Source organism: Elaeis guineensis, chromosome 9 (assembly GCF_000442705.2).
Source record: "Elaeis guineensis isolate ETL-2024a chromosome 9, EG11, whole genome shotgun sequence".
Taxonomy (NCBI): Eukaryota; Viridiplantae; Streptophyta; class Magnoliopsida; order Arecales; family Arecaceae; genus Elaeis; species Elaeis guineensis.
This window is the reverse complement of record NC_026001.2, coordinates 7,463,328-7,532,640: the sequence shown is the minus strand read 5'-3', so window position 1 is coordinate 7,532,640 and position 69,313 is coordinate 7,463,328. Positions and strand designations below refer to the sequence as shown.

The 69,313-nt window shown below is 39.2% G+C and overlaps 8 protein-coding genes and 1 pseudogene across 20 annotated transcripts in view; 2 read left to right on the top strand and 7 right to left on the bottom strand.

Moving 5' to 3' along the window:
• The window catches only part of LOC105051833 (putative 1-phosphatidylinositol-3-phosphate 5-kinase FAB1D), a 10,169-nt gene extending 3,465 nt beyond the window's left edge, over positions 1 to 6,704 (bottom strand). The window contains exons 1-9 of one of the 5 annotated variants that reach the window (XM_073243117.1): positions 6,555 to 6,704; positions 5,385 to 5,538; positions 5,205 to 5,280; positions 5,028 to 5,061; positions 3,892 to 4,632; positions 3,630 to 3,774; positions 3,206 to 3,544; positions 801 to 936; positions 28 to 686 (exon numbers count right to left, since the gene is read on the bottom strand). In XM_073243117.1, the coding sequence (XP_073099218.1) occupies positions 28 to 686; positions 801 to 936; positions 3,206 to 3,544; positions 3,630 to 3,774; positions 3,892 to 4,632; positions 5,028 to 5,061; positions 5,205 to 5,280; positions 5,385 to 5,447 (2,193 nt within the window). In that variant the 5' untranslated portion in view covers positions 5,448 to 5,538; positions 6,555 to 6,704. Of the gene's footprint in view, positions 1 to 27; positions 937 to 3,205; positions 3,545 to 3,629; positions 3,775 to 3,891; positions 4,633 to 5,027; positions 5,062 to 5,204; positions 5,281 to 5,384; positions 5,539 to 6,554 lie in introns of all 5 variants that reach the window. The other 4 variants (XM_073243113.1, XM_073243115.1, XM_073243114.1 and 1 more) reach the window with 4 other exon arrangements.
• Positions 6,705 to 9,901: 3,197 nt separating this feature from the next.
• On the bottom strand, positions 9,902 to 14,221 carry LOC105051835 (uncharacterized). The gene is made up of 3 exons (XM_019852727.3): positions 13,258 to 14,221; positions 10,654 to 10,808; positions 9,902 to 10,341 (listed from the first exon to the last, which is right to left on the bottom strand). The coding sequence occupies exons 1-3, from the start codon at positions 13,506 to 13,508 to the stop codon at positions 10,133 to 10,135; spliced, it is 615 nt and encodes a 204-aa protein (XP_019708286.2). The 5' UTR covers positions 13,509 to 14,221; the 3' UTR covers positions 9,902 to 10,132.
• A 147-nt stretch (positions 14,222 to 14,368) lies between these two features.
• LOC105051836 (nifU-like protein 2, chloroplastic) lies at positions 14,369 to 19,311 on the bottom strand. The gene is made up of 4 exons (XM_010932468.4): positions 18,896 to 19,311; positions 18,653 to 18,755; positions 16,945 to 17,255; positions 14,369 to 14,752 (listed from the first exon to the last, which is right to left on the bottom strand). Exons 1-4 carry the CDS (start codon positions 19,016 to 19,018, stop codon positions 14,564 to 14,566), a joined length of 726 nt encoding a protein of 241 aa, XP_010930770.1. The 5' UTR covers positions 19,019 to 19,311; the 3' UTR covers positions 14,369 to 14,563.
• Positions 19,312 to 20,253: 942 nt separating this feature from the next.
• Positions 20,254 to 31,731, bottom strand: LOC105051837 (MLO-like protein 4). Of its 3 annotated transcripts, none has more exons than XM_010932470.4 (15): positions 31,379 to 31,728; positions 31,229 to 31,286; positions 30,908 to 31,122; positions 30,714 to 30,830; positions 30,570 to 30,630; positions 29,513 to 29,604; positions 28,187 to 28,261; positions 26,416 to 26,501; positions 25,480 to 25,529; positions 25,346 to 25,386; positions 25,058 to 25,228; positions 24,938 to 24,973; positions 23,744 to 23,811; positions 22,676 to 22,736; positions 20,254 to 20,598 (listed from the first exon to the last, which is right to left on the bottom strand). In XM_010932470.4, the coding sequence occupies exons 1-15, from the start codon at positions 31,490 to 31,492 to the stop codon at positions 20,335 to 20,337; spliced, it is 1,509 nt and encodes a 502-aa protein (XP_010930772.1). In that variant the 5' UTR covers positions 31,493 to 31,728; the 3' UTR covers positions 20,254 to 20,334. The 3 variants fall into 3 exon arrangements, 1 of the variants encoding a protein (XP_010930772.1); XR_012134256.1 differs by having other exon boundaries at positions 20,579 to 20,598; positions 23,744 to 24,014; positions 31,379 to 31,731; XR_012134255.1 differs by lacking the exon at positions 20,254 to 20,598 and adding an exon at positions 23,893 to 24,014 and having other exon boundaries at positions 22,673 to 22,736; positions 31,379 to 31,731.
• Positions 31,732 to 34,322: 2,591 nt separating this feature from the next.
• LOC105051838 (patellin-3) lies at positions 34,323 to 36,848 on the bottom strand. The gene is made up of 4 exons (XM_010932471.4): positions 35,853 to 36,848; positions 35,282 to 35,406; positions 35,042 to 35,183; positions 34,323 to 34,915 (listed from the first exon to the last, which is right to left on the bottom strand). Exons 1-4 carry the CDS (start codon positions 36,783 to 36,785, stop codon positions 34,655 to 34,657), a joined length of 1,461 nt encoding a protein of 486 aa, XP_010930773.1. The 5' UTR covers positions 36,786 to 36,848; the 3' UTR covers positions 34,323 to 34,654.
• Positions 36,849 to 41,752: 4,904 nt separating this feature from the next.
• On the top strand, positions 41,753 to 47,504 carry LOC109506238 (uncharacterized). Of its 7 annotated transcripts, none has more exons than XR_012134411.1 (5): positions 41,755 to 41,996; positions 44,128 to 45,225; positions 45,518 to 45,610; positions 46,134 to 46,373; positions 46,464 to 47,504. XR_012134411.1 is itself a non-coding variant. In XM_073243730.1 (5 exons), exons 3-5 carry the CDS (start codon positions 45,123 to 45,125, stop codon positions 46,652 to 46,654), a joined length of 387 nt encoding a protein of 128 aa, XP_073099831.1. In that variant the 5' UTR covers positions 41,755 to 41,996; positions 44,128 to 44,924; positions 45,041 to 45,122; the 3' UTR covers positions 46,655 to 47,504. The 7 variants fall into 7 exon arrangements, 6 of the variants coding, with proteins under 6 accessions (XP_073099832.1, XP_073099831.1, XP_073099835.1 ...); XM_073243730.1 differs by lacking the exon at positions 46,134 to 46,373 and having other exon boundaries at positions 44,128 to 44,924; positions 45,041 to 45,225; XM_073243734.1 differs by having other exon boundaries at positions 46,351 to 46,373.
• On the top strand, positions 46,900 to 47,504 carry LOC105051904 (uncharacterized; annotated as a pseudogene).
• Positions 47,505 to 52,825: 5,321 nt separating this feature from the next.
• LOC105051839 (FT-interacting protein 7) lies at positions 52,826 to 57,377 on the bottom strand. Its single transcript, XM_010932472.4, is given in 5 exon segments — positions 52,826 to 54,578; positions 55,065 to 55,316; positions 55,904 to 56,037; positions 56,040 to 56,943; positions 56,946 to 57,377. Coding segments are annotated over 5 exon segments (3,015 nt in total). The 5' UTR covers positions 57,195 to 57,377; the 3' UTR covers positions 52,826 to 53,102.
• Positions 57,378 to 60,470: 3,093 nt separating this feature from the next.
• LOC105051840 (transmembrane 9 superfamily member 1) lies at positions 60,471 to 68,048 on the bottom strand. The gene is given in 13 exon segments (XM_073243455.1): positions 60,471 to 60,832; positions 60,927 to 61,200; positions 61,480 to 61,853; positions 61,985 to 62,079; positions 62,566 to 62,732; positions 62,898 to 63,032; positions 63,218 to 63,370; positions 63,453 to 63,541; positions 63,645 to 63,662; positions 63,835 to 63,939; positions 64,057 to 64,249; positions 67,819 to 67,841; positions 67,844 to 68,048. Coding segments are annotated over 13 exon segments (1,758 nt in total). The 5' UTR covers positions 67,908 to 68,048; the 3' UTR covers positions 60,471 to 60,764.
• Between the last annotated feature and the right edge of the window lie 1,265 nt (positions 68,049 to 69,313).

Genomic DNA, 69,313 nt, shown 5'->3' with positions numbered 1-69,313 from the left:
TTGAACAAACTAAGATAAAATGGAAACCTGGTTGAGCATAATTTCTTCAAGAAATCGTCCAAGAGACACATCGAAATTCCCATAGTATTTTATACGAGAAAGACGGCTTTGCTCGCAAACAACATCCTTCGAGATACACTGGCTAGACAACAATACCAATATGCTTTCAGAATCTGATATGCTCTCAATGTCATCCTTGTTTTGCATTTCAAATTTGTTTTGCATCTTTGGTCCAGCCTTTTCACCATTAGAGATTCCATCATGTGCTTTCTCTAGAATGATGCTACTGGTTTCTTCTATGTCATGATCATGTGTTTCTGTTGGTGGAGAAACAGGTAAGACACCAATACTTGGAATATCAAGCTTTTCTTCCTTGAAGCCCAAGTACATTGAAACATGCTCTGAAATGGGACGCTGATAGCTGTCTCCAACAAATTTTCTAAGAGAAGTTGAGAAAGTTGACATTAATTCACTGGAAAGAAGAGATGGTGTTGATGAATCTGACAAGGTTTCGTCATTGTTGCATCCATTACAAGAAGGATGCCCATGTGAAGGATGATTTTCAATGCAATCAATATTGGGACTAAATACAGATGACTCTGAAGAACCTTTAAAGCCAGGATGTGATAAAGAGGATATTTCTTTATGAGCTGTTTTTGCTTGGGATGCATCGAAAATAGGAGCACCTAAAACAGCATCAGAACCATCAAACATACAAGTATCTGAACTACCTGCAGCATTACAACTACTCAAAGGCACTGAAATATCTGTTAAAGAACAATTTTCTTCTCTAACAGCACCTATGTTAGAGGATAAAGCTCTCTGATCTGCGAAGAATGAAGTTTCAAGGATCAAACGATATGCAGCAAACACTGTGTATTGCACCACTCGTTTTATTTTCTTCAGTTCATCACAATTAGCTCCTTTCAGCAATATCTGCAATGCAAAACAATTGATAACATAGTTAAAGAAAATGCCAACCAACACTGACATTCAAAGTAGGCTATTTCATGCAGAGATCAAGTGCAAATACCATACCATGTGGTAATGTGTACAATGCTGGCTGAACACAAGCACAATACAGGTAGTCTATACAGCTAACCCATGCAAACCATAATTTTTAAAATTGACATAGGTACATTATTGGCAGAACAACATGGCACAATCTTAGTTGCCAGAACTGGGAGTTGGTGTGCAAGCGGGTATGGGTGCCCATATGGGGAAGCAGATATTTTGGAAACACTTTTAGTAAAGAAGCACCTAGGAAGGAGATGCAGGTTCAAGTTTCCAAGACCAAAGCGACTGAGTTACCTAGATTGAAGATTCCTGCTACTAAGGGCACAATACAACACTATAAACATACTACACTAGCATACCTGGAACAAGATACTTGGTCTCTTTAGTGTAACTTGGGAAACAAATTGCCTAAATCAAACCATTCATGGGAGCTTGGCCTTTAGTCAACCAAATTGTCCGATAATCTGATGAACTATTAATAAACTATTTCCTACTGAATCAACTTATGATCTGGCGGATGCAAGCACAAACTGATTCAAATCACCCAATTCACAAGCTTCCCATTTGCCTTCCCAGATTATTAACACAAGTACATGATTCATCACAATAACAATCTAAAATGTTAGGAAAACGATAAATTATATCCAAGGAGTTCGATGTAATTAAATTACAGGTTAGAATAAGTTACCAATCCAACCACATTATGGCCTTTACAATGATAAAACTCCTTTCGTAATCTTAAGTGTCAAACGTCATGTATGAATAGTAGTAAATAGACTGATTTATCTTCTCATCAGCATGTGGCATATTGCTTCGTTTAGAAAATCTAAGGTGAAGGGTTGACATTACACAGCAACGAGCAATAAAATGGAAGCGCAAGTTATGAAATGAATCCTATTATGGTGATATTTAATGCCAGGCTTTCTCATGCAAAATGTGCAGTGCACTTGAATTGTCTCCACAACTCAATTCAGCTGTGGAGAGAAATGAGCAAGAGCATGCCAGTTGTTCCTCTTAAGTGAAGCACCACAATTCAATTGTAGAAGAAATAGGCAGGGTTTAGTTATCCTCCATATGCAATATGCCACAGCTTAATTGATTGTTGTGAAAATTGTTCAAGGTTGGTTCCAGCTGCAGCGACATATCAGAACCCTCATCATCAAATATATGACTATCATGAATGTTTGATAATATGATATATCACTGAGAGGGAAGATGGGAAAACCCATCAAACAATAACTTGCTCAATTCTAGTATCGATGCAGAGGTTTTTATTTGACTCCTCAACAGAGCCCTAACAGAGTTACAATGGGCTCCTTGGCTCACCACTGACTGATGACCAAAAATACTGACATGTCATTTTTGGCTGCACATCATCCCCGATGCCTGTATGTGCAAACCCACAATTTTAGGGCAATTTGACCACAGCAACCTTTCCAGGTAGTACAACCCTAATCTTGTTTTTTGGAAGCTACACTTAGCTTAAGTCAAAAAAGCCATCTGAAACTAGACTATATTACCTTCTCCCATCTTTTCTTTCCTTAAGAAAAATATCAACAATGCTTTCAATTATTTTCCTGAGAAAATTGGTTATCGGTTCTTTTGGATTTGCTTAACATGCGCTTCTTAGATACCTTGGTAACTTCCATGAATACTTTTCTTCTTAATTTCTCTCTCTAGAGTGCTGACTTTTTTCAAAGATTTGTCTGCCAACATTCATCCCATTCGAAAAATCAATTTTTTCGGGGTTTAAATGGCCTTAAGACAGTCATCACTTTAGAAGCTCACTCCAGTATATACCTACAAGTTGCAGTTCCTCCTATTTTCCTGACTTTCAAAACAACATGTAGAAATTTCAGTCTGTTCAAACCAAGAAGTTCCTTTCCCCTTTCACATATATTGTATCATAAACTCATCTGATTTGAGATGACTTGTTGACCAATACTGAGTTGGAGATCTATGATCTAGCAATATCATCAAAAGAAAGGGGGAAAACAAGATAGTGATTCAGGGAAAGTAGAAAAAAAAAAGTAAGGAGTCTTTCTATAAGGAGGTCGACGTCATATTTGAGACATAGGTCATTCTCATACAATACAGAAAACCAGCAAATGCACAGAAAAGAACAAACACAAATTCTGCAGAAAAAATTGACAAAATCAAGTGACAAACATGATATCATTAGACTCACCGTACACCCCAAGGGTTTTGGAAAACCCTCCAAGAACATTAAAGTTTTGCATAACTTCTTTCCAGTAGGATTGCTATGTTCCTCCACAAACTTTTCAGTGTGAAAAGAATCACAATGTTTCAGTTTTGTATTGGCGGGAATATCAGAAGCAGATATAATCTCAGAACCTGCACAGCGAGCAATTCTTTCTAACCGACTGAGTTTCATATCAAGTGCTAAAGTCATTCCTTTTGCCAAAAGGGACTCCTGCATATCACGTGAAACATTTTTCTCTACCAAAACCACACTCGGATGACATGTTTCTAGCATCTCATTGATGGATATTAAATATTCCTTTTCCTGGTTCAAACAACAAAAATCTTAGGCCAACAAATCACATGCATTATAAATATAAAAGAACCTGATCATTTTCATGGTGGCTTACCTGTTCCATCGAATCAAATGATGACAAGCCAATATCACGCTGCCCAAGGGCCCCCTTAAGAAGTAATAGTCTAGGATTTCTGCACTTGGTTGGCATGTGCTTGTGTGCAGTGCTTTTCTTGAAAACTAAACCCTTAATCACCTGACTGCATGCCAAATATTCAGCAGTCAAGAAATGCATTCTCATCTTTAAGTCAATATGAAGAAAATGACTCACATGGATTGTAATTTACTTTGAAAGCTTCTGAAGTGTTTCTAATTACCTTTGACTGCGAGCACCTGTCGCAATACACTTAACTTTAACATAGGACCCAGCATCCATTGCTCTACCCTCACCGGAGTCAGGCTTAACAAGCAGTGCGGCTTCCCATGATAAAGAAACAACAATGTCAAGCCAACTTTCACCATCCTCTCCCTTAGAAGTTATACCTTCTGATGCCAAAAGTCGACTTACAAGAACCTTAAATGGACCATTCATTGCTTCCACCATTGCCTTTTGGTGCTCTTCTTTGCAACCATGGCTGCTTCCATGTCCACCATCAATACTACTCAAGAAACTTGGTTGACCCCATTTTGTACCATCACTGAATTCATCATCATCATCATTATTAGCGACAGAATCCATGTCATCTTCAATGTTGAGTGGTTTGGGTGGCATCCAGATCAGAAGGTTGGTTTCAGGATTGGATAAAATCGATGCACTGATGCTGTCAATAGCATTCCACGCCCCATTTGAATCATCTCCAGCTCCTACAGATCTTACATCTTCCAAGGTGCTCTTATGAACACCAATGGACTCAGCATCACTCTCTTCATGGTTTTCCCATGCTAATGAGCTGATTTCTTCCATTGGCTGGGGAAGCCCATCTATGGTGGTCTTAGCATGAGATTTCTGAGAATCAATATGTATTGATGAACTTCCATCGCCACCGTTTTGAGAGTGTTCGGTAAATTCTAGGTTTGGACACCTTTGATTGGTATCGAAAGCCTCGTCATCATCCTCCCTGAAAAATTGATAACACATGAAACAAAGATAACATGCAGCAAGAAGAAATTAGCAGGGCAACAGGGTCGATTAAGTATAACACTAAGTAATGGTCATGACAGGATAGAGGGAGTGATCTCAACACACTTAGATGGCCAACCAGTAATGGGATATCACAAAATGTTTTTCAAAACAAGTCATAATTCAGACCTAAGCATTAACCAGATATCCTTGGAACTGATTGCTGATCTTTTTCAGCCTAAATCAAATGCCATGAGAGTTGGTATTGCTCTTTCATTCTCAGACTTTATGCTAAAAAAAATGTACAAACGTGCCTCACCAAAAAAATAAGAATGCATAAACCAAAGTGCATAAACACAATGAGACAACATGCGGCTCAAAGTAAATGTGTACCTGCTTTGCGAATCCATATCAGCTGGGAAATCCCCTGAAATGAGAGAAAAATTTGCCCAAATAAGTTTCTGGCTCGCAATCAAGCTGATCCTTATCCGAGAAATATGAAAATCTATTTTAATAAGACATCAGGAAACCAATGAAAGGGGATGACACAGAAGCAGAAGAAAAATTCACCGCAACTTGGAACCCGGCTGCACATGGGACTGGCGTGAGGACTCCAACTGCTCATTCTCGAAGATTCTTCCTCCTGCTTCCTCAAACAAGATTTACACCACCAATTCAGGTAAATTCCATCCAAAGATGAGCCTTATCCCCCTTAACATGCTCAAGGCAAAACTGAGAGTGGCAACTTACATTATCGCATCTAGTACTCAGATTTGCCTGTTGCAAACCACATACGACACACATTGCACTCATCCAACCCCAATGAAACTCGATGACTTCAAAATATCAGACTCAACCAAGAACATTAAATTCCGCTTCCTTTTCCCGCTACACAAGAAAGGCCCTGAACAAGAAAGAGATAATTGGCATTAATATTTTACTGCCGTATCCCATCTAATACAGCAATCCATAGACTAAATTCAAAGAAACATATTAAACTTCATTTAAACCCCAAAAAATTAAGAACAAAAGTGAGACAAAAGAAACGATGAACCAATCCAATGCCCTCGGGATTTCATCAATCAACTCAGGACATCCAACCTCTATGAAATATCAAAATGATCCAGGGCAAAGAAGGTGCAGGTTATTGGAAAATACATTAAATCTATCCACCTAAAAGAAAACCGGAAAAAGACATTTTATATCTTCTACGAACCATCTTAAGAAGATCCAATTTTATAATAAAGGAAACCATCTCAAAAAAGTTTAAAACCCATTAAACTAAAAGAAAAAACAGAGATATATGTCGGGAAATCTAACAAATCTCCAACAAAACCAATCCAAAGGACCAAAGCACCAACCCATGATGACTTGAACCGACATACGCCAAACACATAAGGCAACAGCTCGAAGAATCAATATGCAGTCAAATTTTCAAAGGAGAAAAGAAAAAAAAAATCAAAAATCATCAAAAAATAAAAAAAACTCAAGCACACCAAGTGCCAAATAACGCCCAAATATTTCGATCTAAAATTCAGCAACCTATCACCAACTGACGAAAAAGAAACCAACATTTAATAAAACCCATCGCCTAAATCTGAACATTTACCTGAAAAAAGAAAAAAAAAACAAGAAAATATGGAAGGCGAGAACCATTCCACAAACCTGAAGATCCAAAAACACATCACCAAACTCCACAAAATAATTCCTGATAAAATAATAAAAAAAAGTAGATAATTCTAGACCCCCAAAAAAGAAAACTTCCAGACCAAAAACCCAAATCCCAAAACTCCCAGCAATCACTCAAAATCTTCAAAACCAAAAAAAAAAAAAAAAAAAAAAAAAAGAACGGCTCAAGAAGGTAAAAGAGAACTAGAAAACGAATCAAATTCAACAACCGGAGCATCGCCGCGTACTCACCTGCAGAGATCCAAAGCATCACCAGAACCCGCTTCAAACCCCCACTCCCGTCCCTCGATGACTCCTATAAAGCCAAAGAGCAAAACCTCGATCGAAACAAAAAAAGAGAAAAGAGAGGGAGTGGGGTTTCTTGGAGTGGAGCCCACCGGCCACCGCCCTTGTCGACTCTACTCTCTACTGTACCGTGTCATTCCGCGTATACTTCTACGTATCCGGCGTGGCGCCGATAAATATACATTTCCCAACGGACAAACCCGCTAACGGGCGTACGCAGTAAACCATCAGCCGTTTCATATGGACCGTTGGATGCACGCTACGTGTTATAATGGATGGCAGATCTGGTTCGCGAGTAGGAATATCCATGGGTCCATTTAGACGGTGACTTTCTCGGGAAATTTTAAATCTAATATAAAGGAGGGAAAGGGTGGTTTTGTTGGTATGCGGAAAAATACGATGGACTTTTATCTTAGATTTAATCTCAGCCGTCAAATCGGTGGACCCAGGGGTGGGGGGAGGGGGACGACCGGGAGATAGACCGTTGGAGAAGGTAAAAATATGTCGTCTAGTGGGAAAGTGTCAGCTATTGGATGGCGGTGATCAAAAAGTCGGCCTAATAGGACAAATATTTAATGACACGAAAGTTATCGTTAATTATTGAATTATTTGTTATAGGTGCAGAATAATGTAATAATAATTTAAATTAGAAAGAGAAAGAGTCCAAGGTTACTTGAATAATTTATGGATCAAAGACAAACCTTCAACTTTTTTTTTTTTTTTTTTGTCAAGTGACATCATCATGTTTCAGTTCTTCAAATTTAGATACCATCCAGGAGTCTACTTCAAGAAGTTAATTGGTCCAACTTGATAATCTACCTTAATTATCTTCAATCTACTAAACTTAACATGTATTTTAAACTTCTGGTTTTGATATATCTATAATGTTACTTTATAATACTTTTGTTTTTTTGGGGGTTAGGATAAGACTACCGTAGAAAGATGGATACTTTAATATTTAATGTATATAATAATAATAAACTAGGCCCCATATTGTAGTTATCTAATTAGCACTTTGATAATGAACAAGGGCAATGGAGGAAGAAAATAGAAATCCACTTTAAAAAAGCTATCAAATTTTCTAATACAAAGAGTAATATCCTCTTCATCTATACCAAGCAAATTACTGAAAAATAATGTTAGGAAGTTCCCTATCATGTGTATTACCAAAAAAAAAAAGATTGCTACATGACATATAAGAGAAATGTTTAGATATTAAGCCAATAATAACATGTTGTTGTGCACTAACATGGCAGAAGAGCGTTTTTAGTTACCACATTTAAAAGAGTAAGAGCTGAGACTATGCGACCTTAAGTTTGTGTTTCTAATTTCAATTAGCAGGTTTAAATTAATAAGAGGTGTGATTACTGGATCTTAAAAGGACTGATGCAAGACATGATTCAAGCATAACTTCTTATTGACCAAAATATCCGTATACAAGAGCAAATTATTTTAAAAACTTGGAAGATAAGATATAGCAATCAAAGTCATTATTCTTTTTAATTTTATTCACACAAATAAATATCTCGGCATCAAGATATTTCCCTCTCTGGTTTGAAAGAAACATTCAATCCGAAAAGGCGAACGCCTCCATCATCATTATAAACAAACGCGTTATTCTTCAATCCATCGGACCGTGTCTGCCTCTTAAATTGCCGTGCTGTTTCAGCCGAGCTAAGTTCACAACTACCACGCCTTTCTTCTGAGTAAAGCAATGTAGAAAGAAATCATAGTCCAATTCGGTGCACTGGGGGGGAAAAAAAAAAAGAAGACTATAATTTAATTAACTCATCCTATGTCACAACCAAAGAAAAAAGAAGTCTGGGGTCAGCATCTATGCCCCTTGCTTGCCGTTAAAGAATTCAATCTTTGTTTTATATACTTTGTGCGTAGAGATTTCAAACCCCCAGGAAATTGGACAGAGTCTTTACGAAGGATGGAAACGAAACGCTTCTTCTGGGACCAACTTGACTTGTTTGTTGGGTAAAGTTGTGACACTTGCTAATTGTTCTTCTCAATGTCATCAAGCTTCTCTCCAGGCTCAAGTAGCCGTTGGGCTGTGGACCCCACACGGGCTCAGCAATTCTACTGGCTTTTATTAGTGGCTGGGGCATGGTATCTACATCATGTCAGGTAATAGCTGGATTGCGCTGAGGGCGGTCATACTATTAAGAGCATGTCCATCAAGGTATGATCATGAAAGGGGCCATACTTAGTAACGCTGTGGATTGATATGATCTCTTCCTGGCCCAAGAAATGATCATGATTTATTTCATGATGTTCTTATCTCATTATGGTGCTACCCCTTTTGATCACTATTTTATATCATTATTCAATAACATGAAATAGTAATTTGAAAGATTATTTTGCATCTGTAGATGCTACTAAGATAATGCATTTATACAATCTTTGCCTCTAACATTATCCCATTAGTCATTACATCCTTTTGCAAAGATATAAATAACCAGGAGTAATCATTTTGTTGCCAACCATCCTGCAAGAATAGAGCTGTATTCCATAAGAGGATTTTATTCCAAAATATTCATTTTGTTTGACAACAACAAAATAGCATGCGCTTACCATGCTCCAGCTGGAGATCATAACTCGTTCTAGGTAATTAAACTTCTGGTCTTGCTTACATTCAATTAAGAATTAAACTGAAAATTTTGCAAGTCAACTGTGCATATTAAAAGAGATGACAAATGAAGCATTTTAACAACCAAAATATCACATTAGCCTTCAGTTTCACTTTTAACAGGATCAAAGGAGTATAAATGCATTTTAATGACCAAATCACCACATCGTCTTCAGCTGCACATGAACGAGATCACATTTGAGGAAAAAAAAAAAAAAAGCAAAGTAAATGCAAAACCACAATTACAACCCCTTTGATATATACAAGTCTAGCTCTTCCAAGTATCTGGATCAGATCTCTAGCTTGTGTAGGTGCCATCAAAAATGGCCACTGTCGGATAAATATTCCATACAACCTTTTTAATATGAGCTTCGTATTAAAAACATTTGAGCATCAATGCAATAATTCTACAGTGATAAAGCAGTCCCAAGGCCTGATAAACACTGTTTTTCGATATCTACTTGATTACTTCTTAATAACTGCTGCTGCAAAGATAGCAAGCGCCAATTGCCAAATAATTAGCACCGGTTCCATGACACAGTTCCAAGCAGAAGCTCAACCTGATACTGATGACCTGAATAAAGGTAATGATATAAAATAACAGATAATCAAGTTGAAGCAACCATATGATAAAATTTGAAATAAATTTTTAGAATGATTTGCAAAAGGAAATCTATCGTAATCAAAACTAGTAAAGGCCATTAAACATCTGTGCAGTGATCAACAAACATTAAAACTGACATCCCAGATAGGCATGGTCTGTCTTCAAAACATAAATGGGATCTATTCAAAGGTCTCAATACAAGTGGACAAATGAAACACCACCACCCACAATGCACAACAGAATTCCGAAGGTGGGCCAGTTTGCTTTCAGTATTGGTTCATTAAGCTAACCAGGACCCACTTTGGGAATGTCATAATGCTCACTGAGATTTGCCAGATACTGATTCAAGTCCTGAATCTGGTTGCGATGTGATTTACTTGGATTTTTTGCCAGCATATGCATATCAATCTTTTCCCTCTGTTCAAGATACCGTCTCTCAGCTGGTGTGATGTGGTCATCATGAGCAGATGGATGTCCATCCCCAAACATGTCGGCTTCATTTATGTCTTCAGTAGGATCAGTTGATATTCCAGTACTTCAACCTGGAAAGTCGCAAATATGGGGAAAATGTCATCAAGTCATTTGGCAAAGGCATTAATTAAGCAATAGTAGTTTGGCAAATCATTGGGCTTCATGAAGTGTAAGAGTGGAAATGCATCCATATTTGATATGGGCCTGGAATTCCAGTATTGTTCTTGAAATATTTGGGCTCACATAAGAAGCCTTAAGTAAATTATGAACAGGGAAAAATATATTAGTTTTCCTTAAAAAAATAATGAAAATGGTACTGTACATTAACAGCGAACCAGCTGGATTCTCATGTTTTTCAATTTGTGACTCATGATCATAATGATGCCTGTGCTTCTTTTTCTTCTTTACCCCACCTGCCTTGACATCTAATCTTTTTCCTTTCAGCTTAAGCTTCCCACCGACAACATTCTCATATGCAGACATGTACCTACTAAAAGGAAAAACTAGGAATTAATCTAATAAATCACACTATGCTTAGAAATATATGCAAATAACATAATATGAAATGAAACTATAGAAATGATATGACCAATAAAAAGATATTTCAACCATCAAACCTTTACTTCACCAGCCCGCAATAGAGATTCCATGTTTCCTTCCAATAAAAGAAGCTTCCTTAGCTTCCCGACAGCATAATCGGGAAACTTCGACAATTACTATTTACAAGAACAATAAAACATATATTGACAAGAAAAAACAATATCATTAACCTATCAAATACTCAAAAAGGGAAAAGAATATCTGATGAATCGTAGGTTCACCATGGGGCGGAAGGAGTGTGATGGAAGGTTATGATCTGATGATTTCATAAATGGGTCAAGTGTTTGGATGAATGGATACACATTTTAGCTTATACAATTTTCTTGCACTTCTCTCTAAATTATTCATAAATTATTAAAAAGCCATATTTACTAAAGAAAAGTGAATTCCCACAAATAATTTTTACGTATAGCTTCCCAACTTCCATTTCTGCACTCCTATATTTCTTTGTTGAGTCTATTCTTATGAGCGGAAATGTGGGAAAAAGAAAGCAATCCATCATTATTTGTATGACATTGATAAACTTATTGGACTACCTTTAACTAGCAGGCCGCAATCAAACGATGTTGCTCAAGCGGTAGGAGGCCTTAAGCATCCAAGTGCACATCCAGGTCCCAAACACATGTCCAAGCAGCTTTGGAACTCAGGCGGTACCACCTTTGACAATATTTTGAAAAATAAAAGTGGTCTACAGGTCTCTACTAATGATTTGAACAACATGAGTTCCTTGAGAGGGATGGGCTCCAGCAACCAATCTAAGACGACTATAAAGAATGGACTTTAGTACATATACTTATCCATGATTGCATAGGAGTAAAGCTCTATCAAGCAAAAAACGGAACTCAATTACCTAGAATAAGGGTGGCTTTAGTTGGGGATATGGAGAAGCAAATCTCCAAGAAAGAATTATAATAAGGAAGTGCTTAAGAAGTGAGCACACGAGTGAGTTGCTTACAGAGTTTGAAGCAGGTGAAACACCCTTGGTAGAAATTTCATGCTACAAATGAAGAGGATCATCATTAGTCTTAATAAACATGTCCAAGAGTACATGAAAAATAATCAGCAGCTCTAGTCCAAACTATCTGCTTTCAGCTTTGAGATTTACTGAATTTCATCAGACAATCATTCATTAACCACTGAAATTCATATAGCTCCACTAATCTAATCATTCCTTGCTCTTTGTTAGATTTGCCACACGTTCATTTCAACATCCTCAGTTCTAACATCCCAAAGATCATCTCTCACTTCATCTAGCCCACTCTAATTCTACTAGCTATTTTTTCTTCTATGTTTCGAATTCGATAATTATATATAGTAGATTATTAGTTTGATGACATAATTACACCATGGTATCTCTTGATCATCAAGTTTGATTAGGATCATATTTTGATTCCCGCTTCCGATAGAACCTAGAAGGATATACTTGAATCACATATTATTGATAAGTGATCAACAAATGTGCACCAATGCCACTACATTAATTCACTGCTCACCAAAACAACTATTATGTAATCACACTCTCAAGTCCCTACCGTTTATATTAGAAAATTCCTCTCCTAGTCTTTCCCCTTATTGTTCGTCATCATCTCCCGCTTAACCAGTCCCTCATCCCTAACAACAGGGTATACTTGGAACGATGTGGAATTCTTTGTTTATGACATGGTTTTCTAATGCAAACCAAACACGTTTTCTTTCTTCTCCTTGGGACGCAAATACTTTTTTTCCCATTTAACTCCTGCATGCGTTATCTCTCAGGCCATAACTTCAGCATCGTACATGCCTCAACAACGTCAATGCCGTCATCTTCTTTGAAAGTCAGAACTTATATGTCTATGACATTACAAACATGGATGTCACTAATCGGGTACTTTTCCTTCTCTTGTTTGAACAAGTGAAGCCAGTAGACGATTCCAGTTATCTTACAAAAGATAACATCAGCCAGTACAACTGACTGATAGTCAGTTGTAGGCCCTGAATTCACGATGGAACACCATCTCGACATGCAGAATGATATAGCAAACCCCAATCTTGTGCACAAAATTCACACATTGATCAAGTTCATTACTATTTCTTGTTCCATCCAGTAATTCTCTCTCTCTAGTGCGCCTATCTGACACCCTTCTCAGATCATCACTTGCGGTTCACTCTTCTTATACTTTCATTATTCTTAATTGGGCTAAAAATCATGCCAATCAAAATCAGACTAGTGGGTTATTCATCTTTCCTGAAAAATCCCTTGCCCTAAACAAGTAAGAAGGAAGAAGTTATCCGACGACAAAACGTTAAACGTAGGGAAGAGAGAGAGAGAGAGAGAGAGAGAGAGAGAGAGAGAGATGTACCTGGTTTCGGAGGACGGCGGTCGCCGCGGGAGATGGAGATCCGGCGGGCGGAGGTGCGTCGAGGAAGACAGTCGGTTCACCTGAAGCGTGGATACGAGGATCGATGGAAAGCCCCAATCCATAACCCCCAATTGGATTGGTAATTTTGTAAAAAACGAAGCCGCCCGTTCGTGCGAACCAGCAGCCGTTCGAGTGTATCGGGTTAACGGGTTCTGTCCAAACGAGCAGTTCATACCCGTTTTTGAAACCATAGTGGGTGTGCTATGGACTATGTAAACAAATTTGCAAGAAATTAGAATGATTTTAGACTGATGAGAATTGAGAGCCAGTGTACCAAGCAAAAAGGTATTGTTGTTGGCTCAGATGATGATGCTGTGACACACAGTAATGATGCTTCTCTGGAAAAGCTTGAACCCCCTGATGAACCTGCTCCCTGGTTTTGGCTGCAAATTAGGATTTTTAAAAAAAAAGTTGGAAGAGTTGTTTATTGCCACCTGATGTTATGTTTCATGGAGTAAAGCTCATCAGCCTAAAAAAAGAGTGAAGTAGGAAAATGGCAGGGAAGAAAAAGAATGAAATCTGAGCCATAAGTTTTGTTCTGTGTATTTCTTCTCATGCATCCAGATGAGAGTTTGATTTTGAACAAGCCACGTAGCTTGGACTGGATTAGTTCCACTGCACTTTGAATGACTTCAACAACTGGTTTTGCTCATAAACATATGACGTAAAATTATTTATCCAAATATGCCAAAGTTTAATCAACTTAGAGAAGCTTGGTCATCGTGCTGCTCAGTAATGAACAAAAAACTCATCGACAAAAAACAAAAAGCTTCGTTAAAAATAAAAGAACAACATTACCCAAAAAGAATAGATGAACAAAAGATAAGGTGGGTCCAATAATTTAGACCATTCCATGCCACTTGACATTTAGACCGCTGCAATTGGCTCTAGCATTCCATGTTCATAGATCTCAGAGAAATATGCCTCACTTGGGAAATGGAATGCCAAGACTGACATTTTAAAGTTGGCGCGTATATCTTCCTATAACATTTTCTTTCCAAAGGAAATTGCAGCGAGTACATAGATTTCCATGAAACAGTAAGATCATGAATTATTGCAAAATTTCTGCACTAGGCAAAATGATTATCTATAAAAATATTTAACGCATAAGGTCACAATATCATATATAAAAAGGTGGTTTTTCCCAGCCAGGTATTTATTTTAAGAGCTAACTGCTGCAATGGGATCTTTCTCAAGTATTTTAAGAGCTGAACTTAACGCATTTGCAGGGATCTTTTCTCGGGTATCATAAGAGTTGAACTGCTGCTATGGAAGGAATCTTTTCTCGAAGCTTCTGTGTCACTGCCACTCGAACAGTCATGACCCCAGCGGCAGGACCTGAAAGTCTAATTTTCACAATTGGCTCCTCAATGCTGATGAGCTCAAGCTCACCACCACCAGTTCCACTGAGGTATGGCCTAATCTCATCAAGGACCTGGCAGGGGATCAAAGATGAGCATTAGCATTTTAGGTTCCACATAATTAATTGATACAAGAATAACAAAAGAGCAATTTATCATGCAGGCTCCTAGGACTTAAGGTGGATGAATGAAGAACATCATATGGCTTAAGTCTAGTCTCAAGGACTTTGATGCAGGTAAAGACTATGAATGAACCTTTCTGTCAGCATCAAATGTAACTTATGATATACACAATGATCACATTCTATTTTAAAAAAGGACAGGAACAAAAGAATTGGGGGGATAATACATGTGCAAGATTACCGGGGAAGATGAGTCTTCATTATATCAAATATCATAATGACTAGATCACTTTAAAATTGATGTGGATGACAACCCATGACACACAACTATATTGGAAAGACTAATGCCATGCCTTGTGATGGAGTGATTATCTAGGTCTAGCAAGAGGTTTGTAATCAAAACTTATTCATTTGATGTAAACATATTAATTTCGTGTAAACATGCACATCTTGACATTCAACCCTGCTTTTCAATTTGCTTTTGCCAAGGGTGAGGGCTCAATCATATTTGTTATCGAGGTCATTTATTGCATTTGGAGTAACAAGGGGACTACTGGCGGATGAGAATATGTTGTTATAGCTTTTATTGGATACATTTGTTTGATAAGCTCTGTTGGACACATTTGGTTCACTTATACGATTCTGTGAATTAATCTTTTCTTCAATTTTGGAGTGGAGAGCATTTGACAAGTAGGAATGGATATTGTCAATGAGTGCCAAGAATACCAATCAGTATGCATCAAGCTAACTAGCACGAGTACTTGATACATAGCAAATGTATGTCTGAAGACCTTTTTTTCCTGATGAGGACTCTTAAACACCTTGGCTTTGTTAGGTTCAATTTATAACGTACAACTTGAATTTTGTAGGTTCATATATAGCTGATATGGAGCTTGACTGATGCTCGATTCACTCACTTATAACAAAACCCAAACCCATATCATCTTGCTGACATGGAGGACCCACATGGGGTGGTGGCCATGCGTCAAATGATAAGGGTGCAATCATGCTAGTCAGATGTAACTAAAAGTAGTTGAACGAAAAATCTTGCATGAAAATGATTATTCACTGACAACTGATTAATTAATAATTTCAATTTATCATAACATTTAAGCCAAGGATCGCCGACTTGGAAATGGACCCCGTATCGGCCTGCCGGCGGTATGAGTCGGCACACCCCCGTACCAGACCATATCAGATCCAAACCGACATGGAAGTGAGGGATAAACCAGAGAGGAAAAGAGAGAGAAAGAGAGAGAGAGAAAGAAAGGCCAGCGAAAACACCAGCGATGGCCATCGAAGGGCCGTTGAGGCCGCCGAGGCCTTTTGGGCTCTGCCCTCAGCAGTCCTTCACGAGAGAAGTTGAGAGCACAGAGAGATAGAGAAGGGGGGAGAGAGAGGAGAGGAGTGAGGGCAAGGGGATTGGGAGGCCGCCGGTGGCCGTCGGATGGTGGAAATCCACCCATCCCATCCGTGATTTCGAAACAGGGGCGGATCGCCCTTGTTTCATCATTTTTTTTTCATCCGCTTCACAATGAAGCCGGAGGTGAATTTCCACCGTCCGACGGCCACTCACGGCCTTCCCACCATCTTCCCCTCTCTCCTCCTTTTTCTCTATCTCTCTCTCTAATCTCTCTTACGGAGGACCATGGAACCAGGGAGGCCTCGGCAAGCTACTGTCGGCCTTTCCATCTCTTTCTCTCCTCTCCTATCTCTCTCTCTTTTCCTCTCTTTCCTTCTCTCTCTCTCTGATTCTATCAATGTTCCGAACCGAATGCCCGAACCACATCGATTAGCCATTGGTACCGCTTGCCATGCCTCGAACTGCCTAGTTCGGAGCAGTTTGGCATTCCATACTTCAAGCAGTGTTTAATTTTCAAAAAATGAAAAAATTAAGACAAACCTAATAGAATCCTAGTAAGTGGTGGCAATAGAATAATGGGGCCCACCGGAAGCAAAAGTGGGATGAGCTAAGAAAAAAACAAAAGTAGAGCAATCCTCCAACCACTAGAGGGAAAAAAAGGTTACTGCACCACAACCATAGATTGAAAGAACAAGAAAGAAAACTATAGATTATAGAAGGCAGTTAAACATTTGAAAAAAAATAGTTGCAAAGAAAGAACTGCTACTATGTGAATGGTTACCATCTCAATATTTTCGGCATTCAGCTCGAGCCCTGTTTCCTCATCAGTGATGGGTTCAACTGCAACTATTTCTGGAATTTTCTCCATTAAGCGGCGTTCAATGCCCATCTTCATTGTCATTACAGAACTTGGACAGGATCCACATGCTCCTTGTAGTTTCAACCTTACAACATTTCCATCAATCTCATGTAGTGCCACATTTCCTCCATCTGCAATAAGGTATGGTCGCACTTCATCTAAAACTGACTCAACATTTTCTGCAGTCAGTGGCAGTTCCACTACTGGATCTGGAGTAGCAATAGCTCTGACCACTGCAGCAAGGAGATAAAGAAAAAACTGACATCACAAATTTATCCAGGGAAAATGAGAAAACTAGTATACTATAACAGTTTAACAAAATCATAGAACCATAAACATTCTTTCTAGCCTATACACTGCAGCAAGGAGATAAAGAAGAAACTGACATCACAAATTTATCCAGCGAAAACGAGAAAACTAGTATACTATAGTCTTACAAAATCATAGAACCATAAACATTCTTTCTAGCCTATACTAGAAGGCATCTCAGTGCACGAGCCCCTTGCCACTACGGGGTCTTTTGGGAGTGGGGATCAAACATATGCAGCCATACCCTCGTATGTAGAGAGGTTGTTTCTGTGTTTGGAATATGTAACAACCAGGCACAATGGATTAACCTTACCATTGCACTGCCCTCTGTTTGTAGCCTATACTGAAACTTCAAAAGAAATGGAGTACCAACAGCCACAGTGACCTCAATGGAACCATAGCTGCAGTTTAATAGTGTGCTAAGAGGAAACTGCTTGCTTGAAAGCTCAGTTTTAGTTTCAGTTTCATGTACCAAATCACTTCAGTTTCAATGGTTCCAAGTCCAATGTTGGCAGCTTCAGATAAAAATCATAAAAAATTAGAAATCAATCAGAACCAAGAAAGCTATAAATATATAGATAGTAAGTCAAAGAACACCATCAGATGTCAATTCAAGCATACTAAAGTTTTTGGACTGTTGGATGTTTTAGTGGTTTCATGATGAGAAAACAATTTTTTTAAAAAATATATGGTCGGGGAAAAAATGTTCAGTGTAATATACTGATTTACAGTTTAAAAGAAATATAATGTATGCCATGTTACTTGGACACATGACAAAGGTATCAAGTTTTTACGTGTCTAGAAGAATACAACATGGGAATATCTATATATTATACATGCATGTGTAAATATACATCCATGCATGTATATAACAAATAACAAACTAGATAGACCTATACTCCTAACTCTCATAAAATTCAATAAAATTGTTTGCTGTTTTTATGTTATACTTGATAGCTTTCATATAGAAGTCACAAAATATACATTTAATATGATATGTAAGTGTCAAGGAGTGTCCAAAAAGTCCCAAGTGTCCAAGTATGCAACACAACCCAAAATTTGGAGTGTCCAAATGTATGACATCTAACTGCTTATAAGAACTGAACTATGACAAGAAATCCTCTCTCATATCTCCTGAAAAACTATAATAAGTGTGTTTCCGATGCCCACATCAAAAATCATCCAGTCCATCTTGTAAAAAATTGAATCTTGACAAGAGATTCTGGTCTTTATAGAATCAGGGGAAAGAAAAGGCAGAAACATCCCAATTCCCCAGCATGCAAGACGAATAAAAACGCAATAATCAAAGACAAAGGCCTACCATGCCATCCTGGGGATCGGGAAACCATCGGAAGAGGGAGGGAAGAAGAACCACCGAACCCACATCGGGCGATCGGAATCGTCGTTCCCCTGAAGCCCGAATCCTGCGATTTATAGAAAAATTACAGCAAGACACAATTAAATTAACTCAAAGAGATTACCAGACATTCCCCTTGGAATCAGAAACCAGAACTGATAAAATTGAAGAGAGAGAGAGAAGAGGATGGGAAAAGAAATAAGATACCTTGAAAGAGAGAGGGCGGGAAGGGAAGATAACGGAAGTAGAAGAAGAAGAAGAAGAAGAGGCTTCAGGGGACTGCTGAGCCCGGCAGCAAGAAGGAGAAGGATGCAACACGACCGATTGCATCGCTGGCTGGATGAAACTGTGAAAGGAAATCGCCCGGTTCAAGTCTCTTGATCTCCACCTCCCGTGGCAGAAAGGCTTTTTTCCAACCAGATGGGAGAACGCCAAACGGGAGTTGGGGGTTTGGGGGGTGAGGTGAGATCCCTGGTGGACTGGTGGCTCAGACTGGGCCTCCAGTTTAATAAGCCGAAAACGACATTTTGTACTGACTGCAATGCGGCCCAACCCGATTATTTCCCTGCCGTCGCTACACCCATCAGCCCGTCCGCTAGGTGCTTCTTCGTTCTATTTGGCACTCCCCTCCTCTAGGTGCTTGTTTCTTATTCTATTTGGCCAGGGGGGCAAAAAAAAAAAAAAAGAAAGAAAGGAAAGCAAAATCTAATAGTTATCTAGCCCAGCTGCCTTGACCCTAACTACAGGACAGATTAGAACTCCTGAAATTGACCCTGGTTCTCCGCCCCATTCTGTTGAACGCGGAACTGCCTCTTTTTTCACGGGCTTTCTACATGCGAAGGTTCGCTGCTTTCGTCCGCTTATCGAGGAGCAGGAACGCTTCATTTCATATATTCACGGTACCCACCTTAGGAAGCCGAATCTTGCCGACGATGAACTTCATGAATTGCAGTACCCCACAAGCAGACAACAGCTTCCCTGGCAATGTCATCTCTTTTCCATATGACGCATTTTTCCTTTCTTTTCTTTTAGGTTTAACGAACACCTGATTGAAAATGTTATTGCTGGCTCTTATTGCTCCCCCCGCCCCCCCCCCCCAAAAAAAAGGCTCTTGGTCTTCGATGATCATTTTCTGTCTGGTCCGTTCCCCAGTACGCACTTTAACCATAAGTGCATGCAGAACAAATGCAATTACGTACAAATATTAGTCCAATGAATTAGCTAGCTATCTCCCTGTCCCAAGCAATTAAGCAAGTCTGTTCGGTAAGCATATATATAGCTATTTCAGTCGGTTACTCGTCACCCTTGGTGTCAGTTCATTTAAAATGTTCTCTCAAATGAACCATTGCCCTTTTAGCGAGCTGATGCATACGCATGGAAGAGGACAAAAAGCAACACTGTCGAATAAGCTAACGACTCGCCAAATCTCTCCCACGTATCCAGCATAAAGAATTGCATATCAAGAGCAACAGTGGCATCAATCACCCGTTTGCTTTCCAGTTCTTGCACTGCTGTGGAAATATGTTTTTGAATAAATCAGAAGAATGGCTTGATGGCGTTAAGTATAATCAGGAAGTTTTCCAACCAGAGGCATGAGATTATTAAGTATAATCAGGAAGTTTTCCAACCAGAGTCATGAGATTATCTCATGCCTTCTGCTCATCCATCATAATTGTATGGAGCTCCTCGAATGAGGTTTTGGAACTGCTTCGAGATAAAGTGCCAGATCCAACTGTAATTGTTTCATCCGTTTCATCTATGGTTGATTCCAATGAACAAGTTGATGTAGTGGTTCCAAGTCGAGAAAGCATCTGTTCGTGTTTAGACTTCAGTTTGACTCTTCTGCACCAACTATGAAGTGACTCTCTAACACTCTCAGCAAGCAAAGATTTCTGAAATTTGGATCCAATCTACAGTCAAAGAAAATAAAATTAAAAAAGGAGGGAAAAAAAAAAAGAGACTAGATGATGTCAGCTTTCTGTACCAGCATTAAATATCAGCTTTGTAGCGTGAAAAAGTATAATGTTTACCTATATTCACGCATTTGAAATAGCATACAAGCTGCAGAAATTATATTACATGCTCAGAACAAATTGGAGTCCAAAGTAATCACACCAAAAAATATCTAGGCAATTAATGCACATTCTGTCGATCTTTACTAAGTTAATCAGTGTACTCTGCAGATTTTGTTTGTTTTTACTGCTCAAAGTTCTTTCTGAATCATTATTCCATCAAGACTCTTGATACCCTAAATGTAGATTATGAATGTTTTTCTTGATAGAAATCATCTTGGATCCTCCATGGTACACTTTAGTGGGACCATTTATGCAATCAAATCAACCGCTTCATTGAAGGTCACCTCTCTTTAACTAGGGGTCTTATATCATTATGAGCCTCATTTCATTCAGTTGATCTCCTTCCCCATTGTTCAGTAGGCAGTTACAATTAGTTCTGGCATTGAGAATTCTGTCTCACTAGTTTGTTGGTCCCTTTTTGGTCTTTCATTCCTGTTTTTCCACTTATCTGAGCCCATCCTTTGCTTGTCATACCTTTAAGTTGCTGTTTGCACCTTTGGGACCTCTTCAGAATCTGTTCTGGGTTTTCTCAAACCTATGAAGCTCTTATGCGTGAACTATCAAACTACACCTGCCACGGAAACTCTACTGAGGTGAGTCTAATGCTAGCATGGTCAGCTTGTATCTTCGTGAACAATCTTGCTGTTATCTACCTTGAGTTTGATGGAGTTAGAAATTTCTGATATGTTCTTTTTATATACATCATGATATGTTATCTTGTGTAATTTTCATCTTTTTGTGAATATATGTGGTCCGAGTCTGTACAAATCGCATTTGTAGGGTTATCACATTAACATCCAGAAGGCATCACCAAGTAACTTCTTGTAGTAAACATTATGTGGCGGGTTGCATCGAAAAAAAATTATGTAGTGGAATATTTTACTCAATGAACCCCACCATTCATCAACAATTTCCAAATTCCAAACCATCTACACACTAAAATGCAGATGTCCTGGAAACTTAATGCCAATGCATCAGGTGGTAAACAAAAAATCAAGTTTTTTTGATAACAGAATAAACAATTTAATTTGATCAACTGTTGGGAGATACTTGAACCACCCAAAGGTCAGTGCACATGCATATAAGGCATCATGTGTCTAGGCATACCTGGAAAACCCTGAAGCTTTCCTTGCATACACACTCCGTAGTCCAATAAGAAGGGTGCATTCACTGACATTTTCTTCTTATATTTCAGTGAAAAGGACTCTTAGCAAGGTTTGCCATCTCAATATTGAAACCCATATAGATACCATCCTAATACAATGTTGGTATGCACCAGGCATACCGATACTATGCTCCTCATACCATATACTAGTTTGCTACCGGTGGTATGCACTTGTACCAACCAATATGCCATACCATGGTTCTAGGTAAATTTTGATGTGATGGGGTACTGGTGATTATGTCATCAGCAAAACAGGATTTAATAAGTGATCAAATCAATGGAATAAGCTTTCACCAGTTCTGGTCATAATTAAAAGAATCAAGATGAAGTTAAATTTGTATAATTTAAAAAAAAAATTAGAGAGGGCCCTGATGTGGCTCTTGCTCTTAACATGGCGATATCAAGCAACTTGGGATTACTGCCACTTTTAAGCATAGGCAAAACCATGTTTATAAACCATAGGTTCACTTTGATGTAAAGGGCCTAGCGTACAAGGTTCCCACTATTGCAGGGTCTAGGAAGGGTCGAATATACACAGCCTTGTCCCCTTGTTTGGAGAGGCTGTTTCCATATTTTGAACTTATGACCTGGAAAACAACCTTACTGTTGCGCCATGGCTTAACCTCTAAAGTATACTTTCTTTCTTATGTTTACTTTGACATACCATGAGTAGTAATATTTGTTCACAACAAACATAAAAATAAGGAAGCAAGTATATAAATTATGAAACTTAAAGTTTGTCCAAACCTGAGTGATGATGACATTAAGGGGCAGTGTGCTGTAGCTGCACCAAAACTGGACTAGGAGCCTGAAATCCCAAAGCAAAATTTAGGTGGCAAGCAAATATTCAAGCAATTCTGCTAAACCAAAACTTGCAGAACTAAAAAGAAAAAGAAAACTATTATCATGTTGTTAAAATTCCCTTTTCTATTATCACCCCACAATCAGTCATCATTGCGCTCTCTTCCTTTTTCTATTTGTAGGTCATTTTGTGGAGCAGTTTTCATGCCTTTCAGAGCTAACCACCTACCGTGTGAGTTGATCATGCCCTAGGCCACCCTCTTGATTTTCAAAACTCAGGTTGCTTGAGCCTTCATGTCATGATATCCCCTTGGGTTTCCCCACTAAATTTCTCTTTCATGTTAGACTAAGGTTCATATGTATTGGACTCTACCAGTGTTTATTCACGAGTTTGACTGGACAGATTAGTATGAAAGCAAGCATGAAGTTCTATACCATCTGTTAACCAAGGAAGCAAAGGACACATTTTAAACTATATTCATTGTCAAAAATTATGATCAACTATATGATGATGATGACGACGACAATGATGACAATATTCATCATTAAAAATTATGATCGACTGGTTGTTTCCACAGACTTCTGTAAAAACACTGTATTGTGTTGAGTGTGTGCGAAAATCAAAACCAAATTCTATAATAGAATGAGCCAGAATCATGACATCTTATAAAAGAGATCAAAAGGTTCCTTGATTAGTTTGCAGGCAGGTTTTGACGCGGACCACCATGGTATTTGAAATAAGAAGCATTACAGAAAATATGTATTTTTGTTTGAACATGTATGAAAAAAGAAAATAAAATATGTTCAGTTTGAACTTTTGAGATAAAACAGGGGAATGAAGAATAACAAAGGGCAAAGAATAACTTCCTGGGCAAGTAAATAACTACTATCATTTCAATAGCTAGTGATGCATCTGTAATAAATTTATATACCTAACATCATATGCATGAAATACATCATAGATCCAAACACTTATTTCTACTTTACAAAGCATATTTTTATAACACAACATACCCAGAGACCAAGCGAACAACGACCATGTAATAGTTCTTCATGAAACAGGCCTGTGCACTTAGTTCCCACTGCAGAAAGCAAGATCTATAATCAAAACAAGGGAGCTATAATGTGCTCAACACTAAGATAATTATATGGGTACACCTTACTTATTAACACCAGTATGACTTATGTATATGTTGTAGATAAAAACAAAAGGTTCAATCTGAAAGTTGTAAAATCTCTGATGTTGCTCCTTGTGAGGCATGAAGAAATTAATGTCACTGCACGACTGTTGCAGATGTTAATTATGCATGACTAAGAAAAGAAAAAGCAGGAAGAGAACTAGCCTCTACAATTTTTCCTACCTATTGCATCCATGTAGCACAGATATGGATCAACCATATCACGGTTGTAACAGGGAGTGCACAAACTAGTTTTCAAAGAGGTGTATGAATAGAAAGTCTTGACTGTTGGACCATCTATCCTTGTTCATATTGCATGTAGTACTTAGCAGTCTTAAGCTATTATGATAACTTTTTAATGCTAAAATTGTTTAAATTCTTGTATAAAATCTCATATTGGCAGTTTTCACTTTATTTAGTAAACTTTGAGTTCAGGTCCATATGAATTATTGAGGACATAAGATTTGCCTATAGGAATCAAAGTTGTATCACAAACTCCTCATATAAGTTGTTTAAAACAATCTGCAACTGAAAAGCATACCTACAGTACATTAATTTGCACATGCACATGCCAAAATTTGATGCAAAATATGATCGTCAATTCTACTTGGAACTGATTGATGATAATTGGTACTTCCTACTTTTATCAAATCACATCCAAGTCTTTGAAAAGCCTCAGACATCCAACTAAGATAGTTCCAATCTTGGAAAGGAATTTATTGCATCAAAAGTCCATGTTCATGAATATGCTGGTTTCAACTGGTTCCAACCTCCAACCAAGATCACTAGATATATGACGCACATAGCATAATTTCTTCAAAAATCTTCAGCATTACCATAAAACACAATGAAACAAGGTTTTTATGAACATCTACAATTACAATTAACATTATGATGTATGATATCAACAGCAGCATGGAAGATTTTCCGTCGTGGAGGTAAACCAGCATCCTGCATCACTTGTAATATATTTATTATGCAGTCATGTATCATATTTGATACCATAGGATAAATAGTGAGACCACCTTACCAGGGACCAAATAAATGCTGCCATCTCAAAAGCATTCTGAAAGAAATAAGAAAAATATCAGAATACGTTGGGAACAAAGTCATGTGAATTAGCAATTCTGTGAAGAAATATTAGCATCACCTGAAAGGATATGAACTGTATCAACCACAAAAGGAGTTCTGGTTTTCCAAACCAAAAAAGATCATCACGCGGCTTCAGTTGTGTACCAACAAATGGACCAGTTGCCTCAATGAACTCCAGAGCTAATTGCGCAACAACATGTTGAAGCTTGGTGCCCACCAGCATGACCACCTTTCGTACATGTTGAGAAAAACATTACATGGAAAATAAAACCATGCTTTTGGGGGATAATAGATGAGAGGAAAAATACACTTTAACTAGAAGTGAATGGAAGCACAAAATGCTTACCATGGCAGGAACAAAGGACAACCAGAAGTAGATATTGATTCCTACAATATTAAAAAGGAAATGAGCAATTGTAAAACATACCGGCCCTGCAACCCATAAGATTTTTCTTCTTTTTCATGAGTTACTAAACTTACCATGAATATTTACAAAAATGCACAATATTGCATACACCCAAAGAGGCCAGCTGCAACATCGATGAAAGGCAAGTGATTCAGCAGCCACATGAAAAATAAGTAAAAATTTATTAAATTTATTAGCAATAGATATTTTCTGATAGTAGAAATACATAAATGGTTGTCATAATAAATATAAATCCAAGAAACCAGCCATAAAATAATGTGTAAACAAAGGGTATGAAAGGTGCAAATTTGAAAATGATATTAAGTGGAATTTTGCACGCCAACTATGAATGCAAAGAAAAAGTAGGTTAAGGAATTTAGTTTTGGCAAAGAGATAGGTGAATAAAAGTAGTGCAGAAGAATATATAAACTTTTGTTCCATGATGCCATGGCCATGTCATACTGCTAAATAACATAATAATATTCTTTCTTGCAAAACTGCATTGATGTGGAAAGACCATATTAATGCCTCTTTACTCGAAAAGACGATTTTTTTCCTTATAACACTGATATTTGTTTGCAAAATGGTCAAAATGTAGATCAAAGTATATAATTTAATGATAAATCAACCTAAACATTGCCAAGTAGAAATTTCCTCATTCATGAACCTAACAAAAGCCTGACTGGGAGAGAGAAATATTAACTGAAACTTGATGGACATGTCACAGATGGCTTGTCGACTAGTTGATGCATAAAAATTATCAATTGTAATGCTAAAATCCCCAACATTATAGGGAATTTGTACATGCTGCATTTACTCTAAATGTTGGCATTTAATTCTGCCAAACATGAAACAAGTAAATCAACAAACGACTGTGTTAAAAGAACACTTATGGCAAAAATATAATGAAGCGTCCTAGTAGCAACAGGACCTAACCTTGGAGAAGCTTCCTAGTGGCAACAGGACCTAACCTTTCCAAGCAAATACATCAATTCTAGACATGCATGTACCTGATGCCAACACTCCGATGAAACTCATCTTCCATGCTCCGCACCATGTATTTATGGAAATCATAAGAAGATGGCAATTTGTGATTCTGAAAACAAAGGCACTGCTCAACCGATTGTGATAAATAAGCACCAAAGATCTTGAAAACAATTTTTCATTATAGCAATGCAACCCATACTACAGTAGAGAGGTGATGTCTAGCAACCCTAGCCATGCAAAAAATCAATATCACTTGCATAAGGACAATAGGACAAGAGGTTGTTTTCAGTTTTAACTGCTTTTCTTAAAGAATTATGAAATTTAAATAATACAGCCTGCATTGTTTGTAGTAGAAATTAGAACAGTATATGAAAAAATGCACATACATATAGACTTGCATTAAAAATATATAGGATTGTGTGGACTAGAATTGATCCATGTGGCTCCCTTCGCTTTTCAAAAGTCAGGACTAAGTGGCATCATAATCTATGTTACCCAAACACTTTGAATTAGCCTAAGGCACCTGCACCTGCCAGTTAAACATGGACATTGGTAGGACAATAGAACAGAGCTTCATAAGATTAAATGTTCGGACACTGAAAGGATTCAACATCTAGATACATACGCACACCCACATACAAAACTGAGTGCACATAACATAGATCACAATATCCATTCTACACAAAATGGAGGGAAAAACTCTGAACAGACCAAAATAAGCTGTGATGTGATTTTTTTGGGTTGTTTGTGATGTGATTTGCTCCAGTTGTCATTTTGATCCTTATTCTCTTCTATGTTTATGAACTCCTGCCACCATTAAATGTTCAAGAGAAAGAGCAGAAAGTTCTAAAAGTTCTTATTGAGCCATGGCAAGCTCAAAGTATAGCAAACTCAAAAGATTTAGACACATGCTAGTGAATCACCATCCTCTTGTACTTCAGGCTTCACCATCTCAAACATTTCATAAACTGAGAATCTTGATAACCCAATGTCTCACACACTGTACTTCAATACTCTCATCATTTGGAAACCCCATTAAAAAATTTAGTTTCCAAGAATAAGAACTTAGGAGCATAACGATATCTCGTTCAACTACCTCTTAACAATATCCAAACAAGAGCAAATTCTCTTCTCCTTCAACATTAAGAACATCCCTTTCAGCACCAAGTCAAGTTCAAGTTATAAATCCATGTAGTTGAAATAAAGACACCAGTCATATAAAAAGCCAACAAGTTAGCTTCAATTTCAAAACATAACCATGAATCTACATCCATTTTAAGCAGGAAGTACAACTTTTGAAGCTGAAAAATCAGTCCTAGAAATTAAGCTGGTTCAAACTGGTTTCCAGACATCAAAATGTGACCCAAAGTCTCATGGCAGGATTAAGGCATAGGAAAAGATTAAATAACATAAAGCAAAATTTAGAGCAATTCCTATTCAGGCTGCAATACATAATATGTCAATCAATGGGGCAAAAATAAACTGCACATATCTGACATTGCGACGCACCAATTACACTTAAATGTACAGTTAACACTTAATTCTTAAGCACACACAGAGGACAGTTTTCAATGAAAATTATAAATAGCAAAGGCTTCTTTGTGTCTATTGTCTACACACAGAATTTAGTTCCTTTAAACTTTCTCTAAATTAAATGAAAGAAAGGGGTGAGGCTACCAACATACTGGTAAGCCCTACAAAACAGATATACAGATCGACAGTTTTATTAGCAAATATATCAGGACATGAAAAGAATAGTTGAGTGCATAATGTCAGAGAAAGTTAAATACTTACACTGATGAAACCCAAACGTAATGCCATGTAATCTGACTTAGCTAAAGAGCCCTTAAATTGCCTCATGAAACAAAGCTACAAGCATTATAATGATTCAAAGTCAGCGACATGTTAATATTGAATGACGGTAAGCTAAGTTTTAAAAAAAAAGACATGACTCAAAGTAACTGAATATCCTTGTAATGAGTGACTAGAACAGGCAGAGCAGTCTCTATCTATTGTAAAGCCTGACCACTGGTAGCAGAGAAGCCCATCTATTTTTTTCAATTACTCAACATCTACTGTGGACATATATTATTTCATCAAACGAACAGAAGAACTAATAAACAATGGGCACTCGGACAAGATGTTGTGGTGCACCTCAAAGATCATTTATTGGCGTTTGATCCATGATATGAGTGCGAGCCTTCTAAAATCTGAAATTACATTACAATTGGTCCAAATTTTTCCTTCAAATTCTGTCTTCTCATATTCATTCCCTTCAGGGGATGAATGTTCTTGGATTCATGATTTATCCAGCAATTTCTGAATAAAACAGAATCTTCTCCAATATGCATATTCCTGATCTTTTTAGTATTGACACATAGCATTATTGGCCTTGATAGCTAAATTATCATGCATTATTATCTTCACCTCATATTATTTAATTAAAGTTCCTGATAAACAAGTAATCTTAATATACATAGATCTGATGGAATCTATCTTTATCCTATTAGAAAATGTATTATTCATGCAACTCTGTTACTTTCCAGAAACTTTTTTAATATTTTATCTTTAATCTTTAAAATTCTTTATGTCCAAAAACAGTTAGTGAACATGAAAATTTAATGTCGTAATCATTCTTAAGTACAATATCTATATGATTTTTCAAAAAGAATATAAAATTTTGTATTTGTTTTGCAAAAGCCATCTTTACAGGTATAGGTTCACATAGCATATTGTTCTGCATTTTTGTGAGCATGGAACATGCAAAGTGAACCCCAAGGTCTTGGGAGAAAAGCTGAACGCTTGTATAAGCCCATGAATTGCCAGATGTTGTATTACACCTTTAATCCTTCAACATATGACCTAAATCAGACATTATGTGTGCTGCCAACAAACTTTAACCTAGAACCAAATAACATTTCATTTCAGAACCACCATCCAAAATATGAGTACATACAATATTTTAAAAATATAGTCAGTATGTTGCGTTTCAAATATTTATGCAAAAGTTTGTTGCCTACCTCAAATTTCAGGTTGAAATAGTAATTCTCTATAAAATAAATCAATTTGATTTTTTGAGTAAAACCTGAACAATATTTCATGACAAAATTGACACCTCACCATCCAAATAAGAAACTTGTTCTTGCTCCATGGATGAGATGTCCGCTGAAAAACAAAAGTGGACTGCTTCTTCATCATTTTATCCCTCCTTGCTACAGATTAAAAATGAAAACATCAAGTTCTATAACTAAATAATATACAACAATTTATGTTTGCATCTAACATAAAGGTACACTTCGAAGGACCGAAATAGAAGAAAAGGTTTAAACTTTTTTCTAAAGCATGTAATGAAAGAAAGGCTGCAAAATAATTGTTCATTATAATTGTCATTTAATGGTTGAAGAATTGGAAATCACAGAAAAAAAAAAGGGTATCTTATGAAACTATATCACAAAAAATCTATTGAAAATTTAATGATGGTTTCTATCCAAAACATCGTTCCTTTTCTAAGAACTGATGGAGCCTATTGGCAAAATACCAAATAATAATAAGAATAGAGGAAAACAAAAAACTAGACAACACATTAAGCAAAAGTCCATTTATTTTATTTTTTATTCCAAAAAGAAAAAGAAAGATGAATCAAAAACTTATTTTGACATATAATTAAGACATAGACGACAGGTTCACATGGAGGCATTTCAGTATTTCTATATTTTCACTATATGACATAAACTTTATCAGATCATTGATAAAAGAAACGAAGATTCAATAGTATAGCCTCTATTCTCCCACGCTCACCTATCCACCTATCCTGCACTACTTTAATCTTATTTAACAAGGAAAAAAAGAGAGGCCTGACCCAAGCTTTGCTTTCCCGCAACCCCACCACCAACATTATTATAGAAAAACAAGATATTGCCATAATGTCACAAGAGCAAATTGCTCAAGCAGATGCCAAAGCTGCCATGAGTAGAGAAAACTCTAAATGATGCACAACGTTAACAAGATATGGAAGTCTATGATATTAGTTTCACCAAATAACACGGCACAATAGAATTGCATCGAGTATTCCTGTATGAAAATCAAGTCCTCATAAGTCAGAAAAGTCTGCCATCTTAATGACCAAAAATAACAGAACAAAGTCAATGCAATCCTTTCTTACATCAGAAAGTCTAACCTTGCAAATCCTCAGTAGATGGTGGGGGCACTTGGTTTTCCCATTTCCTCCAGCTGTAGATCTGCTAAGAAAAAAAGAACCAACAAGAACTAATATGATATGGAACATATATGTCATATCCATAGGTGAATGAAGAACCTATACCTTGATCATAGACAAAACGACCGTGACGAAGCTGTACAACACGTGGGTGATCCCAAGAATAAAAACGAAGAGGTGGAGCTGCTCAAGCCCTTCGAAGGACACAAATGGCTCATGATCCTGAAGCCACAGAGCATCAACACCAAGATACAAAGAAATCCAGCAAACAACAACCTACATTACTAAACCCTCCTCACCTCAGCACAATGATAAGGAGGCACCTCAAGAAGCCTTCTCCCAACCTTCGTCCGATTCGAAGGAACTGGATCAGAACCCTCGGCCTGTTCCTGGAAGTCGCTCTCCGTGCAGGTTTCGAATCGGCTGTTGAAAAGAGACGAAGGAACACATATATCGGAGATCCACCTAGCCGTTTGGCTCAGCATCAACGATATCAGCCCCAGCAACATCAACTCTTCGATTTTTGTTTTTTTTCCAAAGACAAAGAGACAAACACCTAAGGATCAGTAAACAAAAATAAAAAAAACTAGAAATCAAGAACTCCAAGGAAGGATAGAAACCTTCACGAATCTTCTCGAGAGCGGCAAGCATCGCCTTCCTCTTTGTCTTCTTCAACCACTGCATTCGGGAGATGACAAGAAATCAAGAAACAGAGCACAAGTCGGAGGGTCTCGTGAGGGAGACGGGGAGAGAGAGAGGTATGTGTGTACTTTGGCGAAGCGGTAGATGCAGCGCTCGACCAAGAAGCAGACGGCGACCATGGCGGTGGTGACGGTGGCCACCGACCACGTCGGGGTCTCCGCCAGAGACCGTCCTTCGCCCATGCCTTCTTCCTCTGCTCCTCCTTCCAGATAGAGAAACGGCTGAAGAACAGAAGGGTGCCATTTGGGAGCAGCACGAGGCGGTGGGCGGGAGAAGCGAGGAATTTTTTAATCTTTTGCCGATTTCGTACGCTTTTCCGATCACATTGGAGATCTATCCTTCTTCTTGATCTGGGGGAGTATACTTACGGGGGAGATCTTTCCTTCTTCTTCACGTGGGGAAGTATACTCAGTAAGCGTGAGACATATAGAAAAGAAGAGCACATGGAAGTGATAAAATGTTGGGGGAAGTAGGAAGGGGGGACCAAGGAGGAGAATCACGTATCTTGCAGCAGCTACATGACCAACTAACCGATCACCAAAAACCACAGACCCAACAAATTACCAAAATAATCTGGCTTGGTATGATTTATTTATTTAGATATTACATATTTTATTTGTCAATGGGCAATGATTCTTCCAAGATTCATGCTCCTAGGACTATCGCCTTATAGTCAATTTTGATAGAAAAAACTAAAAATCATACACAAGATGAAAAAAATAATAATAATAAATTAAAAATATGAGTAGATTAGCCCCTATCAAAGTCGAGATATCACACGTCAGCATTCACTTGAAGCAATGGTCCAAATTCATTAAGAAACATGTCAAACAAGTTCATCAACCAGGGATGAGCAAATAAATGATACCAAGATGCAACATGATAACTTCTAGAATATCTCCTACAAGGTAGAAGAAGCCCAAAAGAAAGGAGGGACTAAATTACAGAGGCTTAAAGAGGACCGTCATGGTTATGAAATTTCATAGTATCAAAAGGTAATTAGCTTTCTACTTGAATTTTGGTATTCTAAAATTTTAAAATATCATGGGTTATTGCCTTTTCTTAATTAATTATCCTGGCTGCCTGGTCCAAACACTGAATCTAATTAACATGACAAGGCAAGTCGGTCGAGTCGAGTCGTTTTACTTCTTATTATTTTTCTCGATCCTCTTCTTTTTTGTGTGCGGATTTTTGAACGTGACACCGAAATTTTAGAACAAGGGTGCACCAAGGCTAGGTTTACGATGGACTGTGCCAGTTTTAGGCCTTTAGGACTGTGCATTTTAAAGGCAGGTTGACATGTAATCATGTATCCCTTAGTCCAACTCCTCTTAAATATCTTACACAACCACAAGTAGGTAATGTATACTTTCACTTAGGTCAGTTAATCTCCTACTATGTCTTAAATTGATTGGCATTTGGATCTTGGTCAAAGCAGGGAGTCGTGGGCCCAATAGGTCATGCACATGGGCATGCAAAAGGGTAGAATTGAAGATTTTGGAGAAAGAATAGAAAATTTTGGGAATGAAAATTGTTCTCTTCTTTACAACTGCTGTGATATATTGTATTTATAGACACATGGTTACATAACGATGCAGATGGAAAGTTTGATCTAATTGATTTATATATATATATATATATATATATATAGCCGAAGTTTGAGAGAAGATACTGATATTTGAAATTTAAATTTAAAATATACTGCTCATATTTCATGTCTCGCGATTAAAGCTTGTGTGAATCAAATGTGCTATTAGAAAGAACCACGTTAAAATTTTCTCTGGTGACCAACTTGAGGGTAAAGATCAAATGGACTCCCCGTTTCCCTAATAATAGTTTCCAAATGATAGAATTTTGGATTCAAAAGACGGGGAGATGGCCCTAATGGGATTGGGCCCATGTCAATTAAAACCTTGATACATGTTAGGGGGCGGAGAAAGTGGCCTCCAAGGACAGACGAGGGAGCCACACTCACGTTCTAAAGTCCTACACATCTGGCTGCCAGCAAGTTGTCATAGGGACGGAACCTAAAAAGGAGTTAAAGATGGCATCAAACATTTAAAATAGGATGAGATAAGGATTATTAATCAAAGTAGGGCCTCCCGGAGTAGTTCTTCATTTCTCATGGATCCAAACAGGGGGATTGTGGTGGGAGATGTTTTGTCATCAACAACAATGTCCGTGGTGGGGAAGTTCTCATACAATCTCTGATAAAATATATGCCAGTCCTCTACAAGGATAAGTTGTAAATATTAAGATCAAGAAGCACGGATCCTTTGCAGTGCATCATAGCATACGGTGTATCATACTGATCGTATATCACAAAATACATGATCAACAAACGACAGGCACTCAAGCACAGACCATGCGTATGTACAACGCATGCATATTTATCTATCGTCCAATGGATGGCCGTGCAATGGATCATGCGCACCACGGTGGAGCCGGTTTCAAGATTGGAAGGTAAGGATAGCAAAAAAAAAAAATTATTTGCTGAACCGAGGAGCACTAGATCACGCCTCAAAACAAGGATCTGACTGATGTTTTCTTGAGAAGAAGGAAAGCGCATCCCACTTTGTCAATGCCCATTACTGCTCACATGCAAAGATATTAAACATAGGATTCGTCTGCAGCATAGAGAGGTCAGAGTCCCAGAATCATTATTCTCGTACTCTTGGAGGAAACATTTATTGTTGTGTAACTAAAGAATAAAGGAGCACCGATACAATAAATAGGTGCTGCAGGGCATGTCACCTTTGCCGAGTTCTTCTAGTCCCATGAGCTGGAATCGGCAAATGTATGAAGAAAACGATGAAGTTTGGTGCCCATGAAGTGGCAGACCTCATGATTGAAGAAATCAGCAAAAGCTTATATACTTCTGAAGACAGCTGGTTGTTAGATAGAACTGTTGACACAGAAAGACAACAAAGAAATAAAGACAAACAAGAAGGATTCCTTTTTTTTTTTTTTTTGTGTGTGTGTGTGTGTTTTGGGAAAGAATGGATTCAGAAATAAGAAAAGAAACAAATGGATGCTTCCATGGCAAAGGTTTCTAGTAAAGCAATCAAATAACAAGAGTAACTCCAGAGAGACCAAATGTACACAGATAATTTACAAAGTAAATAACTCAGTTGTCAGAGTCTCCCAAGAAGCACAACACCAATACACTTACATTAAACAAAATAATCAACTCAAAAATAGAAACAAGATGCAAAAATACTAGTCGAAATAGAATAACCATCTTCCCAAGAAACACCAACTCAAGTCTGTATCTATCCAGTAAAAAAGGTCCCTCAACAAAGGTTACTTTCCTTCTATCCCTTCTCCAGGAGTGGAGAAACTCCTCAAAGGGATACAGTAGAGCTCTTGATCTTGTATCTGTAAAGGAGCTTCTTCTTTTTGGATGTGGTATTGTCCACTGTGAGAACCACCTTGCCTGCTTCTCCAATCTTGAATCTGTTCTTCTCCACAGGTTCATCAGTAGCAACTAATTTCCTAGCCTTCTGCACGATCACTGTGTATCCATCTTCTGAGCTTGGCACAAACTCTGCACCGAAGGTCACATCCCATCCCAGGACTCGGAGCTCCCAAACAAGAAGGCATTTCTGCAAGGAATAGCATTGTAGTCCAAAGATCATTTTCTGAAACCATCTTGATAAGGACATGGCATATTATTTGATAGTTTAGAAGCAAAACTATTTGATGAATTGTGAAAGGAACAAGCCCTGCACCTCATTAAGTGGTATCTCTATGAGTTGCTTCATCAAAGGCTTGATGGTGATTTCAGTAACCGCATCAGCAGCAGTGAATTCAGGGTCGTTCTCCTTGCTCAGACCTCCATACTGTACTGGGACTTGCTCAGGAGCAATGTATCTGAATAAATGAAACAAGAAGATATGAAAAGAATTCTCAAAATTAATTGCCTAAAATGGCTTAAAAACATGGAAAAAGCTTGGCAGATCTCCACTGACTTGAAAAGGGTCTCAGCTGTTTTGGATGGCCCAGCAAAAACAAACTTGCTCTTGCTCCTCTGGGTGAAGAAAGGGCTGATCATTCGATTGAAAGCAAGATACCACCATGGAACATTGACGAATATCTAACAAAGGCCCAAACATGTTATTACCCTTTAACAATCAGATGATAAAAACGCAACCTTTCCGGAAGCAAAATTCTTTAAAGAAGAAACGATATAAAATTTTAAAAAAAAATTCTTTAAAGAACAAAGGCCAAAAGATAACAAGACAGAACACAATCTAGCTTGCGTTCATTGATGCAAAACCAGACAAAAAAAACTCTAATTTATTAAACAATTATTCCCTTCTAGCTAAAAATTACATTGGAATTCAGACATTATATTGGTCGGTTTTCATCAAAACTCCAACTTGATTAAAACCAATGCTAAAAAAAAAAATAACAGAGCAATAGTGGAAATAAAAATCTAAACTTTTTTCTATTTCAAACACAGCAAAAATGATGACCTCAAAACAAAATCACAGAGATATATTGAATGTGACCGACAATTACTGATTGATTCAAATATACCTGCTTAGCGGCAAACTCAGGGTAATTATCTTGGAGCAGGGTGAGGGCCTGACGAAGCTCGCGCTTCATGGGGCCAATCGAGTTCTTGAGATCAGTGACCTGAACCATGGTGCAGACACCACCAGGACTGAAGTCGAGCAGCTGGCGGATGCCCTTTTCGAGGTACTGGATCCTCCACCGGAGGAACCTCTGCCTCTTCTCCTCGTCAGCAAAGGCCATGGCGTAGAGCTCCTTGTTCTGGAACTCCCCGTAGACGTTGTAGCACACCGGGTGGCCATCTCTGTCGGTGCCGTGCATGAAGACCACCTTCTCCATCTCCGGGATGCCGAGGTCCTCCTCAACGAGCGCCTCGATGCCGAACTCCTTCCTCCAAATCACGGCGTTCTTCAGCATCGCCATGGCTTCTTTGACCTTCAAGTCCCGGGCTTGGAGGAATTTGATGAGGACGGTTTCGCTCCTCTCGTCCCCGAGGAGCGGGATCCCCCAGATTAGCACCTCCTCCAATGGCGGAGGGATGTCCGATGGTGGGGCTGGCTCCTCCGTCGCCGGCGCCGGGGGAGGTTGTTCTTCAGGCTTAGCCTCCTCCTCCACCTTGATCGGCGGCTCCGCCGCCGGTGGGGGTGGCGGTGGAGGGGAGAACTCGTGGTTGGCGAGGGCGGCTTGGACGAGCTGCTTGATCTCGTCGAGAGCCTTCTTCTCGGGGTCTTCGAGGTCGGTGACGAGGTTGCTCTCCTCCGTGAAGGTGACGGCACGGCCGATGGCGGGCAAGGACGGCGCCTCCTCTCCGGAATGCTTCTTGGGGTCCTCCTCTGCCTCAGGGGCCGGCGGCGGCGGTGGCAGTTCCTTCACCACCTCCTTCTCTTCCGCCGCCGCCCCGGCGACGACGACCTCCTGGGCCGCCTCCGATGCCTTGGTCTGGGTCTCTACGGCCATTGCTTTGGGCGTCGAGAAAATGCTAAGAGAGAGGAAGAAAGAAGAGAGAGAGAATCATAGGTTTCTGGGTGAGTGGGAGATATTTATAGAGAGAGAGAGAGAGAGAAAGACCAGACTGTCAGGCTCCATTGGCCAGCTTTGGACTGCTCAGGCGGGACCCGCTGGAGGAGGAACCCACCATTTTTGCTCTTTTCTAGTAGATTCCAAAAGAAAATTTAAAAATTGTTAGTGGGTAACCCTTGTAATTATCATTTAGGTTAATTAATTAAAGCTAATCAACAAAGGGGCCTACAGCAATGTTTCATCCATGGAGAATCTTAGGACCAGATCTCTCTTAAAACAGAGTATTCCATGCAAGAGTAACCATCTGCTTTACTAGGTAGCTTGTTATTCACAGTATGGTCTCTATATCCACAGTTGCATTAAGATTTGAAAGCATCATTGTTTTTTATTTGAACATAATGCGTCATTGTACACAAGTATATCAAATGATTGCAAAAATGCTGTTTTTATCTAATGGCCGGAGCCTCTGCATGGTAACTACTTTCTTTGCAAGTGTCTGAAATTAATTAATATTTGTCCATCTTGCTGTATATTTCTGTCATTAGCCAACAGAATGGAACGAAGAATGGGTGGTTTCCTCTCTTTTTATTCGTCAAAACAGGCTATATTTTGGACTCGTGCACAAAAAAATTTAGTGAATTTCAAAAAAAGTTTCATATAAATTATCAAAAAATTATTTAGCATATAAATTTTTAATGAATTAAAAAAAAAAAAAAAAAAAAAAAAAGATAAGTAGCTTCGTCTAGTAATTATATATCAAAAAATTATTTAAAAATAAACCAGCAAACGTCAATGGTTTGCCTATGGAAAAGTTGTACGCCCATGTAATGTATAGTTTTACTTACAGAAGTTTCTATGCATGAGTTTGATCTGCCCTTCTACTACATAACACTTTCTATGCATTCACACTGAATAATCTCATGAGAATATTAGTTTCACAATTACGACTCGGCAGTTCAGTGTTTTTTTCATCAGCCAACAGAAATGAGAGAATTGAAGGATGAAACGGTTCTTTGTTTCATAAAGGAGGTTGGCTTTTGCAAGCATGCGTGAGGAGAAGGTGGTGCCCCATGGCAGCATAAGAAGACCTCGCTCTCACGCTTCTTTATTTTTCATGCGATATACGAGAACTACAATGATGTGTGCGTGTATATATATATATATGTTTAGCTTCTTTTTTCCTGCTTGTAGGTTGGTTGGTCGTGACAGAGACTGGAGGATGGACGGCGTGAGGAAACTTTTAAAGTTGGCAGAGACCGGACTCTAGAAAGCAACCAGGAGAGTAAGCCCACAGGATATCTTCGCTCCGGGTTTGGAATAGTTGGCACACGGTACTCTGGATACCGGAGCCCTCGAAGGTATTCTCCTGGCAACGGTTTATCGTGTCCTTTCTTGGATTTTTTCTTCTTGTTCTTTCCTTTCATGCCACTTGCTTGGTACTTGTTTAGGCGTGGCCAGCCTTACACAGCTATGCATGAGCTGAGCCTGGGCATCTGGCACAGCCTAATTCATGCGAGAATAAATAATCCTACTATAATGAAGAGAGAAAGAAAGCATTAACGCTATTTGCAAGGGCTGTACGTGAACCAAAATTTTCAGGACCGGTGCCCACCTATTCATTATTGCCTTTTGATAGGCTTTTTAACAAAGATGACTTTATTTTACTTTTGATAAACTAGCGGCGCCTCTTCCAGCTTCATTAACAAGCAGCTCTAAATTATATTAATTAAATTCAAAAAAAAATATATCACACACACTTACACCCTTACAAGTCTAGCTTATTATATATTTACCATCTTAAACTATTATATGCACTATTTGTACATATATCTCTCAAATTATTATGCTTTTGCATGGACTGATGCTCCTCATCCCTTTCAGTTTTGATCAATAGATGGTGTCAACACCAAACAAGTCTAAGTATTATTTTTTTAAAAAAAATTTAAGTATTATTTGATACAGTTATTCTTTACATTAGTATTTCTGAAAAAAAAAAAAAAGTTGACATTCAATTATATGGAAAAAGTTTTACTTTTATGTAGTTGTTTAAAGATATTGATATGAAAGTATAATAAAATTATTTTATATTTAAATTTATTATTATTATTATTATTATTATTATTATTATTATTATTATTATTTAACAAACATGTAACAAGAAGAATATTCATGGAAAAACATGATAATTAGATGATCATATATATAAAAAAAAGTTTGAAGAGCAAAAATATAACAAATTATGTTTGTCAATGGCAACCGAATGCATGCAAACAATCCAAAAAAAAGAGAAAAGAGCAGAAAAATATTATAGTCGTTAGTGGTATGAGGTTGGTGCGCGAGGAGCTCGATTCCTTGAAGCGTTACACCGTGTAACCTCCACGACGCCGTAACGGCCATAATACGCGCTGTCATCGCGTCACGTCCCGAGTGTGGGCCTCCAAAAGCCCACACTTGTTAACGTCATCCGCCGTTGTGATGCGCCGGGTCGGAGCCTCCAGAAGCCGTGGGAGATGGCGATTGGCGATAACGGCTAGGTAACGATGGCTAGTGCCAGCTATTTACCTTTTTTTTTTCATTTTTTTAAAGAATATTAGAGGGAGATTTATCCATAATTTAATAAGATAAAATTTTTGAAATGTGCCATTTAAGAATGAACCCGAGACCTCATGCACCAAAGCAGAGGACTGGGGCAACACCAATTTACGCCAATCCCTTTCTTTTTTAAAAAAATTCTTTTTGAGTTTGTGGGTGTGATAGCAATTTTGAAACGTTAGATGATTGTTTGATCGTGTCAAGCCAGATATGGCTGGAAGTGCTTGTATTACTAGCCCAATAGCTCTTATCAGCACATTAATTGCTCTCCAATCCGTGAGTTCTTTATTAATTTATTGCCATTGCAATAGATTCCAACATGATCATAGTCTACTCTTATTTTATCAAATATTTTTTAAAAAATACTTTATTTCTTCATATGAAGAGTTCTCTAGGCTTGGAAAAGCTGGCATTGCAGCTTCATGATCAACTACACACCATATACCATGCCAATTTTTAGGAGTAAAAATTCACCCCTCCTGCTACATAGTTTGAGAAACTTTTGCATGCAAATGGTAGGACCTGCATAGCATTGCAGGTGATGAAGAAAGTTGATGACTATTAAAAAGATTACAGGCAGTCATATGCCTCTATCACAATTCTTTGCACAAAATTATCAGAATGTTTGTATAAACTCTCTAAAATAATTATACAATCATTACAAGAGAACCTGTATTTCATATCCCAAAAAAATATCGATTTCTTTTTTGTAATTTTGAAGAATTTATATAAGATTATAAGAAATGAAAATATTTGTAGCAAAAAGGTATCAACTAGTTTAAATGGTAAGATCCTTTTTATTGATAGAACGAGAGCCCTCGGTCCCATCTTGCGCTGTCTCCAATTTCAAGTCAGAACCAATGCAGCAGTGCTTGAATCAGAGATGACCCAAAGCCGCAGCACCTTTGGAGATATTGTGATGCCTTGCTTGTGGACAACGCATCCTTGATCTCAGGCTTCTTTTAGGATATATAATTAAGATTATATGAATAATTTCTTTCCAAAGCAATATATATGTGTGTGTGTGTGTATATATATATAAGCTTACATGAATGATGTGGTTGTAAAGGTCAAGCACAATAATGATAGATATGTGGGCTCAAATTAGGGTGGATGATGATGGTGGAGATGACCGTTGAGAAATCCAAGCTGTACAAAGTTGGAATTATTGGAATCCAACACAAAAAGCTCGTATCCCTACCTATGTCCCTTTCTACATGCCAATCAAATATCATTAACACTCATCGAATAATGTAGTATCTCGAAAAAATAAGAACAAGAGCAAATGCCACTTTACAAAAGGACCAACTTGGATATGGGATATAGCCTCCACCCTCCAATCTCCTGGTTTCATAAAGGGAGGGATAGAGAGAAGCTTTCAGTAAGTAGGGGTGGAAGTCCTGGGCCACTCCAATACGTGGATCCAGGTGTATGTCTGCATTGTCTGTTTATTCCATTCCACCAACCTCGAAGAACTTTAGCCGTTGGAGATTCCGCTGCTCATCATTAGCTGTAGTCGAAGTGTCTCGGAACAGTTTATCTATTAAGTTGGTATAGCTGTGTGGTGGCCAATACGATGGTGCATAGGATGTGATAGCTACAGGGATGGCATAATGAGGTAATCCATGATAGCTTAAGCTGGTTTAGCTCGTCTCTTGATGAGATATTATTGGATTAGTGTACTGCATGACACTAAGCAAGTCATTTTGCGTGCTAAGATTAGCAACTTAGAAGACCTGCATACCAAGATCTTTTATGTGCTAATATCTGTTTTGGTTTCATCTTAGACAACAAAGTATCAATCAATATCGTGCCATATACTTGGTAGAACAACTAGAATTTTTGTGAATTAACTAACAGAAAAGAGTTAGGAATATTTTATAGTGCAGATTATTTCAAAACAAACTAAAAACAAGCTAATATGATTCCATCATTATGAAAAACAATGAGCAGATTAATGATTATAATGAAGTATTATTCTAATATTTCCTAGATATGCTATAATCTATTTTGTCTTTTCTTTTTCTCTTCTAAAATACTTTCAGGTTTTATCATATATCGTAATGAGTCAAAATATTTTGTTGTTAAACTTATCATAAATAATGATAAATTGATATTAATTATATAGATTTACATGCATGTATCCCCTCTCTCCTTTGGGAAGGGAAGAACTGCAAGGAATGAAGCCAGACTCAAACTATGGTTGAGCTTAAAGTGTTTTGTGATATCGTCAACACTCGTTTCGGCCCAATTAAAAGTGTACCATCGAGACCGAGCCTAGCCCAATCACGGCCCATCTTAAAACCGAGCCGCCATGATGATGCCTGCGGGCGCCCGGACCCTCAAGCCGAGTACCAGATGTGGAAACACTATTCCATACAACCGCGACCTTCGCCGCCGCCGCCGCGGCGATCCGGGCGGAGCGCCGTGGTGAGACCGCGGGAAGTGGTCTTGTCGGGATGGAAGACGTCGAAGACGTGGTGGCCGCCCAGAGCTCGCCTCCTCCACGGCCCCGTCTCCAGCTCTCAAATGAAGACAATCGGATGCGCTAACCAGGCAAATATTCTTAATCCCTCCATAAAAATTTTGTTTTTTTGCCGACACAGTTTTTTTTTTTTTTAATTATTTTCTTTTCTATCGTAGATATTGGTTGAATAACTGTGCAACTAAACGGTTTAGTTTGTATTAATTGATCTGGGTCTTTGGTGATTGAATGCTTTGTTAAGTGTTTGTTTAATTTCGATCTTAGTTATTAATAGTCGATGTATAGGGAATTCTGTGAGTCATAAGAACATGGAATGAATCACTTGAGAGAAGTGGTTTTATGTTGGATGGCAAAACATTCAGACATAAAATGCATGGAATTGGAAGTGTAATTTCGTAAACGGGAAATCGGACTCCATGTCACAATTATACTTTCCATGACATTTTACCTCCCTGCTGTAAATTTAAGTTGTTGAAGAAGGATGCAAGGGCATTGGTGTGAATCACTTTACACCCTATAGAGAGTTAATATGTGACATTCTGGAAGAAGCCAGGCATCCTTTTTGTCATTGAGTAGAACTGTCATTCGCTTATGTGATATGAAGATAAATAATGTGGTTGTTCGTGGTTGAAGTACTTCATTGATCACCTTTTTAGCTACAATGTACATGTGCTGTTTCATTTGTGGAAGGTATTTACTGAAAAACAGTCTGACAAACTCTGCTAATAAATCCTGAGAAGCTTTCGAACTAATATAACATCCCCATTCGTATTCATTCTAGTGTCATCTTAATGTTACATGCTGTTGTTTGCCCTTTTTTTTTGTTGGTTTTGGGGGATGGGTGATGGTGGTGTTGCTTATAAAATTAGACTTCTATAAGTCAGAGCAATCAGCATATTTACTGTCTACTACTGAAGGTTTCTTAAGTCTCAACCTTGCCCTGTTATTTGATTGGGATTGAAGCTCATAATTTTTGGTTGCTGGTTCATTAAGCTTAGGAGAAATTCTCATTCTTTTTACTTCTGACAAATCATGGTAAATGAATCCACCTTCTCATAACCAAATCTTTAAAATTGTTGTTGCTTAAGACCTGTTCAAGATATATGGCCACATGAAAGGCTCTTTTTCAGATTATAAAGACTTGAAACTGTCATCTCTAGCCTAGTTTGAGGATCGAGATTTCAGATTTATTGACTTGGTAACAGGAAACTTCCACAGGGGGTGCACCTACTTTGGAATTTTCTCTGGCAATTTTTCCCTGCACTTGCTTCCTAAATGTTTCTCGTTTTTTCTGGCTTGCTTTTAGGATGATTCTGCAAGGTGTTTAAAAAGCTTAAACATAGGGTTATTTGATTATTATTGCAAAGTTATCCACAAGGTTTGATTTGTTCTATTGATAAGTGAAAGAGAGCATACAAATGTAAGTTGTATTTTGATGATTTTATTTTCGACTGTGTGCATAAGTTTCGGGAGTGAAACCTCTATCTTCTTTAATTCATCTCTCTCTTGCACCACCTCCATCCGCCCCAATTTTTCTTAACCTTTTTTGCTTTCCTCTTTTTGAACTATTTTGATTTGGAATTATATTGCTTTACATTTTCTGCTTTTTATGCTCTTCCTTCTCTTCGCTAAGGCAAATCTGATTTTCATGTTCATAGTACTTCCTTTTCCTACCCAATCAATTTTTCCATCCATTTCCCATATTTCCCTTCTATTCATGCAAATTGATTGCGGGCCAAAAAAAAAATTCTTATATATGAGATTCAGTTGTCATGGTTGTTTCTTTCAGATCTTACAACTGGGAATTGGAAATTCTTTAATACAAGAATGAAACTCAAATGAAAAGTATAGAGAAGTTGTTCTAGATTAAGCTATCATAACTTTTTCTTTGCAATGAATTTTGGAATCACCATGCACTTACAAGGATAAAAAATTTCATTGCTTCTTCCCTGGGGTGCCCCCTTGAGGGTAAGGTAAGGCTCTTGTGAGTTTTGAAATTATGTATGAATGCGAAGGAACATCTTCCAGATGAAAAGATGAATGTGATGTAAATAGAATATAGAATTTTTTTAATTCCCCATTTATTTTCATCAAAAATTTATGCTGAATACAAACAGCTTGTATGGAACAACAAATATAAGATAAAATTTGATTGTTAGATTTAAATTGCTTACAAATTCTCCTTTTGTGTTTGCTTAACAGAATGATAGCGAATACATAGCTTGTCAGCTTTCAGCATTTGGATATGCAGTGACTGATGATCCTGAGGAAGCAGACTTATGGCTAATAAATACATACTTTTCCCTTCTTTCTTTTTTATAATTTCGTTTTACTCATTTTAATCCTGTTTTTCATTCGCAATGAAGTACCATATTTTCTGTTATTCATCCAGATAGTTCAAAGAATTTTACTTATACGCAAACTTGAATGGTTAGCTCATATCATTTATCAACACTGGATATTTAAGTATTATGTCCTCTTATACTTTCTAAAACCATTGATGCCTAAGTGGAAAGCTTTTAAAATTTTTGCTGCCAAATTTATCTTGAAATTTTAGAAACTTGATCCATGTTGCATCTGCTATTTATGCACTTGCCCTCCTCATCATCGAATATGATATGCAATTGCAAAGCTTTCTTTCATTTTTCCTTTCTTTTTATCATTTTCTTTCCCCTGTGGCATTGGATAGGCACCTACAAATGTGTGGTTTAATTTACAGTTCTAAATGTTCAAATGATCCAATTATATCTGGCGCAGATTCACAGTGAAGTCTCCTAGTCAGTCTGCCATGACAACTCTCATATCAAAATTTTCCAGTTCTACTACATGCCATTTTTGCAGAACTTCATCATGATAGAATCACCATGCTTGGCATTGGCATGACTATTCCCCCTTTTATACTGGAGCATTTGAAAGAGATAGCCAAAATATTGTGCCACCCATGTGTGTATTTGTTCCTGCATGTACCTATGCAGTCTGGGAGGGATGCTGTCCTGGCTGTAAGTTTTAGTATAGATATTTTTCATAATATTATTGCTCATAACCTTCCTATCAGCGTCCATATGTAAATGTAAACAAGCTATTCTTGTTTCCTGCATTTTGATTATCCAAGCAGTAATGAGTCTACGAAGTTATGGTGGCTCTGATTTTCATCAATTATAGACCTGACGAGTTGTGTGTTGGCATTATGTCGGGCGATGCATTGTGAGTACATTGTGAACGAGTTCGGGAAGTTGGGTACTCTGATTGAACTTGTTCCTGGGATGCAGATTGCAACCGATATTATTTGTGGATTCCCTGGTAAATTAGCAAAATATACTTTATATATCCTCCTGCTGGTTCTAATAGTTGTTTAGACCGATCATAAAGTCTCATTGTTGGCAGCATGCATTTTTCTCCGCTCCTCTGCGAAATACATTGTTATTTTGAACCTGTGTTTTTTCTCTTAAACATTAAGATTGGGCTTCAGATCATTGAAGTGAATGCTTGTGAGAACACCTGCATAGTGCACAATATTGAGATGGTCTTGTGCGGTTAAATATCAAGTAGATAAAACAGATGACAGGGAAAGACTCATCCCCTGTGTTTTTAGGTGACACTGATGAAGAGTTCACAAAAATTGTCAGTCTGATAAAGGACTACCAATTCCCTCAAGTTCATATTTCTCAATTTTGTCCTAGACCAGGTATGTTTTCTCGTCTTTTGTTAATTCTTCAGATAACAGTAATTTCATTGATCAGTGTTGTAGCTTTATTCCACATCAGCATATACAATAAGATTTTTATCATGGGGCAGAAAATTATTTCCAGAAGCATTATTTTCACTTACCAGTGCTTAAATCATGTCCCTGTTCTAATTTAGTAGCTGAAACACTTTTCTTGAGTGCGTAACACCAAAATTTGTACTGCTACCTGCACCTGAGTACATTTCCTGGTAAATGGAAAATCTTCTACTCGTACAAGATTCTAGCAAGACCAACCTTAATTCAGTTCAATGAATACTTCTTGCTCTTTTTCCTTTTCAGCTCCATGTATCATTGGCTATTAAAAATGTATCTGGCATACTAGCAAAATTTGGCACCGACTAAATGGACCTGTTTGCAACATATTGCTATATTTAATATGCCTCTTGGCATTTCCATTCCCTAAATAAGAGTGTTCCTTATCCACTCACATCCCCACAGTAAAATGGAAGGTCCTTGTTGCCAGGTGTGTGTTCATTATGCCAACTTGGACCTCCTTTCACACAGCAAGTAATGGCATTGCATTCCAAAGATGGTACCATGTTCTTATCTGCAACAGTGTTTTCTGGTCTGTATATTTTGTGCTCATGATATGTCTTGCAATAGAGGCCTGGCTCAAGGGAGCTTTCATCTAAACTTATTAATGCTAAATTTTTCTTCTTTCATCAAATCTAAATGCAAAGGACACAGACTAGCTACTAGTCAGGTATGTAAACCTGCTAAACTGTTGGATGGCTGCATGGTTATTGTTTTCGTGTCAACGTACGTCACCAAATGTCTAATCTTACTGTTCAAGGGCCTTCTGCTGCAAGGATGAAGAAAGTTCCAAGCACTGAAGTGAAGAAGCATATTCGTGAGTTGACTACCGTATTTGAAATTTTGAATCATTTTCCCCTGACAAAGGAATGGAAGATCGGGTTGAGAAGATATGGATTACTGCTGATGGTATTCATTTGGTTAAGAAGCCATCTTGTTCCTTCTTTCTAATGTGAATCAGTCTGTGTTTCTGTTAGTTGTAATTTTTTAGTTTATTCAATGTAAAGTTAAGCAGCCCAAAAATCTGAACATCCAGAGTACCTTTTCTCATTAACAGAAAAGGGGACTTAGAGGGTCGAAAATTCAAGAGTCCTCCGAGTGTCCCTTCTATCATTTGAAACCTTTGATGCAGTGTTAACCTTCCCCGGTACCCGGATTTTCTTGTGTAACCGCAGGTTGGCCATACTAAGGGATATATCCAAGTGCTTGTAATTGCTCCAGATGGTATGCTAGGTATCTCAACAGATGTAAAGATTACATCAGCAGGAAGGGTCTGTTTTTGGTGCAGTGATCGACACTCCTTCACCTCAGGTAAAAGAAATTACATACGAAGGTAACATCAACTTGGAAGCTATTCCTTTCAGGGATTCACATGACAGTTGTGTGTGTTCAAGAAAGCAAGAACCCTGCCCATGTGCAGTGCAGAATCTAGTGCAGCAAATTAGCAATTGTGGTCTTGAAGAAGCTCCTATTGCGATGGTTATAAATAGGGAGATTTTATTAGCGCAGTTCAGTCTATGCTACTCAGGAAGAGAAAGTTACAAGGACCAGTGAATATGAATGATGTGAATGCAAGTAAATTCCTGGAAAACCATGAGACAAGCTGAATGAGTGTCGAATTAGCCACCGTTGATTGGATTTTGCTGAGTGGGTTGATTGCGAGCTCTCTGACAACCATAGCTCTGCTAATATTGCTTTCATCTGGGATGCTGTCATCCTGATAAAGGGACTGCAACTGTATTATTGTGTTTTCCTACTGGTGCAATTATTATTTGCAGGTTTTCCTGCCTATGTTTTCTAATTATCTATATAGTATGTGTGTATTCTCATAGTTGTTTCCAAGACCATGTTCCAAAAGCTGATCCCAAATCACTGGGACAAGGTATGATAGACTGTTGGTTATGGATATGATGGTTGTTTTAGGAGCAGCTTATATCAGAAAATGATCAAAGATACAACTGGCTCCCAACATGAGATGGAAGGCATTACACCTGTAATGTCAAACAAGGATATTTCTTTGTTTTCCTTGTTTTTTGTGGGGGAAGGAACATGTATAGGTTTTGTGTCAGCCTTTAGCTGAGCCAGCCCAATGGACATCCAAGTGATACAAAATAGCTGTGATTGGGGAACCGTATTTCGTGTCAGGCAACCTGTTTTACGGTCCAAAGTAACAGGCAACATGGTGGTCCAACCGACCACTTTATTCCTCCATCTGGTGCAAACATGAAGAGAAAAAGAGGCCCCAAGTTATGAGCATATCTTTATCTTTATCCCAAAAAGAGAGCGTGGTACAGGTCAGAGAGTACACATGGAATTTTCTAAGTTGTGGGGCATCTTTATGACCATTTTGAAAGTAGAAAGTGACACATCTATGTGCTATGCTCTCTGAGATGAAACTTCTCTCTCATCCAGCGTTAGAGACCTCATACATGCGCCGTAGAAGATTGTATGGAGCAATCTTTTTTTCCTTGCCACATAATTGATTATATCCATCTTAAAATAGAAATTAAAGAGTCAAAATAGAATGGGATTCTCCTACTATCCTGTAATTCTAAAAAAATATAATAAACAAAGTATATAAAGCATCATTCACGAGGCCATTCACTTGCATCACTTTCTTCTCTCTCATCGAGTTGTTCTTTGCTCTCCGTCCATTCCTAGGACTTTTCTCCTTTGAATCTTCTTCCCTGTGAGGATGTCCATCCCAAGTATAGATCGTATGACCACGGATTGTATGACAGTAAATATTATTTTTTAAAAATTATATATCGATTTGTCTTGAGATGTGTATTGGATTGTTGCTGGTAATATATCAAAAAAATTTAAAATATGTATCAAAAAGATTTTAAAGTATGTATCATTAGATATGTACCGTATATTGATGAATATGATATTTTGAAAATAATATATCGATTAGTTTAAATATATATCAATTTTTTTAGATATGTGTATTAGGTTGCTCTTGAGTATGTATCCAGGCAACTTAAAATATGCATTAAAAACCTATCCAACGTGCATCATTTGGATATATACTATGAACTAGTAAACACTATATTCTAGAAATTGTATAGTCATTTTGTTTAAAAATGCATTAATTTATTTAGATATGTGTGTTGGGTCACTATCAAATATATATATCAAAGAAACTTAAAGTATATATTAGAAACTTATCAAGTATGCATCACTTAGATATGTATTATACAATAGCAAACATGATATTCGAAAATTACGTATCAATTTGTCTAGAGGTATATATAGATTGTTAGATGAATAATTTATTAAGTACATATCATCTAATATTATATTATGTAATAATAAATACCATCTATGGCCATAGAGAGGAAGGGGCCTAATATTTCAAAAGGGGAGAAAAAGATTCAAGGATGAGGAGAAAGGTTGCATGAACGGACCGAAAAGAACTAACAGCTTAATGAGAAAGAAGAGGAGGTTATATATGGATAGATGGCCGGCTATATATATGTAGGGTGGATGTCTAGTCAGGACATCATCTCTCAAGATCTTTTTGAAACCTCACGATGCAGTAAGAAGAAAGAAAAAATAAAATAGAAAAACAATCAAATACGTGGATCAACCAAAAAAGGGCTCGCCTCTACGGGGCATGCAAACTTTATTATGAGAAAAAAAATATTACAAGAGGAGATCTCACTCTCAATCCTCGTACATCCAATTTTTTTCTCACAAGAAGTTCTCCCTCACAAAAGCTCTCTCTCTAAGAAGATCCTCTTGAACCCCTGAAGCGACCGCTGTCCGCTATTCAAGAGCCTCCTGCTCCTTCTCACAGCATCTCAGCCTCTCTCTCTTCGTGTGAGTTCTTGATTTTTCACCTAATGAAAATCGTGCGCCAGACCGAACCACACCTCTCTGCTGCATTATCATGCCTTTTAAAGGCTTAAAAACGGGTTAAATTAGGTTAAGGAATCCTTAAAGCAATCAAACAAAGCCTCTGGACCGTTGGATCGAAACCAGAATCAACCAACGCCCTCCGATCGTGCACTAGTCCAAGGAACAGTCCGTGGACCGTGAGAAATGCATGGTAAATACCCATGTGGTCCGTTGTGCACCGTCCGATCCACGGTGGACTGGGCAACGGGCTCCCAACGCAGTGCCTGGGCCTGGGCCGACCCGTGCGCTCATAAGCCTGGGCCTGGGCCGCGCGCAGCCGCACTTGGGCTGCGCCCTGCTGCACACGGTCGTGCCACCGGCAGCCACCGGTCCTCCATCGCTTCGAGTTCTGTGCCGACTTCAATCGCTCATATCTCGGCCATCCGGACTCCATTTAAAGTGATCTTGGCCTCGTTGGACTCCGTTTTTTATTGCGAACCTCACTTTGGGCTCAATATAGATCAAATTTTGAGGCATCAAATCCTAACAATCTCTATCTCGACTCGATATTCAACCTTCTCCTGATTCCGAGAGCTTCTGGATCTCCTCACCCCTATGTCTTGGGGCAATCGCCTGTTGATCATGAATGGACAAACATTGGAGTCAAGTCAGGCCGCTTGATCCCATCTCCGTCGTATGCTATGCTCTTCCTAACCTGAGACCTACTCGGAGTATCATCCTGCGGCAATAGGAATCTCACCTTGCGATATCGCCTTTCATCCTCCCGAGTCTCCTGTCTTGTGTCCGATCCACCTCCATCTGAAGCTCCACCTCGCTCTGGGCTCTATTTGGTTCCCGAAGCTCCACCCGCACTGGGTTCTCCGTCAGGTAATAATGTCCTCTCCTCCCCTTCTTCTCCTCCAAAACAATCCTACCGCCGCGTAGCACCTTCAGGATTCCTCCATCAGCTACCGTCCTGTAGCCTCTCGAATCTAATCTATTTAGTGAGATAAGATTCCGTTTGAAATCGAGTATGTATCGGACCTCCTTCAATCTCTTCACTGTACCATTATGTATCATCCAGCTGACCGTCTCGATGCCTCTGATCGCACAGCATGATCCATTCGGCAGATAAATAGTGCCCTCACTATTCTCTAGGGAGTCAAACTGCTCCTCTCTGCAACATATCTGATAGGTGCATGCAGAATTTAAAATTCACTGCGGGGAAGAAAAAGATATCTCATCAGATATCTCCAGAACATCTCCCTCTGAATCGCTACTGGCCGTCGCTACAGTAGCCATCGTTCGATCTCTGAGTTGAGAGCAATCTCTAGCTAGATGCCCCAACTCGTCAAACTGGTAACACCTGGTCTTGCTCAAGTCTCTCCTGGACTTGGACTGCCCTCATCACGATCTTCTGTCGCTCCGTCTATCGCCTCCTACTCCTTCAGAAACTATCAAAGCTGAGCTACCGCCATCTGAGCTCGAAGCTGGGTTCTCCCTCTTGAGAACTTCATTCTGGAGAATCACCGCGGTGACCTTATCCATCTTGATGGTGCTCTTTCCCACTAGAAGAGCAGTCATCAAGAACTCATACGAAGGGAGAAGCGACGCTAGCAAAATCAGCACCCTGGTCTTCTCCTCAATATTCTCACCAACGCTGAGGAGGTCAGTGAGGATCTTCTGAAAGTAGCTGAGATGCTCTTGCACGCTCTGTCCCTCAATCATCCATAGCTGATAGAACAGCCTCTAGTAGAAAAGAGTGTTGGTGAGAGACTTCGCGATGTGTAACTCCTCGAGCTTCGACCACAACACCGTCAAGGAAGTCTCGTTAAGCATATGGATCGCCACCTCATCCGCTAAGTACATGCGGATGGTACTTACCGCCTGCATCTGTAGCCGTCTCCAATTCTACACCTCCATGATATTCGGCTTCTACTCGCATAAGAGAGCATTGATCAATCCTTATTGGATGAGTACGTCCTTCACCCTTGCCTGCCACAAGGAGAAATTACTCTTTCCATCAAACTTGTTGATATCCAACTTGATTGATCATGTCTTCTCCATCTTCAGTCTTGCTCACCACCGTTGCAATCTACGTTCTTGTACCGTCTCGTTTTGATACCACTTGTAGGGTGGATGTCTGGCCAGGACACCACCTCTCAGGACCTTTTTGATACCGTGCGATGCAGCAAGAAGAAAGAAGAAATAAAATAGAAAAATAATCTAATACGTAGACAACCAAAAAATGGCTCGTCTCCATGGGGCATGCAAATTTTACTATGAGAAAAAGAAATATTACAAGAGGAGATCTCACCCTCAACCCTCGTACACCCCATTTCTCCCTCATATGAAATTTTTTCTCACAAAAGCTCTCTCTAAGAAGACCCTCTGAACTCCTGAAGCGATCGCTGTCCACCGTCCAAGAGCCTCCTACTCCTTTTTTTCACAGTGTCTCAACCTCTCTCTCTCTCTCTTCGTGTGGTTTCTCGATTTTTCGCCTGATGAAAACCGCATGCCAGACCGAACCACACCTCTCTGCTGCATTACCAGGCCTTTTAAAGGCTTAAAAACGGATTAGATTGGATTAAAAAATCCTCAAAGCAATCAAACAAAGCCCCTGGACCATTGGATCGAAATCAGAATCAACTCACACCCTCCGATCGTGCATTGGTCCACGAAACAGTCCGTGAACTGCGAGAAACGCGTGGGAAACACCTATGCAGTCCATTGTGCACCGTCCGATCCACAGTGGATTGGGCAATGGGCTCCCAGCACAGCGCCTGAGCCGGCCCGTGCGCTCGTGTGCCTGGGCGCGGGCCGCGGCCGCACCGCCGGCGGTCCTCTATCGCTCCGAGTTTCATGCTGACTTCAATCACTCGTATTTCGGCCGTCCGGACTTCGTTTGAAGTGATCTTAATCTCGTTGGACTTTATTTTTCGTCACGGACCTCACTGTGGGCTCAATGTAGATCGAATCTCGAGACATCAAATCTTAACAATATATAGATGATGATTGATTTTTTTTTTAGTAAAAATTAATCATAGGATGGACGGAGGAGTCTCGTCCCACTCCGACTCCTTCATTTTTACTTTAAAATGGTTAAGGCATATGTTCAATGAGGAATGCCTCTCCGTTAAGTGGTTAACTCTCTTTCCTTTGTCCCCCCAAATGATGTTTGCGTTTCTCACCCGAATAAAAAAAAAAAAAAAAAGAGAATGAACAGTACCGCTCCATGCAATCTCCTCCGCCAGAGGATTTTTGTTCGATAGGGACATACCAAAAGAGCGATCGCTCTCCGGGGCAAAAGTTCTGCTACCAACCAGATATACCAGAATCCACTCACTGCTCGATAAAAATTAAAAAAAAAGAAAAAGTTTCATCCCCTTTCCCTTCGTTCGAAACAACCAAAGAGGTACCATTCTCATGGATCCTGCGGTAAAACACTAACCGAGTAGATTCATAGGTCATCAGGGGATGACTGAGAGATGATTAAAAAAAAGGCTGACAGTGGTCCAACACAATACACATCCTTCCTTCCTTCCTGCTCATTAGTTCATAGAAGCATATCAGACATGGCCGGCAACCTCCTGAAGAAATTATAAGGCACAGAAGGCATCTTGCTCCTGAGCCTGGGGTGCCGCAGCACGTACAGCCCCACCACTACCAGCACCACCTGGATCGGCGCCGCGTAGAAGACAACAGCTAATATGGCCGAAAACACTATAAAGATCCCCGTCGCCCGGGGATCCCTCCAGCTCAACAGACCCTGGACTCTCTCCCCCTGCGTCGCCAAGAACCCCACCAACTCCTGCACCCTCCCCGCCACCGACCTCAGCCGGTCATACCTCCTCCTCACCACCTCTATCGACTTCCTCGTCACAAATGGATCGAATTCTTCATCCAAGTCTTCCGTCGTCACCGTTTCGGCACACGACAGCTCCGTGTCCATGTGCGGCGGCTCCGTCGGCCGGGACCCGTAGTTCCATGCTCCGATCGCAAACAAGTAGAGGAAGACGGTAGGCAGGATCAAGGCCGGGTAGAACACCAGTATCAAGAACAGCGCATGGACTAGTATTGTGGTCACCGGATTCTTCCAGTTCCGAATTCCGTCGAACCACCTGGCCACCGCCGTCACACCAGACAACAACAAAACGATACGTCCGAAGTTGGCCTTGCTCCGTCTCACGCTGAACAAATGGGAGCCGACGTCGAGCACGTACTCCACCACCTCCCTCCGGAGCGGCGGCTCCGCCCGTGCAAGCCGAGACATGACCACACCCATCGCCTGAGTGCGGAGGTAGTTCATTTGCAACACCGGGATCGGTTTGACGTAGTGCATCTTCGGAAACATGGGCTTCGTGTAGAGGGTGACCATGTTGGTCCATGCGGTGCAAGTGAATCGGATAGCTAAATGAAGCTCGCCAATCTTTTTCAAACCAGAAGGTTGAATAGATAACAATGGATAGTAATGAGTGTAAAGCTTATTGGTTTCTAAGGTCGAGAGACGAATTCTTATCTTGCCGATCCTTTGATCCTTGGAGCCATTGCCGTTCTTGTTGCCATTGTTGTGAAGTTGGCAGTTGTCGAAGACGGCGATGGTGAGGACGGTGCAGGGGTCGAAGACGTCCCAAGTGTACTGCTCGTTCCACTTGGGGGAGAGGGAGCCAAGGAGGGTTCGGGTTCGGACCCATTTGGGGCCGTACCTGGCGACGCAGTAGGCGTCGGTGGTGGCGATGCCATTGCTGAGCTTCATGGGCACCAAATCTTTGGCGCTCAAAATGCCGAGCTCGAGGATTCCGATGCTTTGCTTTCGGAGAGGCTTCGATGATGGCTGGAAGTCGCTGCTGTATTGGATGGGCTCGTCGATGACGTGGTAGGCGGCGTCGTAGAAGATCCGGAGATGGAGCTTGCTGGAGAACTTGGAGTCTCTCCTCCGCTCCTCGCTGGTGGTGGTGGTGGTGTCTTCGGAAAAGAAGGTGGGTTTGGAGAGGTCAAACCACTGGTTTGGCATGATCCGGCGGTGGTCAGCCTGGAATAAATTTGGAATAACGGGTGTTATATATATATAGAAGGTCCAAATTCTTATTGTTATGTTAAGTGAATTATAATGTAATAAGTGGTGTTATTTAATATCCCGCCCGTCCTCATGTTTTGCTTCTAAAAAAAAAAAAAAAAAAAATCACTTGAAAGACTAGTTAATAGTTATTCCCATATTTAATGAACAGTTAATGATCGAATTAATCTATTAGCTTATTCTCGGTAGAGCAATACATGTTTTTCATGGTGAACTTATGGAAATAATGGTTTTATGCATGGCTCGATATTAATTAAGGGGTGTTTTCTTTTTGCAAAGAGAAAAAAAAAAAGGGGTTCTTTTAGAACAAAATCCTGTGAAGGGAAATGGTTGAACCTCTGTACCAGTTCAAAATCTGGTATTTATTATCCACTATTAGGTGGACAGGTGAAATAACGAAATAAATATATTAATTTGTTGGAATCGTTATTGCAACGTTGCCTGAGTAGGGATTCTGGGTTTGTTGAGGACGAGCCGGCCGAGTGGGACGTCCCTGCCGGGAGCGAGCCGATCTTCGACCGTGATTATGACCGGCTCGTCGAATGGTTCGCAGCCCACCAGCATGAGCTCCTCGTTCCAGGACGGGTTCAGTGAGCGGACCGGAGAGGACCGGGTGAACCGGATCTGAGATCCGAGCTGGACCTTGACGTGGGTCTCGGGCTGGAGCCGGGTCTCTTCGGAGGGAACCAGATCCTGTTGCAAACTCAAAATAAGGAGAAAAATAACAAAAAAAGAGAAACGTTTATTAGAATAAATATTTCAATAAATTCTAATATAACCGCAACAGTAAGTATGTGTGTTCTCATCACAATGACAATAAACACCAAAAAAAAAAAAAAAAAAGCCTCACCACGTGTGCTTTAAAATAATGCAAATTGTATTTCTTAAGTCAAGAGCTGAGCTAAGGTAGAAGAAAATATAGATCACTTCAACTCCAATCAATGGCACAAGAAAACTCAGCAATCATTTGGAATACTTTACGTAATACGTTATCAAAGCTAAAACCAATATTAAAAATTAATACAACCGGGCGTACGTCATCCAACTATTACTCATCAACTTGGCATTACATGCCATTAGAGTGGCTCATCAATATAACTCATAATCCGATGACACTACCTACAAATAATAATAGTAAAAAGACAATTATATTCTTTTTTTTTTCAAAAAAAACGTTTTCATTAATTACAAAAAATTACCAGAATTTACATAACTTTTATTAATCTTGTTTCCACAAAAAAAAAAAAAAAAAGGGTCAGGAGATCATGACGACTACCTACCTGTGCTGCAATGGCATGAACCCGGAGGTAGCAAAGCCTGGGAGCAAAGTAGACCTTGGAACGGGTGTGGAGGACTGCCTCCAAGGGAATAGTATGGGCGTCCGAATGCCAGGCTTCAGGATAGGCCTCGTCGCCTGGCTCCCCTTCCACACCGCCATCATCACCTCCCCCCTCCCCACTTCCTCCCTCCTCTCCGCGTCCTCCAGTCTGTACCACTGGGGGGCCAGGGGGGAGTCCGGGGGGAGCCGCCAAGGGACCTCCACCAAGGGAACGCTCGCTTTCCCCACCAACCCATCCCTGAGGACGCCCCTGTCCTTCACCCATACCTCCACCCGGTCCGCCTGGAGCTGTTCTTTCGAGAACGCGAACACCTGGTCCCACTCCGGGTTCTGGTTCCGCTCCACGTGCTGCGTCTTTCCGATGAAGTTGCCGACCTTCACCTCCACGTAGGGGTCGACACTGCCGGTGATGTCCATCGCCGGCAAGTTCCGAGCTTTGACGATGTTGACGTAGAGGTACTCCATCTGTTCCACCAGGTCGTAGGTGCTGGCGATCTTGGCGCCGCCGCGGTAGCCCCTCCGGGCGGCGACCGGCGGCTGCGTCTCTTTGAGAACGTAATCGGATTTCGGCTGTGGACGGGCCTCCACGTGCATCGCCGCCGCCGCCGCAGGCGGCTGCGGTGCTTCTGCTCGGAAGTGATGGCTTCGGCTGTGGTTCTTCTCCATGTTCATGAATTCTTTAGTCCGAATCTGCGCAGGTTCGAAGCCCACCGTGTGAAAGACTTTCTTCTCCTTGGAGGCCGGCGGAGGGTTCTCGGAGGAATGGGTTTCCGGGACGGCAGCGGTCGTGGAGGGGGAGTGGCTGGAGGAGGAGGCTTTGGAGGAGTTTGGGACGGCGAAGAGGCGAAGGGAGAGGTCGCCACGGACGCGGGAGAAGAGGCGGCGTCGGTCGAGGGAGCAGACCTGGATGGCGGCCTCGGCGCTGGAAGGGGCAACGGAGGAGCCGAAGAGGCGGACACGGCCGAGGAAGCTGCGGCCCTGCTGGTGGCCGCCCCGCCACCGGCTGAGCGGTCGTGGTAGACAGCGACGTGGATGGTGCTGCTGGGGAGGTCTAGGGGGTCGGCGACGTCGAAGAAGAGAATCTCGTTCCAGAAGGGGTTGACGTCATAAGGTTTGGTCCGGGTGCGGCGGCGCTGCCCGTCGAAGTCCACCTCGACGAAGGCGCTCGCCGTGCCGCCGCCGTCCTTCGGCATCAGGTCGTGCGCTTCCAACACCTCCACCGCCACCTTCATCTCTTCCTATTCTTCTTCCTCCTTTCCACCTCCTCCAAGGTGTTAACTATGTACTACTAAAACTATATAATAATGATGGACTTGATATATATTATCTCAAGTCTTTGCATATAAAAAAGTCTAAGAAGCTAGAGAGAGTAGTCTTATGAGCACGACCAAGTCTCAAGCGGAAGAGGAGGTGGAAAGAAGAGGAGAGTGGAATGGGTGTTAACGAAGGTTTTTATAGAAAACTAGAATTTATGGTGGGCTTTGGCGGGAGGGGAGGGCCCCATATTGAGGTGTGTTGTGAGAGTGACACTTGTGCATTCTTTTCAAAGATAGCACAAAGATGCATGGCTTACAATAATGCACGTGAGATTGTGTCTTCGGGCTTCTTTATTAGGATGCTTAAAGTTTTGCTTTGGAGTCTGATATGGAGATTAATTAATTAATTCATTGCATACTTACTGTCTGAAGACAGCATCAGTGCACTAATGGGCTTCATTGCTTTAATGTTCATTCTTCCTGGTGTCCAATGTTCTGCGTCCAAGGAAGAGCTTGTGGAGTTGGAAAACTCTTCTTTTGATGCAAGCTTCTGTAAAAGATGCTGCTAAAGATGAAAAGGATTGGAGCTTTTAACCATGACATATCCTGCTGTGTCTTTTATCTTTCAAGAAGCGCTGAAGAGTGAGACTGTGAGATTTGTTTTTTTTGGAATAGGTAAGTGGATTGGTTTATATCTTTTCTTCATTTATTATGATTAAAAATTTGCCATGTTAGACCTCACAAGATGTAGTCTACCGCCCTTCCTGTTTGTAATTTCGTAGTAGTTTCGAGATTATGCAATGGGTTTGTGAGCGAAATATCAGGATCTGAAGAGGAAACACGTAGCTCTCAGAGGTTTCTTATGGGAGTTGTACACTGGTTGAGTCATGGACCACTCCATCACTCCGAAGTCAAGTCAGCTCAAAAACATATAAAAATTTGTTTATGATGGGCTGGTTACCTCACTGGAAGGGAGGTATGAATGGGGTTTTGATGTGATTGGACCAGTTTATTGAAGGAGATGAGGATAGGGTAGTTTTATAGTCCCATTTGACTCCTTCCATGGATAGCTGTTTCTTGCCTTGTATGTGGGTTCAGGTAATCGGGTTGCGTGTTTTAGAGCAAAGAATGATTGATCTTTCACGATGTGATCCGTTGGATCACACCTTACACAGCTTTCAAAACACTTAAAATATCTCATTCATCAACTTGCACAAATCTCAAATCAACATTTGCACGATCCATGGGGGGCTTCGTGCGAAGGAAGGTGAACCATTTTTTTGTGTAAAAGATACAACCCCTTCCCTCTTTATGTCACCTTTTTTTTTCTGCCCAAGTACTTCATGGTACCCATTAAATCCATATACTTGATAACTTAATTCCAACGCGCCCCCCTCCGCTCCCCCACCGACCCAGCCACCTTCGAAAAAAAAAAAAGAAAAAAAAAGAAGTGGAGCGGTCGAAGACGGAAGTGGGCTATAAAAGGCTTGTGGGCCGAAAGAAAGTTAGCCCAGCCACGTGTGGGCGGTCCATGCTGAAGAATATTGGCGTACATAGAGAAGAGAATCCTTTGCGGGACCAATTGGGTCCCTGACTCATCCTTCGTTTTCTTCCCCTCGTTTATCGCTCCCTTCCCCCACCGAATGAGTTGATGATTTGATTCTTTTATATTCCTTGCCTCCGCTAACAGCACAGCAAATATTTCTATTTTGGAGATTACATGGTGCTGAAGGTCAAATACGATAGGCGTTTCAACATTTCTATTTTTTTCCACAAAAATATCCAATTTATTTGGTCATGCAAATTACTGTTTCATGACATCATGGCGAAGACTTGCTTCCAAGTCAAAAGGGAGAAGAAGCTACATTCCTTTATTTCTACAAGAAACTGAGACACGCTGCTTCCGTTTCCTTTGCCTTCCCTTCTGCTGGTACTTAAAATGAAGGCTTTAGATCGAGCCATGCTGAAATGCGCTTCAATTAGATCAGTTCGAAATGAGCATTATTTTTCTTGAATCCACTTCAAAGACATCAAACAGCTACAGGAGACCAAAAAATAATAATAATAATAATTTTTGAGCATGAAACGGAACCAGTATTGCTTTCCATACACAACGGAGCAAGTCTTTCCATACACCGTAGCAAGTCCTCCTTGGTTAAGAAGGGCCGCAAACAATAAAAAAAAATATTTATAGATTCTTAGATTGATCCAAAATTATTTTTAAATCTTTCAATTTTTCAAACTTCATAAAAAGTCTTTGAACTACTAAAAACTCATTTCTAAATCCCTACCGCCGATGCAGATTGATTACACACATCCATGTTTAGATTACATAAATTTATATTCAAATTATATAAATTTATATCCAAATCTATATTCAAATTATATAGATTTATATTCAAATTACACAAGTTCATAAATTTGTGTAACTTGAATATAAATCTAGATAATCTGAATATGGACCTGTGTAATCAATCTATGTGAATGACAGAGATCTAGAAATAATTTTTAGTAGTTCAAAAATTTTTTATAAAATCTAAAAATTTGAAAGACTTAGAAATAATTTTAAATTAATTTAAAAATCTATAGATAATTTTTTTCAAACAATACGCCTCCGGCCTAAACAGAACCTTATAGGGAATTAAACCATAGAAGAAGACAGCAAAGGGAACAGACGTAAAAAAGCAGTTTCTCAATAAAAGAACAATGGATTGACAAATTCTGTAGGAAAGCAGTAAACCAGTACTAAGCTGTTTCGCATTAAAACTCCAAAAGGTTTTCGATGATGATTCGTGATGATCATCACACAAGCATGTCAAGAGGGCAGAATTTTGTTGCCCTTTGCTACAAGGCAGACGGATATTTGGCATTCTCTGAAGAATTATGATAACACCCCCCGAGCAACTGATATTTGCACCCTTGAATTATCGAAAAACCCTCTATCGGGCAGAATATGTAAGAAACCATACCCTTTCAAACACATTCAAATCGAAACTATTTATATATAGAGACACACTCAACAGATACAGTAGAGAACCTCAATGTAACTTTATATAATGGTGATAAAAATAACTTCCATAAATTCCATACTACAAATGAATTGGACAGTTCTAAATATTTCAACAAGCAGAAACAGAAACATTAATTAGATGATATAAGAAATGATAGGTATAAAGAGGGAATAGACACTAGTACATGTTTTATCCATTAGCAGAGGATTACCCAGCTTTGGGTCCATATTAACACCAAACAGATTAAAAGAGGCTGAATATGCTTTCCACTAAATTAAATTTATCCTGTGTTAATTAAGTATATGGAGGCTATTGCCTACAGCATGGGAAAAAATGCAAAGCCATCCAAAAGTCCAGAGATCAGAAGGGAAGCAGCTGCAGAAAAAGTAAAAGAAGAACGCACAGCCCTCCCTTGCAGTTTAACCAGGCATTATCAGATTCTGTAAGCGATCCAACTTTAACACACCCCCCCAAATGCTGCTGTCTCAACAATGCATAACGGCATACACTCCTAGTGTTTGGAATTTGGCTGTGGCTAGTCACATTTGATGTTTCTGTAAATTCTTCTAACAAACATCGTAGACCCCAGATAGCCCACAGCACCTGAATTTTGTAAAGAGATGCTGTCAGTTCAACAGTCAAAAAGGAAATAAATGAGGAACCACTTCTTGCAAAGATTGTAAAGGCTAAAGCTCACCACAAAGTATTCCTAGACCAAGGCAAAACATTAGAGTGTAGCCAAAATAGAAGCTAGTCTGGAAAAAGCCCGACATTTTGGTCTTCACATGATAGTAATATATAGAGTAAAGGTACACATAGACAGCAGTTGAAGCTGCAGAAAAGAAAGAAGTCCACTGCCAGTGATAGTTCTCAGCATTTAGCAAGAAATATGTTCCCACGATGGTCACGCATACTGTGACAATTATGAGGATCAGGAATACCAGCAACATAAAGCCATAAACATAGTAAACCTGCCAAGTAACATAAGCAAAAAATAAGCCGATCAGGTCTCTAGCATCCTTTTCTGTCAATGCACTTCAACAAATCTCAGGATTTAAACAGCCCAATCAAAAACCAGACAAAAATTTCAGAATAATCATCAATAGCAATATGATTGACTAAATAGGGGAAGGCTGGAACTACAGAGCATAAAGACTATTCAAACTTAATTCACGAATAAATAGTGAAACACAAAAAGACCATAACAAATTATCATGACGAGTATCTATAGAAAACTTTTATACTCTTACCTTGTAGTTCCAGAAGGACGTGAAGACAAAATACATCTCAATGAATATGCTTCCAAAAGGAAGCAGCCCTCCCATGAGTGAGACAACAGAAGGTGTAAGATACCATTTCTTCTCTGGAATAGGACGAGGAATGGTCTTCACACGGCATGGATTATTTGGGGAGCCACTCCAGTTTCTACCCACAACAGTACCTAAAAGTGCCAGAGGAAAGGAGATGAAAGCCCAAAGTATGAACACAACCACCATTGTCCCAAATGGAATAGCTGCCAGTGATCCATAGAATATAGCAATTGTGTTAAGTATGAAGCCAATCCCAAAGCACATAAATGGAAACAGTGATGCTGTAAGGATCATTGCCTTTATCCAGTTTTTACCTGCCAATATACAAAACATGCATTCAGTTAGGAGCTCCCTTGAAAACTGAAAAATTAGTATGATCAACTTTTAAGAACCACATATTGGAGCCAGAAAAAAAGTAACAGAACCAATTTGAGAAAAACCATACCGCCATTCCGTGAGTAAAGTCCACCACTAACATAGCCCGAAATGAATGACGTGAGAGCATAGCACACAATGAAAGTCGTGACAATAGCTCCTCGCCTGACACACATACAAAATTGTTAAAGTAGGTGCAAAACACAATAGTGATCCAATTAGAAAAGAATAAATAGAGAGAATACAACCACTGATACCATAGAATCATAATTAGATAACAGGTCATCAGAGCATAATGAGTATGAAATTGTTAAAATAAGTGCAAAAGGCAATTACGATCCAATTAGAAAAGAATAAATAAAGAGAATACAACCACCGCTATCACAGAATCACAATTCGATAACAGGTGATCAAAGCATAATGAGGTTTTTGTGAGAAAAATAAAATAAGCTTTTTAGTTTGGTAATAATGGAAAATTTGAATGAACACGTAAAAGAATGTAATACTTGTATAGTATATGAGTGTGCTTTCTGTCATGCTTGCTTGGTGGTCTCTTTGCATTTTTTCCTTCATTTCCAGTATTATCTCCTCAACTCGAAAACCAAAAAAATTAATTCCATCTGGTAGGCATCAACCTGATTCTATACGTACCCAATGTACAACATTCCGACGATTGCCAACACGATTACCAGAAGAATAAGAATTGCCAACTGGGCACCAGTACCAACAACAGCTGAAAGAAGAACCAAATTGCGAGGAGGCCGAAAGACATCTCCATGAACAAGCTTCCATCCAGATTCTTCACTCGCATCTCTTTCCTGACAAAATGCAACTACATGAACATACAAATTGACTAACAAAACAATGACCGAATTTCATGCTACCAACATTAGTGAAAAACTGCCAACTAAAAGTAACTCAAATTATAAGGTATGCTCTACATATATGACATTTCGGCAACTGAAAGGGGTGCAGATAATCACCAGAGTCTCCAAATCATCATCTTCACGAGCATATTTTGCATAATCATTTCTGAGAGTTCGCATCAATATCATGGACACCAGGCCAGTGAGGAAAATAACCATCATGAAAGAGTTGAAAATGGAGAACCAATGAATCTGCAGAAGGAACAGTTTGTTTTCAAAGCAAGAAGGAATCTCCACTAAAACTATCAAATGGAACATATCCGCAATGCCATAAAGTTCTCAGGCATAGCCTTTCAAATTTTGGAAGACAGCAGAGCAGAGGGTGCCTTGAAGTTAATTGAGCCAAAACTTGATGGGCTGGTATTAAAAAGCCTTACCTGGTGCTCAAAGAAAGGATAATCCAAGTAAACATCAAAACGACGTGCAAATTTCACATTTGTTGATGACCATTTCACAGAGTAGGTCATGTCTAATGTCTTCCCAGCTTCCAAAAGTTTTGGACTTTCTTGAGAGAGATTGACATGAATGATCTGCAGGAAAGAGAAAAAGACAAAACCAGTACCGTAAGTGGTCTGGAAAGGAATAATTATAAAGCTTTTAGCAACCATATACCTGATTGTTGTTGTATCTAACAACAATATTCTTGTGTGTGAAAAGAAAATGTTTATTTTCATTGTTTTTGTCAGTCTCTCCAACAAAGCCTGATAACAAGTGAATGTAAATTAGTATAACTCTGAAGGAAAAACAATATGACACAATTATCAAAATACAAACAGAAGGCATGACGAACTGACATATACATACCCCACAAAGGTAGATCATCTAAATCATTGTGCCCCAGCAAGGAAGAGGAAAATAAAAAGGAAAAATGGTAAGCATTCAATCACAATAATATGAAAAGAATCAAAGAGCAAATGGACATATATGGCAATTTTGCTGTATTTTAAAAGGAAAAAAAAGGAAAGAAGAAAGTTGTATACAGTCAAAAACATACCAATGAAGAACTCAAACCAATATGAGTTAACTATTGCATCTGTGAACTGCTTCACCTTTGCGGCATCAAGCTCAAGCGTGCAAATGGAGCCCTTGTCAACATTTTCTTGGGGAAAAAAAAAGGCAATCAAAAATGATGTCTCCAACAAATATGGTCCGAGCTCCATTCCAAATCAATAATCCAGAAAAGAAAAGGAGGAATATGTAAAGAAAGAGTTCATACTTTGAAACTTTATCTCTATTTGGCTGTCTATCAGTTCATTTCCACCCAAAACTTCCCCAAGCCCACCCCACTTGTGTGCAGGGTTTTCAGATGGCTGGCAAAATGGAAGGCTGTAATAGTTGTAGGTTTCCTGAGGATTATTATAGGGGCCAACCTTGTTTACCCAGAGTGTGACAGGGTCATCAGCTTTGTACTGCATATGAAGCCATGATAATATTCTTAGTGGAAGTCCAAATTCAAAAAAAACAAAACAAAACAAAACAAAAACAAAACAAAACAAAAGTTTCCTCTGATACATGAAGTTGCATATCGCAAATATGTCAACTTAAAAAGCATTGGCGAATTATTATGTTATTAGAGAATACAGAATAATAGGAACAGCTAAAGACAATTTTGATCCCAAATTAGGTCATGAACACGAGAATGAACATGAGACCCATAGAACAATCCCCACAATAGAAAGAGAAGGCCAGGCTAAAAGAAGATAATCTTCCCATAAGATACTGAACAATCCCCACAATAGAAAGAGAAGGCCAGGCTAAAAGAAGATAATCTTGCCATAAGATACCCAAAGTATCTTATGTAAAGAAATTCCAAGAGTATGGAATACAAACTCCTGCCAGTTTACTTTTTTGCATACCCAACCTTGCAGTTAAGTAATGCATATGCAACCTACTTTCCATGTCCCTTACAGCAAACTAACTAGACATTGGTTAGCAAACACAAGGCTACTTCCCCAATTTGGTAAACTCCATCTTCTCCTAATGCAAAGTTGATGTTTCTATCTCCACTCTCTTCCACTATGTTCCATCTTTTTAGAGCTCAAAGGTGCTTTAATGAGTTTGACCTAAAATTTTAAGCTTGCAAGACAAGGGGATTTATATTTTAATATCTAACTATCTCTTACATAAACTTTAGTGTCAATTTGTTAGGAAAAAAGGAGGGGTAGAGAGTAGGTAAGGACAAAAGCAGTATAGAAAAAAGACCTCTTACAACATATTTAATAAGAAAAGGAGCTTTTTATGAAATGGAATCACTAAATATGCCATGAATGCAAATACGGTGGTTTAATGACAACATGTGCAAAGAAGACCAAGCTAAGGCACTTCAGCTCATTCAGAAAACACTAAAAGGGATTACAACAGTAGAGCACTACCTTAATCACTAATTATTCATCAATTATGACATTGATAGACAATATCATTAACCCATAGGCTATGGCTCTTACTTTCAAATAACCACATCTACAGTTACTTTTTTTTTTTTTGGGACAATTTAGTTGATGTAGAAATATAACAAACTCTTTTCCTACTGATTTACATGGCCTGCAGGCAATCTACCTATTACAAAAATTATTAAGAAGAACAAGGAGAAGGAAATCAGAGACAGACTACTGTTACAAAAATAAGCAATTAACATACCTTTGTTATTAAAAACAACTCCACAATTTCTTTGGCTTGAATGCTCCTAACAGAATGATCAAAGCACAATTTGCGTTGCATGTGAATACAAAAAAACAGGGTATCTATGCCTCCTACGCTTTTACTATTTTTGTCACTTTCAATCCAGAAAAAACACTTTTCATTTTTATAAAATGAACAACGTGCTTCCTAATTTAACTCTCTCCCCAATGGAATGAATTTTACCTCTGATCAAATTATTTTGCTCGAAATAGATGAAATGAAATACTGAATCCCTTGTTACAATTTTAGCCAGATTAATTCCAAATTGCATCACAAAAATTAGCCAAATTACTTGCTTTTACTTAATGCAAGCATCGGAAACCAATTATTTTTGTAATTGATTGTCTTCTCATGTTGGCTTCCCCTTTTCTGCATTGGTTTCTGTATAGGATTATTTTGAGATCTACTAATGTATAATGTCAAAGTATTGTGGCTAGCTTCATGTGGCCTACCTCAAGGCATGAAGCCCCGTGGCTTCATAGTTCCTAGAAAATTTATATACTCATACACTCCTCTCCCTCTAATTTCCCCCTCCATTTTCCACACACTCCTCTGACACATCGAAAAGAAAGCAAAAAAATGTAGGCCAAAAAAGGGGGAAAAAAAATCAGTGCACATGCGCTGCACATGCAGGACTCTAGTTGGTTTATACTGATCATTTAATGCTTTGGTTTAAGTAATTTTAGGGAGTTTATTAGTTTTAGGATTATGCTCAAGAATCACATACTAATATCATATACAATTGGACCATATACTATAGAAGCTGTTACTCAATATCTGTAGGTTTATTTTAGAATATATGACTCATTGTCATCGACATCCACTTGAGTCCTTGAGACAAATCTTCCAGCAGTGCTGAAAAAGGGAAAAAATATTCTGATTGAGTCAAGGCCTACATTCCTTTAAGCACACAACTACAGTGCTCTTACATTATCCAAGAATTTTACAACAATTCAATAAGCCATGAAAAAGAACAGAAGATTAATAGCTGAGTCCTAAATTAGCCTACAAGCCTACTTTGGATAAGGGCTCCCTGTTGGCTCACGGACTTGGAGTTCCGTTTTATATCAGTTATTTTATTGGACAGAGCCCATAAAAATTGATGGGTACCTGCATCTACACTCCCTCATTTTTCTTTTCCACTCACTTGAGTGTCAAAACAACCAAAACTTATTGGGCATACTGGCCATACTCATCAAGGATGATTGAATAGGATGGCTAATTATAAAGGCAATTTAATCTGATGGACAAACAAATGAAAAGGACAACTACATTGGTACATCCCAAACTCCCTTTTCTAGTATTGCTCTCCTTGATCATGTACTGCTGCAACTTATATACTCTTCCTTCCCTTAATATTATGGCAACCCTCCCTGAATATATGCCTTAACACTACCAAACAAAAATCTTTTGACCATAGATCCCCAGAATGCAATGTCTCCTTTGCCTTTATGTTTTCTTTATTTCTTTAGTATAAGATCTGTTTCCAAACCTTATTGACCAGCAAAAAGCCACAAGTTCGCATTTTTTTCAATTCCAAACAACGAGTGTCACCAACTATTAGCACTAATCACAAAGACTGGTTTTCTCCACCAGAAATAGCATACAAGGTGTTATCTGGGGATTTATTTCATGATAAACGCATGGTAAGCGAGCCAAAGCCACCCCATCCAAGGCATTATACCCTATTCTATACCTTCATGAAACTGCATTAGAGCTACCTTATGATAGAGACAAACAAAAAAACTACTAGTTCCAGAATATCTGATTCGGAAACAAAACGCCACCGTTAAAGTTATGATTCCATGATTCTGTCACAGGTCAATACTTCACTTAAGCAAAATGTATATAGAGCACATTTTTTCAATTGAAAGCAGAACAAAAATCGAAGCTCTAGCGTATATGCCGGAACTTCACCATCTATAAACATCAAAAAGATGGAATTTTGATAGCCAATGATGGATGACCGGCACAATTGGCGCAAAATTGCTCAATAAATCAAGGAATCAAAGAGCACCGTTCAGATCCAAACCCATAGAAATGACCCTAATCAAAAACCCACATCCCGTCGAAACCAAGAATCAAATATGTCCATCGAACCACGTTAAAACACCAACGATCTGATCAATAACCTAAGGATCCAAGCAGATACAGAGAAAGACAAACAGCGAAAGAGTATCCGTCGGTCCCCTACCAAGATCCCGCTAGAAACCGCTTTCTAATCGGGAAACTAGGGCTAGGATCGAGCGGATGCGGCGATCTTTGCGAAGGAAGGAGGAGAGGAGCGAAGAGGGCGTACCTTGTGATCAAACTCGGAGGCCCGGCGCCGGCGACGAGGAGGAGAAGGAGGGCGAGGAGGGGAAGCAGAGATCGTGTGGCGGAGTGCATCGCCGCGGCCGGATCTGAGAGCGCGGAGCTCAGGCTCTCTTTAGTTAATCCCTTCGGCTGCTCGCTAGCTCGATTGAGAGAGAGAGAGAGAGAGGAGAGGAGGAGCGAACACGGAATGAACCCTTGTCTTCTTCAGATTGGCACAGACGCGGCCCTCCTTTGGCAGCGGTGATCAAACAAAAAAATTTAAAATATACCGGAGAAAGTTTTCACCGTTTCACAATACACGCTTCCCATGCTGTCGGTATATATATAAAGAACAGGGACTTGCATGGATAATTTAACACGGTCGAGTCAAGAGGCAAAAGAATGAGAAGAAGAAATCACACTGTGAAGTCAAATAGATAAACGTATGGCGTAAGATCTAATAGTGTACAGAGGAACAACATGGCCTGTCATGGTTCAATGGCATGCTTCAGGATACGTGCATCACTGTTGTATCATTGTTGTGAATCTTAAAGTCTGCATGAAGTACGGATGAACCGATGGTGAAGCTAAGAGTCATTTCCAGCATAGCTAACCCTAATGACATCTGCAAAAACGTCTCATAAGTTTTCTTCATTGATCATCTTTTCATAGTTCATATGGTCGCAAACTAACGTGAATTAATTCGGCGAAATCGCTACAATCCACTCTTGATCTAGAGATTTGGATGATATGATGAGATGAATAGTGCTATGTTGGATTGAAGCCATCTACGCAGCAAGGTTGGATTTCAAAATAGGGTTTTGACTTAAGTTGAAGGGTTGGTTGGTTGCTTGTGATTAGGAGCCTAAACTAAATCTAACCAAAGAGAGCGTACTTTGAGTGATTGGTTGGCTTCAAGTGAAGTTGGATTGTCCCCGCACTATGTTCCAATGTAAGAAGAATAGCTTGACGTGGCTTCAACCTAGAGAGAGTCGAAGCAACAATGGCAAAGCGGGATTGCTGCTTGCCCGACTTACCATAAAGTAGGTTCTGATGTTAAAACTAGGGCTGATATATGCCTCGTGTATAAGCTTGAGTAAGAAAATCTGCTCTAATGCGGATTGTTAATGGGGATCTCAACCTAATTCAATCCAAATTACCGTATAAACTAAATATTCAACTCAATCAACTTGCAACTCCAGCCAATACAACCAAATGAAAGTACATTTGATCCCCAAAAAAAAACAAAGTTGACTTTTTTTTTTCTTCAACATGCCTATCTTTTACATGAGCACAAATGAGTTGAATCAATTTCATATGATTTGGATTGGGAGTCCTAATAGGTCAAGTCAAGTCCATGTCAGACTCATTGGGGCCTTATTTTACATTTTAATGCAAACATTAGCCATCCAAGAGTTGGATTGAGTTCAATTGGATCAAGATTAGCCGGTGCAATGATCAAGCTAGATAGAGACCCAATCTGAGTCTCAAGTATGTAT

Excerpts from the sequence above, each read along its gene's own strand:
- LOC105051835 (XM_019852727.3), bottom strand. The coding sequence starts at position 13,508 with ATGGTTTCAAAAACGGGTATGAACTGCTCGTTTGGACAGAACCCGTTA. Across the intron at positions 10,809-13,257 it reads CCGCCGTCCTCCGAAACCAG|TAGGTACATGTCTGCATATG; the intron begins GTACATCTCTCT and ends TTTTCCTTTTAG. Across the intron at positions 10,342-10,653 it reads AAAACATGAGAATCCAGCTG|CCGACATGTTTGGGGATGGA; the intron begins GTTCGCTGTTAA and ends ACATAAATGAAG.
- LOC105051836 (XM_010932468.4), bottom strand. The coding sequence starts at position 19,018 with ATGCAATCGGTCGTGTTGCATCCTTCTCCTTCTTGCTGCCGGGCTCAG. Across the intron at positions 18,756-18,895 it reads CCCGCCCTCTCTCTTTCAAG|GATTCGGGCTTCAGGGGAAC; the intron begins GTATCTTATTTC and ends TATAAATCGCAG. Across the intron at positions 14,753-16,944 it reads ATGCCGAAAATATTGAGATG|GTCCTTGATGAGATTAGGCC; the intron begins GTAACCATTCAC and ends ATCCCCTGCCAG.
- LOC105051837 (XM_010932470.4), bottom strand. The coding sequence starts at position 31,492 with ATGGGCGAAGGACGGTCTCTGGCGGAGACCCCGACGTGGTCGGTGGCC. Across the intron at positions 29,605-30,569 it reads ATCTACTGAGGATTTGCAAG|CAAGGAGGGATAAAATGATG; the intron begins GTTAGACTTTCT and ends TTTAATCTGTAG. Across the intron at positions 26,502-28,186 it reads TACGTTTGGGTTTCATCAGT|AATCACAAATTGCCATCTTC; the intron begins GTAAGTATTTAA and ends CTTTGTTTTCAG.
- LOC105051838 (XM_010932471.4), bottom strand. The coding sequence starts at position 36,785 with ATGGCCGTAGAGACCCAGACCAAGGCATCGGAGGCGGCCCAGGAGGTC. Across the intron at positions 35,407-35,852 it reads CTGAGTTTGCCGCTAAGCAG|ATATTCGTCAATGTTCCATG; the intron begins GTATATTTGAAT and ends GGCCTTTGTTAG. Across the intron at positions 35,184-35,281 it reads ACAGCTGAGACCCTTTTCAA|ATACATTGCTCCTGAGCAAG; the intron begins GTCAGTGGAGAT and ends TCATTTATTCAG.
- LOC109506238 (XM_073243731.1), top strand. The coding sequence starts at position 45,123 with ATGCATTGTGAGTACATTGTGAACGAGTTCGGGAAGTTGGGTACTCTG. Across the intron at positions 45,226-45,517 it reads TATTATTTGTGGATTCCCTG|GTGACACTGATGAAGAGTTC; the intron begins GTAAATTAGCAA and ends CTGTGTTTTTAG. Across the intron at positions 45,611-46,463 it reads TCAATTTTGTCCTAGACCAG|GGCCTTCTGCTGCAAGGATG; the intron begins GTATGTTTTCTC and ends TTACTGTTCAAG.